General features: G+C 38.1%; 2 protein-coding genes, 1 long non-coding RNA gene and 2 pseudogenes across 5 annotated transcripts in view; all 5 read right to left on the reverse strand.

The window, feature by feature from the left end:
- Window positions 1-1,633: 1,633 nt before the first annotated feature.
- LOC138903700 (lysine histidine transporter-like 2) lies at window positions 1,634-5,818 on the reverse strand. Of its 2 annotated transcripts, none has more exons than XM_070192157.1 (6): window positions 5,402-5,818; window positions 3,608-4,391; window positions 2,815-2,920; window positions 2,599-2,690; window positions 2,408-2,476; window positions 1,634-1,967 (listed from the first exon to the last, which is right to left on the reverse strand). In XM_070192157.1, the coding sequence occupies exons 1-6, from the start codon at window positions 5,572-5,574 to the stop codon at window positions 1,869-1,871; spliced, it is 1,323 nt and encodes a 440-aa protein (XP_070048258.1). In that variant the 5' UTR covers window positions 5,575-5,818; the 3' UTR covers window positions 1,634-1,868. The 2 variants fall into 2 exon arrangements, with proteins under 2 accessions (XP_070048258.1, XP_070048259.1); XM_070192158.1 differs by lacking the exon at window positions 5,402-5,818 and adding an exon at window positions 4,940-5,090.
- Window positions 5,819-25,141: 19,323 nt separating this feature from the next.
- Window positions 25,142-26,130, reverse strand: LOC138903694 (uncharacterized). The gene is made up of 3 exons (XR_011413036.1): window positions 25,891-26,130; window positions 25,700-25,768; window positions 25,142-25,251 (listed from the first exon to the last, which is right to left on the reverse strand). It is a non-coding gene; the product is annotated as an uncharacterized lncRNA (long non-coding RNA).
- A 207-nt stretch (window positions 26,131-26,337) lies between these two features.
- Window positions 26,338-43,132, reverse strand: LOC138902877 (lysine histidine transporter 1-like; annotated as a pseudogene).
- Window positions 43,133-47,021: 3,889 nt separating this feature from the next.
- Window positions 47,022-50,184, reverse strand: LOC138903693 (lysine histidine transporter 2-like; annotated as a pseudogene).
- Window positions 50,185-69,248: 19,064 nt separating this feature from the next.
- Window positions 69,249-72,089, reverse strand: part of LOC104092425 (lysine histidine transporter-like 2) — a 4,163-nt gene continuing 1,322 nt past the window's right edge. For both annotated transcript variants that reach the window (XM_070192136.1, XM_070192138.1), the window contains exons 2-6: window positions 71,222-72,005; window positions 70,429-70,534; window positions 70,213-70,304; window positions 70,022-70,090; window positions 69,249-69,582 (exon numbers count right to left, since the gene is read on the reverse strand). In XM_070192136.1, the coding sequence (XP_070048237.1) occupies window positions 69,484-69,582; window positions 70,022-70,090; window positions 70,213-70,304; window positions 70,429-70,534; window positions 71,222-72,005 (1,150 nt within the window). In that variant the 3' untranslated portion in view covers window positions 69,249-69,483. The remainder of the gene's footprint in view (window positions 69,583-70,021; window positions 70,091-70,212; window positions 70,305-70,428; window positions 70,535-71,221; window positions 72,006-72,089) is intronic.

The raw sequence follows: 72,089 nt of genomic DNA on the forward strand, positions 1-72,089 counted from the left end.
TTCAGTTCTTTATTTAGTATTGTTACTTACTGAGTTGGTTGTACTCACGCTACATCCTGCACTTCGTGTGCAGATCCACGTATTTTCGGACACGGTAGGTGTTGATTCTATCACACGGTTGATCTTTTGGAGATTCCAAGGTAGCTGCCCGGCGTTTCGCATACCTTGTCACTCCATTCCTATCTTTTCGTTTATTGTATTTAATTTCAGACTATCATAGACATTATATTCTAGACTTGTGATGTATAGATGCTCATGTACTCTGTGACACCCCGATAGTTGGGAACTTCCACGTTGTGTTTTAGGTTTCTATCCCTGTTTTATTAAAACTTTTATTATTTAAACTGCTTTAATTCATTTCTGTTAAAGGTGTTGGAATTATTTCGAAAGAACGGTTTGCCTAGTACCACGATAGGCGCCATCACGACAGGTTAGAATTTTGGGTCGTGATATGATGAAATTAAGAAAATTGGGATTCTAATCCCTTCTGTTTGTAGTTGTTGTACTAGACACAGGAGGAAATAATGCCCCATATATTCAGAGATAGCCAAATTGCTTGACAGGTTTGGTTCTTCAAACGTAATTAGTTTTTGGGGTTTGATTTAGCACTGGTCATCTAAGACAAACCATCATGAATTGGTGGTTAGCTAAAGAAAGAAATGGAGTTCACTCAGTGTTACTCCAATGTATACCGTCTATGATTTATTGAAAAATATGGTTGAACAGATATGCAGCAAGGTTTGATAATAAATCCATGTCAGGGTGGCATATCATCATCTCAAAGTGCTTAACATTAATCCTTAATTATCAGTTTCCTACTCTAAAACTTTCACAACTCTGGATCGACAAGTGTAAGTATGTGGAGAAGTTACAATTTTCTATTCACTCCCAGACTATTAAATGGAACAAACCCGATAGGGGTTGGGTAAAATTGAATGTTGATGGATGCAACAAAGGTAATCTTGGTTCAGCAGGAGGAGGGGATATCATAAGTGATTATCACGGCAACATGATGAAGGCTTTTGCAGAATTCTATGGCCAGTTTAATAGAAGATAAGGCATTATTGCATGGTATTAAGTTTATGTAGTAATTCTGATTTTTTGAAAGTTCATGTGGAATCTGATTCAATGTTTACTGTCAACATGATTAATAGAAAGATGGTACCTTCTTGGCAAATCAAACATATTATTGAGCATATTTAATTTGGGAGGTAACTACGACTGGAGATTTCAAGTTTACACACGCATTTAGAGAAGGCAATATGGTCGCAGATCAACTTGCTAACCTAGGAGTAAACTCACATAATTGTGCTATCTTCAATGAAATTGTTTCACTGCATAGAAATGTTAGGGCTTCAATAAATTTAGAACAGGATGGTTTACCAAATTTTCGATTCGATCCCAAAAGAAATTATTTTGTTGTTAATGATGATATCTCTTGGCAGTGCATTGCTTAGAGTGTATATGACTAGATTGTATGTAGTAATGTATGATATGAACTATCCAACTTGTAAGAAGGTGTCCTCAACTCTCAAAGAATTCCTTTGTGATCAACGACAAACTAGATTGGGTTCCACCAATCTATACTTTGTAATTGAGGTCAAGGTTTATATCCTCCTTCGTGTAATTGTGATTTTTGGAATACGCATGTTGGAGTCTGGCCTAACTCCTCTATCCCTGTGATGAAACTTTGATTAGAAAAACAGTTCAATTGTCCAAAAATTACAATTCAAACTTTAGCAAACTTCCATATATAAAAGCTCTTCTGAAACTGAAAGAATTATCCTAAAATTCTGCATCTATGCCTCACAAACAGGCAGGATATAGCACATAATTTAACATCTAAAAACTCAGATTGGCCGTATCGATCAGGTGTAGAAGTGATAAGTCTTGGCTGATTTGATGATACTCCATAATCCACCAATGGGAGATGTTAGAGTCAAAAGTACACCCACTATAATGCAAAGCTGCAACATAAAGAGAAAAAAAATAAGAGATAGGGGTAAGTAGGGAAAAAGCTTGCATGAAACGTTGCATGTACAAAATTATATTAATTTATCACAATTAATTTATATATTGATGTGAGAATCTACATTTATTTACAATGATAAGATGCTATATCTTATGCAAAAGACACTTGTTATGTACTTATTGCTTTGATACATATCATCGAGTGTATAAAAAGTTTTCCCCTAAATAATTTGTATGGACATCGCTATTTATATCAAATCAATAAATATGTACGTAAGATATTTGTTTTTCATAAATACATTTTTAACTTAATTATGGTGAAGTTATATGCACTCTCATTTTAATTTTTAATCACTGAGTTTTATTGATTAGTTTGATGTAAACATCGAGTGTAAGTAAATTTCATGATTACATTTACAAGTTCTGGTAAACTTACCCAATTCGTACACCATGACAAGCCAAACCGTTTGGGCTTTTTTATAATAAGCCAGATGATGCATGGAAGCTGTAGGTAGAAATTAAAAACATAGTAAATATTAAATATATTTGTCATATGAGTATTATATAGTCATAACTTTTGATTTAATGAAGTGAAAATTTAATGAGTTATCTATGAAATATACTTACATAATATGAGGTTGGTGCCAGAGCAAAACCTCCAAAGAATCCCATCAAACCACCAAAGAATGGTATTGTCATGCCCACAACCAATGTAAATGCTACAATAACAGAAGACCATAGCAAGAATAAAAAAAATACATAGAAAAGAGCAATTAAACAACTTTTTTAGTTTATTTTCTAATTGTGCAAAAATATTTTCTAATAAACATGTAAATAACTTACCAACAAAAACCGTACGCACACAAACACGTAGAAGAGTGGAAGGATTATATTTCAATGACTTCACAGCGTATGCCTCTATCATATCAAACACTGGCATTGCATAAACCTGAAATGTAAATTAAGTAATATACAACAGATTAATTAGGTAAATTACTAACATCTAAGTTGCTCATAATATATTATCAATTGAGGCACATCAAAGACTTAAAGAGTTTATACAGTTGAAGTAGGTTTCCTCAATTACATATAAAGGATTAAATTTATATATATGCACTGTGTAAAATTTTTATTATACTAACTATTTTAGTCTACTAAAACAAGTTATGTACTCTTTTTTTAGGTTAACATATTTTATTTGTACTGAGTAGTTACTTGTTATTATTGTAGACAGTGGCAGAGACATCCCTTAGTATGGGGTGTATCTGACACGGGTTAATTTGCAACGAACTTTTCTAGCTAGTATATATGAAAATCGACACCATTTGAAAATTATGTAGAGTAACTATTAGTTTAAGACATAAAGACTTAAAAGAACCACAGTCCTAGGTCTAAAAGTTATGGCAATAGACCGATACTACTTGCATAAAATCTTATACAATCAAACCTCTCTATAACAGCCTTATTTGTTCCAGATTATTTTGGTTGTTATAGCGAAGTGTTGTTATAGAGAACATATATTATAACATAACATAAAAATTAGTTCCATAAAAACTTGGCTTTTACGGTGAATGGTTGTTATATAGCGATGTTGTTATAGAGATGTCTGACTGTAATTAAAAGTAGTGAAAGATACCTGGTAACTCCCAATGACATGAGCGACAACAAAAATGTTAGCAGTTGCAATAAGCCATGTAGGTCTATGTAGTGTGAGCAAGATGTTATCATCAACTCCATTACCAAACACCCAATATCCAATGAAAGCCACAGGCAAATAACACAAGGCCACAATAATATAAGCTGTGAATACACCTTTCCACATTGCTTTTTTTGAAGGTGCATCTTCTGTTGAAGGAATTGTAGCTTGAATTTCAAGAACTACATTATGTCCAGCATATGCAAATGCTACATTTCCTAATGCACTCAGAAACATAAACACATTATCTGATATTTTTTCACTTTTTGGACCATAACTAACTTCTCTCTCACTTTTTCCTAATTCCTTTAGTGACACAGTCCATGCTATAGCAGAGTAAGTCATGGACAAAATCGCCGCTACGAAGGAGACAGAAGTGATGGAGTTGAAATTTGGCAAGTGAGAGAGGACAAATTGGAAAGAGGAGAAAATCATAATGAAGTAAGTGAGTTTGATAGGTTTGGCATTTGGGAAAAGAATTTCTTGGAATTTTTTCAAGGATTTGCCACCAGTGACCATGTAAATAATGCAAGTGCTAACTTCAACTATAATTTGTTGGGGTACAACAATCCAGAGACCAAGTTTATCACCAAAAGCATATTGGCCAAGCTCATGGTACCTGTCGAATCTCTTGCCTGGTATCATTTCATGCATCTCCACCATTTGCCAGATTGTGTAGAATGTTATAATCCATGACAGTAACGTTACCGTTACACCAGCTCCCCTGCAACATTTATTACAATTTAATACAATAATTAGATGAATGTGGTATCACTTGTAAATTTTAATTTGATCTTTCAGACAACAAATTTGTATAACAAGCTATAATTACCAAAATTAAAAAAGAAACAAAAGGAGATATCTTAGAATATATGTATGTCGACAGTAACTTTGGGGACATCCGATAAAAAGGTATGTCAACTTAATTACCACAAATTAATTGCATTGAGTGTTTGTATCAAATTATATTAACTAATTAACATGGTTAAATGACTTAATAAAATAATATTAATTAGTTAATATAATTTGATGCAAACAACCATTTATATATATATATATATATAATGATCAAGTGAGAAAAGTCTATATGCACAAACATATCATGCATCTATTAGTTCGATCTAAACATAATGTTCGGTTAATTTTTCAATAATAATATGCAACAGTAGACGCTAAGATGATATCAAGCAGTTAAGATATCTAATAATTTTTCCAAATCGGATCGTACTCTCAAGGCAAAACATTAAATGCAATTAATGAAGAAAAACGCACCTAGTATCAATTATTATTCTTTGAAACTGAAAACCTGGACATAAGCTATTAGTCAAGATTTCCAGACTCAGTTTTTTTTTTTTTAAAAATAACGAGATCTCCGGAGTCCCAAAAAAATAGTTCTACTATTTTCCAGATTTCCAGAATCAGTTTTTTATAATTTTCAAAAATTATAAAAATAGGTTAGAAAAACTGCTAATTAGATGATAACAAGCAGTTAGTTATACAAATCCGGAATTTGAGTATATCTAAATTTTAAAACATTCATAGTCAAGGCAATTCCTTATCAAAAAATTTGATAATGAAGAATAAAAACAAATCCCAAAGAAAAAGGAAGAATACAATACTACGACTCATGCATTCCCAAACTAATTTGTGGTTGAATCCTAATAAATTCAACTAATATTAAAAAAAAAAAACAAATTAAATAAAGAAAAGAAAAAGAGAAATAAATAAAGTTACCATCCCATCTCAGACATGGCATAAGGTAGACTAAGAACAGCAGCACCAACCATGGCAGTAACATTGTGCATGGTTGAATACCACCACTTTGCATTCCGGTCCGACGTTATCGGTAGCCATTCATCTATTGCTTTCTCCCTCCTCTTTTCTTCACTATCTCCTCCCTTTTCCATATTAAATTAAACTAACTATGCTTAGGCAATAGAATAAGAATGAAAAGTTTGTGACTCAAAGAGTAAGGAGATTTAACATCAATTTCGAGTCCTTTAAAATAGACAAAGAGAAAGTCTTTTCTTTTTCTCGATATGCCTTTTCCTATTTATATAGGTGATTGCCATAAAACCTAAATCTAGTAGTAATGACCTAAATATTTCCTAATCCTTTTAGATATATGCAATATGTAAAGTTTTTATGTTTTTAAGGAAAATAAACTACTTTCTATACTTACTCTGTACCCAACAATATTTGGAATTTTTTAAAAAGTGAAGTCCTTTCCAAATGCTGAAATATATGTGGATATAAATAAATAACATCATATCTTTGTTAAAATTACTGCATTATATGCAAATTATTGAGAATAATTCCTTAAGTGTCTCACAGGCTTTTTTGCTAATTGATCGAACAATAGAAACGGTGATGATATTGACAATTTAAACCAATTCTACTAATAGAAATAACGAATTTATGTGTTTTTACTTTTTATCATGCACTAATATTATACACCATTGATTTCTGAAGATTTACATTTCTTTAGTTGTTTTTTTCCTTTTTCTTTTCTACTGGTGAACCGGAAAAAAAATTAAGAAGCACACTGATATTTCACGTTGAAAAATTAAAATACAAAATTCAGTAAAGACGCAAAAGAAGTGATTTTTTTTTTGAAAATTTTACCTCTTATTGCAAAGCTTTATACCCTATTTATTATAAATAAAAACCCTTTAAAATATTATTTTCTATAGCTACCTTTTAGTTTTTATAACAAAATATGTACTTATGGTCACTTCCTACCGTGAAGCCATTAAATACGCTGTCTAATATTTTTTTCTCTCATTCTTTCAGTTTATTCCCTCTCAAAATCACCGTATCTTATTTCTCTCTACACGATCTCTCTCTCACAGCGCCATTGTCTTCCCCATTGTTGAACCACGATTCTCCTTTATCTCCAGGTTCTCTCTCTAGATTGTTCTCAAACCCTAGATCTCGATTTGTTGGATTTCATCTCTGTTAACATGAGTTTTAAAATGTCTTGATCAAAGTTTCTGATATGAGTTGTATCTTTTCCCAAAGTGGAGCGGACATGGTCTGTTCATAGCTGAATTAATTTTGAATGTTGATATGGAAGAGGTGATCACGCCCAACTATGCCTTATAAAAAATACCAGCGGTCGTCGCAAATATATTCTGGCTAATAAGTCCGGAGTCGAATCTCACAGGGAATTAACCTATCAACCACAGTTGCTAGACCCACATAAATTCACGCAATCAATCTTCAGAAATATTTGAATAATAATTTAGATGTTTATTAACTAAATGTTACGTAATGAAAATGCACTAACAAATGACTAACTACGAATTTTGTAAACAAGAATTGGAAAGATCTAAGGTTGTTATTTTCCCAATTGTCGGAATCTTTTCCGCTACGTTTTCTATAAATTCGCCTAAGTCTTCTCTATCGATCATGAGCACTATAACTGTCGTAACTCTCTCCCGAATAATTACCACAATTTACTAGACATATTCTGCCGAATTACGCTAGCTGGCATTAAGTACGGCTCACTCAGATCGCACCAAGGTTTCATTATCTCTAATCCCACCTTTAAACCCTTCGTATTGATCCCTCATATACGTTAGGAGTGATGTTATTCAACAACTACCTAAATATGCATTCTCTCCCGAGTAATACATACTAAATAGGCACAGCTAATTGAGGGCCCTTCAATCAACCACATGAATAGTATAGTTGAACAAATAGAGAAAATACTACGGCAAATTTATATTAACGTAACAAGAAAATTATCCTTCAATAGGTTCCATCAAAATTCTAGATTAGAAATTTTAGCTACTCATACTCATAGTAACAATATCACAAATATTTTTGCATAATTAAAGTACAAAGTAAAGATGAAAGGATATAGAAATCGATGATTCTAACTCCCAACAGGTGATTCCACAAGCTATTCTTGCCTCCGGTTGCAAAAGTCCCCCAAAATGGCATTTTTAGGTCTATTTATATGTGTAGAAAAAGACCTAAATGTGCAGGCAAAGTCCTAGTCAAACCCGGAGAGAAATAAATCTTCAAAACTCGAACTGTGCGTGCCCAGACCTGGCCTCGCGAGGCCTAACGTCTGGTGGACCTCGCCCCAAGCCTGGCGTCGCCAGGTATAAAGCCTGGTCTATCTCGCTCCTGCCTCACCTCGCCAGGTCTATCACCTGGCCTTAGCCTGGTGTCGCCAGGTATAAGGCCTGCACTAGGCCTGGTTTTGCCAGGTATAACGCTTAGTGTACCTGGCTTCGTCGGCTTCTCCTTTTCAACTCCTCCCGAGCACGCTTTCGACTTTTAAGTATCCTTTTTTCTCTACTTTCATCTCCTAATTCATCTACACACATAAAATGGCGTTCATTACGAGTAAATAAAGTATAATTTATCATTAAAGAATATAAAATGCAAGGCGAATAGTGTGCTAAACCATGAATTATAGCCACACATTAATACCCCACACTTAAACATTGCTCGTCCTCGAGCAATCAGACCAACTTATAGACACAACCTCACTAAGCAATTCCCTTAACTCCTTGCACCAAGAATATTTAAAATAGTCTAAGCACCACGGTGTAATATTCTCGCCTCAAGATTTGACTCACATACCATGACTTATTCACAAATTACTTACTTAGTCTAACATGGAGGTCAATGACATTACCTTTCCTTTATGAATCACGTGCCCTCACCCAACAAAGAGCTCAGTTCCACACACGATGAATTTTAAGAACATATGAACTCAAGATAGGAAAAAATTTACTCGCTCTCAGAAATAACATTCATATGCCACAAATGATGCACCATAGGCTTGCCCGTAGTGTAATACTCTATTAATCGAGCTTATTTAGTCTAAGATCAAATAGGACTTTGATTGGTTGTAATGTACGCCGCGGGTCGGGTAGGATATATTTGGATATGTGAGTGACTACACCTCCCTAAGCACTTTAATACATATACTTTAACATTCCAGCCCATACTTATGTCAAACCAAAACTCCACCTTCACATCAATATATATTACCCCATACTTCTTTAAGCACAATTACATTAAGAGTCACCACTTATCTAAGAATATTCTTTTTCATAGCAATACAACTATTTTTGTCTTTTTTTTTCTTTTTTTTTCAATTCAAGCGGCTCTTAATTTTTCAAAACAATGCACCTTTCTCCTTATTTCATTAGTTCCACTCAAAAGCCAAACCAACCATCCCACTCTTTTACTTTTACAAAGTTCATAATAATTCAAGTGCTCATTAGAGATGAAACGGTTCAAATAGATGGTTAATTCAAACAATTGGGTAAGGCTTGTAGTGTGGTTGCCAAAGAAACAGGATTACAGGCTCAAAGGGGTTAACTACGTTACATAACTTTTAGGTGGGTAAACTATATATATCTGGCTTAACAAAGAAATGCCTATATCACTTCTCAGAATGAACAAGACTACTATTTCGCTTTGCACACACACAGGGCAAGTTTTAGACATCAAATGCAATGCACAGAATACATACAAAACTCTCACACACATGGCACATAACTCACTCAGGATTGTTTTCATCGCGACACTCCAGTCAAAGCAGTTAAGCAAAATTAGGAATCTACGATTTATGGTATTTATGCTAGAGTCAAAAACCGAGCCTAAGCGTCATGACCATAGTCCTAACTATTCTCAAGGCATAACAAAACTAAGAGATATTACTACAATTAAATGCATAGCTTCGTGGTTCCTACTCCTAAAAATTAAAACTAACTACACCCGGTTCAACTAAAAGCTCTTGGAAAAGAACCGCGGCCCAAAGAAAAACCAAGGGGGAATTACTATATTACCTAAAAAAAATCTTCTTTTTTTTTCTCTAGACTTACTTCCCTCAGGAAAACTATCTAGGAGATCCATCGTCGGGAAGAGTCCAGTTATGTTTTTTTAATAACTAAACAAATAACAAAAACAAATCACTAAACCAAATTCTTAAAACAAATAACTAAAACAAGTATCTAATGAAAACAACACTTACTAAAACAACAAAACAAACAACTAGAAGTAATTTCTACAAGTCCCCACCCCACACTTAGATCATGCATTGTCCTCAGTGCATACACAAATTGACAAAACAAGAAAAATGAGTAGGGTGCAAGGAAACTCCCTGATCAAATTGCGTCTTCATCCTCTGAGGCTCTCCACTCTTCATCATGTGCTTCCTCCTCCTCATCATCATCGTCCTCATCATCTGACTGCTCTGGCTCGACCTAAGGCTGCTCAGGAGTGTTGATATCCTCATCATCGGGGAGTCTGTAGCCATCACCTATCCCAACCAGCTGCTGGCCATGAGCGTTGAGCGGGTACCGCTGCTCCAATAAGGTCCTCTCCTCAGATGTGGTTGGCTGACCTCCTATCCTTAGCTGCAAATCCATCATCCCATAGAGATGGGCCATAAAACTATCATCCCGAGCATTGCGTTCGGTACTTGTCAAAGATATCTTGATTATGGGAATAATTTAATTCTGACTTCTTGTGCTAGTACAATTTGTATGTATTGAACGGACCAAGTAGGGATAAGTATTTTATACTGACTTAATAAAATAACTTCTCTAGCCACTAAACGTACTTATACTCTTAATCTTGATATAATTGTTATTGGTTGTGTATATTATTTATTGTTTTGATTTATTAAAAGGCGAGATATTTTTGTGGGTCAATATACCTGGTAAATTGGACAATGATGATATACATTGGCGAAATACTAGTTAGTTGAAGGAATCCATATCTTGGTCTAGAGATAGATGATACACCTTTATGAAAGCTTATAAGTTTTCATGTGTAAACCCTGCAAGTGTATTTTATATCCGTCACATGATATAAGTTAAGCAAAAGTCTAAAGGAAATAATCAATGAATTAAATTGTCAGTAATTTAATTTATTTGATTAGTATCTGAATCTTAACACGGGGAGCTAAATAAGGTTTAATGAAAGAATTTCAAAATTGAACTGAGAAGTGCAGTTACGAATTTTTAGTGAAATAATTCGTAATTTATTATGGCAGTATTAATTCGGATATTTTGAATTAAGTCCATAATAAGAAGTCTCGTTAATTAGATATTGTGGTCCCTGTTGTGTCTGAATAATTAGGAATTAAAAAAAATCATATTTCTTGGTGGAAAAGGAAGACCCAACAGGTTTAGGAAAAGGTTTTAAACCCTAAAACCTGTGGCTATATTGAGGGGTCTTATTCCATAAGGAGGAAATATTTTTACTACATGAGAAATTCGCCCACACGAATTTTACTAATTCCGGGCATTATTCGGGTCACACAATAAAAGACAGTGGAATTGGAAGATGACTTGAAGGCTCTTTTCGCGATAGCGGTCACGCTTCAAGAGATATGTTTGAGTAAAATCAGTGATTATGTGTTGTCTATATTATATGCAAGTGATCTTGACTATTTGCTTCCGCTGTTCATACTTGTTTTTCATCAGTTGGTATCAGAGCCTGCTTGCGTCTAACTAGATAACATGATGTATATTTGTATATGTGGTCTGATTATTACTTTACTATTACTACTATATATAAGCGGCTAAGGCTGTACAACACATCAATCCTGAATTGTACAAAATGCATTGTGTATTATACTTTTATTTGAGCCTGTCTTATTAGCGAATTGACATGTGTACCGCACCTTTACTTTACCAAAACCACGTGTACTTTACTATTTCAGATACAAACTCTCCGATTATCCATCTCTCCACTCCAATTCTCTCTCCTCAATTCCTCTTTGTGATTTTCTACTTGCTTCGCTATTTCAAGAATTCAAGATATAATCTTTTTGTTTTGGTAAGTTTTTCAATTATTGTGGGCTTCTCTGGATCTCTATGTTGGAGTTTTCTCCGCTTTCAATGTTCAGAATTCTTTCATGAGCTTTGTCCTTTTTTGCTTTTACCTTCTGCTTGCTATAATCTTCTAGTATGGTAACTTTTCTCTCTTGGTTCTTTCTCTTGCACCGTGTTCTGGTTTCACTTCTAATTTTTTCTGAAAGTTTGTCCATATTTGATTCAATTTTTTTTTGTGCATAATTTATTGCCTAGATTTGCTACATGCATGTATGGAATTCTATCTGATTTTGATATATATGTTTGGCAAGAAATACTTAGGTGATTTTTTCTGTTATTTAAATTTTTAGTTGTGTAAAATGGCAATTTGGTGTAAATGTTTTGTTCTTTTGGAGTGGGTACACTACAACAAATATGAGCTACCACGATATTTAATTAATGACTTTATAATAAATGTCGGAAAAAAGATAATTTATCGACATTTATTAGAAAATGTTACAAAAATACTGACATTTAATTAAAAATGACAAAAATGACATTTAGTTAGTGACATTTATAATAAATGTTAACAAATTACTATTTTTCCTTCCTTGGTAAAAAAGAAAACTACTACTTACTTACTAATTTCAAAAGAGAAATTGTTTTGCAAAACTTCCCCCCAAAATTTCCCTCTGAAAATCTCCCCAGAAAAAACCCTACTCCCTACGATATCCCTCTCTCAGAAGTCATAACATTGTTCATTTCCCCCTCCCCAATTTCTCTATCTCATCCAAAATCCCCCCCCCCCCCAACCGTGAACCTCAAGCACCTTCAGGAATAGCAGTATGAATGTATCCTAGTGTACTGTCTTCTTGCTTAATGTATCACTCTCTCAAAAGTCATAACATTGTGTACTGTCCTCTTTATTCTTGCTAGGTGACGGGCGTGTGGGCGCGCACCATAGAAATTGAGACTCAGTCGATTCCGTAGAGTTGTGTAGTCAATTAACTTGTATTCTTCCAAGTATTTGTCATGTGTTAGAGAAACTGAGTTGTGACTCATGTTAGAAATCATGCTTAGGCAAATGCTGGTATTATTGGGACTCACTGAGGTCATTTTTGATGTCGAATTATATTTTTAAATTATAATTTCATACTTAGTCATATACATTCATTGCATATCATATCTCAGTCCCTGTTGTTAATTGTTGATATATCACATCATCATTTTGGGCTAGTTTCATGACATAGTGAGCCCGAGAGACTGGAGAGATTGATGACTGAGTGAGGCCGAGGGCCTGATTGTGAGGTTATTGATACTATAGCACGTGAGTTATCCGTGCGGATCCAGATATTGATACTATAGCACGTGAGTTGTCCGTGCAGCACGTGAGTTGTCTGTGCGGATCCAGATATTGATACTATAGCACGTGAGTTGTCCGTGCGGATTATAGAGCTTGGGCTGAAGGAGCCCTTTCGGAGTCTGCACATCCAAAGTGAGCGCATATACCTATTGAGTGCGAGTGCGAGTGCCGAGTGATTGGGAGGACTAAGTGGATTGATACTCTGAGAGTATGCATATGGTTGTTCACTCTGTTGTACTACATTCGACATGCGCACTTGACATACAAGCATATAGATGCATTTTTCCTCATGTTGTACGGTATCACGTCATGCATGAATTCTCATACACATTGGCATCTAGGCATATAAATGTACTTTTCCTCATGCCTTTTGAGAATGAAACATTTACCTGTTGAAATGTTTTGGAAGGAAAATCATGATTTTACAAACCTTCTCATATTTTGGTACTTTCGGTAAAAGATTTGGGTTTTCATTGTTATACTTGAAAGGCATGTCTATTTTCTGAAATCGTGAACGAGATGAACATTATATTTCTGAGTTATTTTTTGTACCACTTTTATTATATTGTTATGAGATGTTATTGGCTATTGGTGTTGGACTTTGACATGTGTTCCAGCTCGTCACTACTTTCAACCTAAGGTTAGGTTTGTTACTTATTGAGTACATGGGGTCGGTTGTACTCATACTACACTTCTGCACCTTGCGTGCAGATATTGGATGTGGATGTTGCTGTGATCGATGGGAGCGGGATTTAAAGACGTACATGCATTCCGATTGTAGCTGCTTCTTGTTCATGATAGCCATATATTTATAAAAAACTGTTTATGTAAATTTCAAACAGATGATGTATTTATTTCATACCAGCTTGGTAAATTCTAATCTTAGAAGCTCATGATTTATACTACCAGTCCTTAGGGAATGTATAAGATTCAGATATTTTCTTTCACTTAATTGTCTTATAAAATTTCATGGAATTGGATAGTTGTTATTTGGCTTACCTAGCGAGTTGGGTTAGGTGTCATCACGACTAGTTGAATTTTGGGTCGTGACAAGGAGGTATCAGAGCTCTAGGTTCATAGGTTCTACAAGTCATGAGCAAGTGTCTAGTAAAGTCTTGCGGATCGGTATGATGACATCCATACCTATATTCGAGAGGCTACAGGGGAATTTAGGATAATTTCCCATCGTTCTTTCCTTATCGTGCGGAATTGATTAAGTTTGAAACATAACTCTTTGAATTCTCTCCACGCATCCGTGTGCGCATGTAAGAGCTCGGTATCGGCTGGTGATTCTATGGATGAGGTGCAAGTTGTCATTTCTGGGTGCTGATGATGGGCCAATCTGGAGGACTTGAGGCCGGTTTTGACTGTAGCTCGAGCATGTAGATTTCGGCTATGTGGGCACGGTCTTTTGGGAACTTATGTGATCGATAGCGTCCCTATGAGTGGAATTTGTGACTCGATGAGTGGCCGGATGGCTATATGATGAGCATGATGTGATTGCAGAATGTGTTCAGATGGTTTGATTGTGACGAGAATAGTTTGCGTGGGATGTAAGAAGGGCTATGGGGTGCTAGATTGTTGTCTTGATGTGACACATAGCCCCAAGTTATGAGTGTGTTGAAAGATTTTTTGTGTTGATTAATTATGGAGTGAAGTAGATTTTCATGTCTTGTTGTGAGTTCAGACTCAGGAAGATTCAGTGATGGTGTAGTAATTGTTGCTGCAAAAGGGTATAGATGTCAATTTTAGGCTAAGCAGGTGGGTTATCTCCTGCGGAGTAATCTACGGAGGTGTGATCCTTATAATGTTGTGTGGAGAGTTTTCTTTCTACCAACGGGGTATATGTGTTAAGATTTGAATTTGAATTTGGTTGAGAAAGTTGACATGATCGTCATGTGGATGTATGTGAGCTTAGTGGATTATTTGAGGTACTATATGGTTTGTGTTATGTGAGCTTTTGAGGATTTAATTGAATCTTCCTGCGGTATTATGGCAGTAATAGAGTATGGGTTTGGTGAGTTATTAGATGTTCTATTCTATGGCATTGAGTTAAGTGGGGGAGTTTGCTATCAACGATTTGATTGCATGGTTACGTGTAGTATTGGTTTTGGTCTGAAGCATACTTGTGGATCGGTTATGACTTGCAGAGGTTGAGATGAAGGATGACTCGAGTAAAGGAATTTCTGGATACGGGTTATGTTACACCTTATGGGTATATGGAAATCATGGAATGATTGAGTCGTTATTCGTGAAAGATGTAGTGCGCATGCAGTAGGATGTCGTTCTTTGAGTGAAAGATGTAGATTACTTCTTTGGGTGTTGTTGTTCTAATGGGGCACATGTCGTTCGACCCGTTTGGCCGGTGCAATTGAGATTTGAGCAGAGTGGATGACTCTCGAGAAGGTTCTAATGGGTTCAAGATTTATTTGTAGCAATTGAGAATTTTGCAGATTTGTATATGGCTAGAATGTGAGATTTAAGTTGGATGGTGTCGAGGCTTGTGGCATTTATATATTATTATGGATTCTACATTTCAGCATCAGTAAGGTGAAGGAAATAGTTTTAGATTTACAGAAGGTCTCTTTAGAGTGCGTGTCTCGGTTGTGGCACTTTTGGGGTGCTTAAGATGGAATACAATGGCTTATGGGCCTTAGGATGGTGTTGTTTTATTTTAGGATATCGCGGGGAGAGTTTTGGTTAAGGATCGTGGTGTTCTGGCAATAAGAAGTGTCACCTTGAGGGTAATTCAGAAGGAACTCAGAGGAATAGTACAACTTGATATTAGGTTGGAGCAGCAAGGCAATAAATACAATTGGTTCCTTGGGGTATTTATGATGTGGTGAGTCTCTACAGGTGTTTCGTGGCAATACTCTTGGGTTTGGAGACCTGCATGGCTTAGTTGAATTAGAGGGATTCGGTTCTGATGGCTTGGTTGCGTGTTAATGGGTTTCAAAGAGTTTCGATGGTTGCTACCACGGTTTGAGATGGATATTTCCTACCGGCATGAGGAGCATGTTGCGTGTTGTGATTTTCTCCTGGATGAGATCCAATAGAAGGTTTCTGGCTAATTGAGTATGTAGTTTGCTTGTGACTCAGAATTGATTATGAGACTCTCGTACTTTTCATATTCATGATAGATGCGGTATGTTGTGGGGAATTAAAATTTGAGTGTGCAAGGTCACAGTTTAGTTTTGAAAGGAAGGGCATGAATTCTTAGACAACATGGGCGGTTTCAAATGACTAGATGAATGATATTTCCACTTGGTATTTCCTGAGGAGAGCGTACATTTCAGAAAGTGCACTAAGTGTTGACGTACGGATACTTCATTGGTATTGCGGTACTCACATGGTTGATCGGCTGTTAATATTCAGATTTTGTTATGTGGCACGGAAGAATTTTAGAAGTATTCCTCGTGGGATGATCGTGTATGAGAGATGTGTTAGACATTCGGGCGGTGGAGTTGATATGGTGATTCGTGTATTCTACGGATTCGGAGACCAGGAGTTCTCAAAAGCAGATCTATTTGTGGTTGTGGACTGTGAAAACGTGGCCAAAGCTATCCAGATGATAGTATATGTTATGGTTAGGTCATTATGGACTTTCGGAGGATTATTTATCTATTTGTGGATGACCATAGTTGATTTGGGGCCCATTGGTAGGCCCAACGAGGATTTGTATTCTACATCGGGTCATGTTGGTCGACTACATACTGCTATTGTTGGGGGATGTGCCATTCAGTTAGAGTGGAGATTATTCGTGCTCTGATATGATCTATGTGTTACTTTTCTATGCCACTAGGAGTTTGGATTTGTTGTTTATATGCACACATAGTGCGGTCCTATTTGGGCCTTATAGCAGAATTCGAGCAGAATGGTTATTGGGGTTCAGAATGGTTGATTACGCTTTAGTTATGGCCTTTGTCCGGTTATGATGTATGGTGCTATTTTCTTCTCGGTGGTTGCGGTCATGCACATTTGTTACTAGGCATCTAATTGCACGTGGTTGTTGATTTTAAGCATGGTGGCTTGAGGTATTTCATATAGACCAGTGTTTGGATGGGGTCACGCATGTTGAGATATGATCCTTTGTGTTAGATTCATGCATCTTGGTACTACTATGTAAGATGTCTTTGTAGCATTGCGGTTGTGGTGGTACTTGTTGAAGATGTGGGATGGTTCTCTTGTTTGAGTCATTTTCCATTTTGGGTACATTTGAGTTGTTGCTTATTGTGCACGGATTGCACAGGTCATGATTCTAGGTAGTATTGGTGTGGCATGTCGATAGGATAGTTGGGCCTGATAAAGTGAGGTCATTGGACCTAGAATGGGTGCCATCAGATTTGTTTGCAGCATATTTGGAACGTTAATATCGCTGATCGGCTTAGAAATTGGCTATAGTTCTTGTCAAAGGAGAGGGAGCTCCATGGATTGTTTATCTGATGAGTGGTTATGAGTTTCTGCGTGCTTATTTCATCGTCGACAGTGTACGAAGATTTTTGAACGAGGTTTTGTTTGAAATGAGGTTATTACCGGTAATGAGTTGTTTTGAGTAGCAATTGTGATCGGAAGTAATTGCTATTAGTATTTGAGTTATGTGGTATATCATGTGATTTTGTTCTAGGTTATGGTTATGATTTGACGCAGTCGGTTCAGACTAATACAGTGTATAGATGCGATATTCGGGACTTATAGAAAATTTCGGATGTTGGAAATTGGATCATGTGGTTTACGGGCTTAGGTTGAAGTAATGATCTTAAGTTATGTTTGGTTGTCAGGCCTATATGGAATAGGGTGACGTGGGTTCACCCCCGGGTATGTGCAGGGTAAGGTTACACGGAGGATTGATAACTTTGGAATGACTCTTGGCACGTTTGAGGACAAACGTATGTTTAAGTAGGGGAGGATGTAACGACCCGACTGCAGAAGCGGCATGTGGCACAGAAGCAAAAATTGTTTGGCGCACCTGCCCGTGCGCAGAAGCGGAAAATGTCCGCAAGTGCGAAAGGGACGGTTTTCATGGGGCTTCGCAGAGGCGAGATTTTATCCGTAGAAGCGGAGGTCGCAGATGCATCATTTTGACCGCATATGCGAAAACCGCTAGGCAGAAGCTATAAAAATTGAGGTTTTGGTTCTTTTATCATATTTTGAGATGTGGGACTCGGATTGTGGCGACTTTTGAAGCAATTTTCATCACAAGGACTGGGGTAAGTGTTCTACACTTGGTTTTCATTATATTCCATGAATCTATCTTCGTTTTTGGTAATTGGTTTGTGAATTTAGAGAGGAATTTGGGGGGGTTTGCCTAAAGTTTCATAATGTGAATTTTTAAGTTTTGAACATCGATTTGAGCTGGATTTGAGTAAAACTAGTATGGTTGGACTCATAATTGAATGAGTTATCGGATTTTGTAAGTTTCATTTGGTTCCGAGGCGCGGGCCCGGGTTGACCTTTTGGCTGATTTTGGGCTTTTGATTAAGGATTCAACCTTTACCATTTGGAATTGTTTTCTTAGGCTTTATTTGATGTATTTGAGTTCCTTTTGGCTAGTTTTGAGCCGTTCGGAGGTCGGTACGCGTGGGATGGCATTTTTGGAGCATCGCTTGGCTTACTCGGTATTGGATTTGGCTTGTTCGAGGTAAGTAACACTTCTAAACTTAGTGTTGAGGGTATAAAACTCTGAATTACGTGTTATGTGATTTGTTTGGAGGTGACGCACATGCTAGGTGACGGGCGTATGGGCGCGCACCGTAAAAATTGAGACTGAGTCTATTTCGTAGAGCTGTGTAGTTAATTAACTTGTATTTTTTCCAGTATTTGTCATGTGTTAGAGAAACTGAGCCGTGACTCATGTTAGAAATCATGCTTAGGCAAATGCTGGTATAATTAGGACCCACTGAGGTCATTTCTGCTGTCGAATTATATTTTTAAATTATAATTTTATACTCAGTCATATACATTCATTGCATATCATATCTCAGTCCCTGTTGTTAATTGTTGATACATCACATCATCATTTTGGGCTAGGTTCATGACATAGTGAGCCCGAGAGACTGGAGAGATTGATGACTGAGTGAGGTCGAGGGCCTGATTGTGAGGTTATTGATACTATAACACGTGAGTTGTCCGTGCGGATCCAGATATTGATACTATAGCACGTGAGTTATCCGTGCTATTTGCTCCGCATCGCCCGCTCGGTCTCCCAAGTAGCTTCCTCAACTGGCTAACCTCTCCACTGCACCTTCACCGAAGCTATGTCCTTTGACCTAAACTTTCGAACCTATCGATCCAAAATGGTCATCGGTTCCACATCATAAGTCAAATCACCATCCAACTGAACTGTGCCGAAATCCAAAACATGAGACGGATCACCGACATACTTTCGGAGCATAGAAACATGAAATACTGGATGCACACTCGACAAACTATGTGGCAAGGCAAGCTTGTAAGCCACCTCTCCAATCCTCTGAAGTACTTCAAATGGCCTAATATATCGAGGGCTCAACTTGCCCTTCTTCCCGAACCTCATAACACCCTTCATGGGTGAAACCTTGAGCAGAATCTTCTCCTCAACCATGTAAGAAACATCACGGACCTTCCTGTCAGCATAACTCTTCTGTCTAAACTGCACCGTGCGAAGCCGATCCTGAATCAATTTAACCTTGTCCAAAGCATCCTGAACCAAGTCAGTACCCAATAGCCTAGTCTCACCCAGCTCAAACCAACCCACAGGAGATCTACACTGTCTCTCATACAAAGCCTCATATGGAGCCATCTGAAGACTCGACTTGTAGCTGTTGTTGTAGGCAAACTCCACGAGCGGCAGAAACTGATCCCATGAACCCCCAAAATCAATGACATAAGCGCGTAGCATGTCTTCCAATATCTAAATAGTGCACTCGGACTGTCCTTCCTTCTGAGGGTGAAACGTCAACTCAACCTGGGTACCCAAATCTCGCTACACGTCTCTCCAAACCCGTGTGCCTCGATCTGAAATGATGGACACTAGCACGCCGTGGAGGCGGACAATCTCTCGGATGTAAATCGCAGCCAACCGCTCCGAAGAATAAGTAGTCCCAACAGGAATGAAGTGTGCGGACTTGGTTAGCCGATCCACAATCACCCAAATAGCATAAAACTTTCTCGAAGTCTGTGGGAGGCCAACTACAAAATCCATGGTGATCCGCTCCCATTTCCACTCTAGAATCTCTAACTTCTGAAGCAATCCGTCTGGTCTCTGATGCTCATACTTCACCTGCTGACAGCTGAGGCACCGAGCTACAAACCCCACTATATTCTTTTTCATTCTTTTCCACCAATAATGGTGTCTCAAGTCCTGATACATCTTTGTGGCACCCGAATGAATGGAGAACCGCGAACTGTGGGCCTCCTAAAGAATCCACTCATGTAGCCCATCCACATTAGACACAAAAATCCAACCTTGCATCCTCAATACTCCATCATCCCCAATAGTAACATCTCTGGCATCACCATGGTGAACCGTGTCCTTAAGGACAAGTAAATGGGAATCATCATACTGACGCTCTCTAATGCGATCATATAAGGAAGACCGAGAAACTACACAAGCTAGAACCCGACTGGTATCCGAAACATCTAATCTCACGAACTGGTTGGCCAAGGCCTAAACATCAACTACAAGAGGTCTCTCACCAACATGAATGAATGCAAGGCTACCCATACTCACCGCCTTTCTACTCAAGGCGTCGGTAACCACATTATCCTTCCCGGGATAATCCAGAATAGTGATATCATAGTCCTTTAGTAGCTCCAACCATCTCCGCTGCCTCAAATGTAGATCCTTCTGTTTGAACAAGTGATGGAGACATCGATGATCTGTAAACACCTCACAAGACACACCGTAGATATAATGCTTCCAAATCTTCAATGGATGAACAATGGTAGCTAACTCCAAATCGTGGACAAGGTAGTTCTTCTCATGGGGCTTCAACTGATGCGAAGCATAAGCAATCACTCTACGCTCCTGCATCAAAACACATACAATACCGATCCGAGAAGCATAACAATACACTGTATAAGAGCCTGAAGCTGAAGGTAAAACTAGAACTGGAGTTGTAGTCAAGGCGGTCTTTAGCTTCTGAAAGCTCTCCTCACACTCATCCGTCCACCTGAAAACAACACCCTTTTGGGTCAATTTGGTCAAAGGCAATGCGATAGACGAGAAACCCTCCATGAAACGACGATAATAACCGACCAAGCTAAGAAAGCTCTGAATTTATATAGCTGAGAATGGTCTGGGCTAACTCTGAACCGTCTCTATCTTCTTCGGATCCACCTGAATACCCTCACTGGACACCACGTGCCCCAAGAACGCCACCGAACTAAGCCAAAACTCACATTTAGAGAACTTAGCATAAAGCTTCTCCTCCCTCAACTGCTGCAACACAATCCTCAAATACTGGGCATGTTCCTCCTGGCTACGATAGTACACCAAGATATCATCAATGAACACTATGACAAACGAGTCGAGATAAGGCTGAAATACACTATTCATATGATGCATGAATGTTACCGGGGCGTTGGTCAGCCCAAAAGACATCATGGGGAACTCATAATGACCATAACGAGTCCTGAATGTTGTCTTTAGAATATTCGAGTCTCGAATCTTCAACTGGTGATACCCAGACCTCAAGTCAATCTTAGAGAACACCCTCGCTCCCTGAACCTGGTCAAATAGATCATCAATGCACGACAAATAATACTGTTCTTGATTGTAACTTTGTTTTGGTCGAATTCAAATTTCGGAAGTTGGAGTAGGTTCGTAATGTCATTTATGACTTGTATGCAAAATTTGGGGTCAATCGGACCTGTTTTGATAAGTTTCGTCGTCATTTGTAGAAGTTGAATTTTCTTAGTTTCAATAGGCTTGAATTGGGGTGCGATTCGTGTTTTTGAAGTTGTTTGATGTGATTTGAGGGCTCAACTAAGTTTGTATGAGGTTTTAGGACTTGTTGGTATATTTAGTTGAGGTCCCAGGGGCCTCGGGTTGATTTCAGATGGTTAACGGATCAAAAGTTGAAGTTGGACCTCTACTGGTGTAACCGCACCTGTGGAGCTTTGATCGTAGGTGCGGGCTGGCTTGCGCAGGTGCGAGTTGGAGGTGAGTGTGCAGGGGGTCGCATGTGCGAGGAGTTTTCAGCACTTGCGTGGCCGCATGTGCAGTGAGAGGTGCGCAGAAGCGGAAGGCGTGCAGGTGCAATAGTGAGTTCCGCATCTGTGTGACCGCAGATGCGGCAGGGGAACCGCAAAAGCGAAACTGGGCAGATGGGCTTGGTCGGCAGAGGCGGCTTGGGTTCTCGCAGAAGCGAGTACACAGAAGCGGAGTGAGGGACCGCAGTAGCGGAATGAGCCACAAATGCGTGTGTAATGTCACTTCTACGACGCCGTAGAAGCGGAAGTGTTGGGCAGATTATTAAAACAAGGGTTCACGAGGCAAGATTCGAGGCATTCAGAGGCCGTTTTGCGAGGCAAGAGTGTGTTGGAGTAGAGATTTGCTTGGATTGAGGTAAGTAACAGTTTTAAATTTGGTTGTGAGGGTACGAAACCCCGTATTATGTGTCATGTATTTGGTTTCGAGGTGATACACATGCTAGGTGACGGGCGTGTGGGTGTACACCGTAAGAATTGTGACTTGGTCAAATTTCATGGAACTGTGTAATTGAGTAATCTGTTGTTGTCTGTACATTCTCCATATATTAGAGATATATTAGAGAAATTGAACCACAAATCATGTTAGCAATCATGTTTAGATTATGTGTTGGCACTGTAGGGACCCATAGAGGTCGTGTACATATTGAATTATCTGCTAAATTGTTATTTTGTACTCAGTCACAATTATACTCGTATATTACATCTCAGTGTCTATTGTTCATCATTGATGCATCATATTATTGCTGTTTAGGCTGCTTATCATGATTTCTGAGAGCCTGAGAGACTGGAGAGGATGATGACTGAGTGAGGCCGAGGGCCTGATTATGAGGATGTTTATGGGATCGGGTTGCACGCTGAAACATGTTTCACTGAGGTATGCCATGATTGACTTGTTATAGTGCTTGGGCTGAAGGGGTCCCTCCGGAGTCTATACACATCCCCAGTGAGCGCATCTACCTACTGAGTGCCGAGTGCCGGGTGCTGAGTGATTGAGAGAAATGAGTGACTGTGAGGAAAGAGTGAATGTGAGGTTGGAGTGAATGGGAGGACTGAGTGACTGTTGCTCTGAGAGGATGCATTGACTTCATTATTTTTGCACTTCACCTGTCATATATCACTGTCTTGAAATTTCTGAGAGATATTATCTTCTGTTTTAGTTGAACTTGACATGAATTTACTGTTTTGGTCTTAATTGTCAAACTTGAAATCATGCCTACCTCCCTATGATGAAATTACTGTAATTGGACTATAACTGTGAAGCTCATCACTACTTTCAATTCTTTATTTAGTATTATTACTTACTGAGTTGGTTGTACTCACGCTACATCCTGTACTTCGTGTGCAGATCCAGGTATTTTCGGACACGGTGGGTGTTGATTCTATCACACGGTTGATCTTTTGGAGAATCCAAGGTAGCTGTCCGGTGTTTCGCAGACCTTGTCACTCCATTCCTATATTTCTGTTTATTGTATTTAATTTCAAACTATCATAGACAGTATATTCTAGACTTGTGATGTATATATGCTCATGTACTCTGTGACACCCCGATAGTTGGGAACTTCTGCGTTGTGATTTGGATTTCTATCCCTGTTTTATTAAAACTTTTATTATTTAAACTGCTTTAATTCATTTTTGTTAAAGGTGTTGGAATTATTTCGAAAGAACGGCTTGCCTAGTACCACGATAGGCGCCATCACGACAGGTTAGAATTTTGGGTCGTGATATGATGTAATTAAGAAAATTGGGATTCTAATCCCTTCTGTTTGTAGTTGTTGTACTAGACACAGGAGGAAACAATGTCCCATATATTCAGAGATAGCCAAATTGCTAGACAGGTTTGGTTCTTCAAACGTAATTGTTTTTTGGGGTTTGATTTAGCACTGGTCATCTAAGACAAACCATCATGAATTGGTGGTTAGCTAAAGAAAGAAATGGAGTTCACTCAGTGTTACTCCAATGTATACCGTCTATGATTTGTTGGAAAATATGGTTGAACAGATATGCAGCAAGGTTTGATAATAAATCCATGTCAGGGTGGCATATCATCATCTCAAAGTGCTTAACATTAATCCTTAATTGTCAGTTTCCTACTCTAAAACTTTCACAACTCTGGATAGACAAGTGTAAGTATGTGGAGAAGTTACAATTTTCTATTCACTCCCAGGCTATTAAATGGAACAAACCCGATAGGGGTTGGGTAAAATTGAATGTTGATGGATGCAACAAAGGTAATCTTTGTTCAGCAGGAGGAGGGGATATCATTAGTGATCATCGCGGCAACATGATGAAGGCTTTTGCAGAATTCTATGGCCAGTTTAATAGAAGCCAAGGCACTATTGCATGGTATTAAGTTTATGTAGTAATTCTGGTTTTCTGAAAGTTCATGTGGAATCTGATTCAATGTTTACTGTCAACATAATTAATAGAAAGATGGTACCTTCTTGGCAAATCAAACATATTATTGAGCATATTTAATTTGGGAGGTAACTACGACTGGAGATTTCAAGTTTACACACGCATTTAGAGAAGGCAACATGGTCGCAGATCAACTTGCGAACCTAGGAGTAAACTCACATAATTGTGCTATCTTCAATGAAGTTGTTTCACTGCATAGAAATGTTAGGGCTTCAATGAAGTTAGAACAAGATGATTTACCAAATTTTCGATTCGAGCCCAAAAGAAATTATTTTATTGTTAATGATGATATCTCTTGACAGTGCATTGCTTAGAGTACTTATGACTAGATTGTATGTAGTTATGTATGATATGAACTATCCAACTTGTAAGGAGGTGTCCTCAACTCTCAAATAATTCCTTTGTGATCAACGACAAACTAGATTGGGTTCCACCAATCTACACTTTGTAATTGAGGTCAAGGTTTATATCCTCCTTCGTGTAATTGTGATTTTTGGAATACGCATGTTGGAGTCTGGCCTAACTCCTCTATCCCTGTGATGGAACTTTGATTAGAAAAACAGTTCAATTGTCCAAAAATTACAATTCAAACTTTAGCAAACTTCCATATATAAAAGCTCTTCTGAAACTGAAAGAATTATCCTAAAATTCTGTATCTCTGCCTTACAATAAACAGGCAGGATATAGCACATAATGTAATATCTAAAAACTCAGATTGGCCGTATCGATCAGGTGTAGAAGCGATAAGTCTTGGCTGATTTGATGATACTCCATAATCCACCAATGGGAGATGTTAGAGTCAAAAGTACACCCACTATAATGCAAAGCTGCAACATAAAGAGAGAAAAAATAAGAGATAGGGGTAAGTAGGGAAAAATCTTGCACGAAACGTTGCATGTACAAAATTATATTAATTTATCACAATTAATTTATATATTGATGTGAGAATCTGCATTTATTAACAATGATAAGATGCTATATCTTATGCAAAAGACACTTGTTATGTACTTATTGCTCTGATGCATATCATCGAGTGTATAAAAAGTTTTCCACTTAATAATTTGTATAGACAACGCTATTTATATCAAATCAATAAATATGTACTTAAGATATTTGTTTTTCATAAATATATTTTAAACTTAACTATGGTGAAGTTATATGCACTCTCATTTTAATTTTTAATCGCTGAGTTTTATTGATTAGTTTGATGTAAACACTGAGTGCAAGTAAATTTCATGATTACATAATTACATTTACAAGTTCTGGTAAACTTACCCAGTTCGTACACCATGACAAGCCAAACCGTCTGGGCTTTTTTATAATAAGCCAGATGATGCATGGAAGCTGTAGGTAGAAATTAAAAACATAGTAAATGTTAAATATCTTTGTCATATGAGTATTATATAGTCATAACTTCTGATTTAATGAAGTGAAAATTTAATGAGTTATCTATGAAATATACTTACATAATATGAGGTTGGTGCCAGAGCAAAACCTCCAAAGAATCCCATCAAACCACCAAAGAATGGTATTGTCATGTAGCCATACTTCTCTATACCAACCTTATTTGTTCCGAATTATTTTGGCTGTTATAGCGAAGTATTGTTATAGAGAACATATATTATAACATAGCATAAAAATTAGTTCCATAAAAACTTGGCTTTTACGGTGAATGATTGTTATATAGCGATGCTGTTATAGAGAGGTCTGACCGTAATTAAAAGTAGTGAAAGATACTTGGTAACTCCCAATGACATGAGCGACAACAAAAATGTTAGCAGTTTGTGACTTATTTCTACCGGGTTTTGGGAGTTGAAATTGTTTGAATTGTAGTTTATTTATTTCAGATATTTATTATTATTCCGCATTGATAGGCTTACCTAGTCTTAGAGACTAGGTGCCATCACGACATCCTACGAAGGAAATTTGGGGTCGTGACAGAAAGATACCTGGTAACTCCCAATGACATGAGCGACAACAAAATTGTTAGCAGTTGCAATAAGCCATGTAGGTCTATGTAGTGTGAGCAAGATGTTATCATCAACTCCATTACCAAACACCCAATATCCAATGAAAGCCACAGGCAAATAACACAAGGCCACAATAATATAAGCTGTGAATACACCTTTCCACATTGCTTTTTTTGAAGGTGCATCTTCTGTTGAAGGAATTGTAGCTTGAATTTCAAGAACTACATTATGTCCAGCATATGCAAACGCTACATTTCCTAATGCACTCAGAAACATAAACACATTATCTGATGTTTTTTCACTTTTTGGACCATAACTAACTTCTCTCTCACTTTTTCCTAATTCCTTTAGTGACACAGTCCATGCTATAGCAGAGTAAGTTATGGACAAAATCGCCGCTACGAAGGAGACAGAAGAGATGGAGTTGAAATTTGGCAAGTGAGAGAGGACAAATTGGAAAGAGGAGAAAATCATAATGAAGTAAGTGAGTTTGATAGGTTTGGCATTTGGGAAAAGAATTTCTTAGAATTTTTTCAAGGATTTGCCACCAGTGACCATGTAAATAATGCAAGTGCTAACTTCAACTACAATTTGTTGGGGTACAACAATCCAGAGACCAAGTTTATCACCAAAAGCATATTGGCCAAGCTCATGGTACCTGTCGAATCTCTTGCCTGGTATCATTTCATGCATCTCCACCATTTGCCAGATTGTGTAGAATGTTATAATCCATGATAGTAACGTTACCGTTACACCAGCTTCCCTGCAACATTTATTACAATTTAATACAATAATTAGATGAATGTGGTATCACTTGCAAATTTTAATTTGATCTTTCAGACAACAAATTTGTATAACAAGCTATAATTACCAAAATTAAAAAAGAAACAAAAGGAGATATCCTAGAATATATGTATGTCGACAGTAACTTTGGAGACATCCGATAAAAAAGGTATGTCAACTTAATTACCACAAATGTATTCATTATGTCAATAGTCGAAAGGAAAAAAAAAACTATATCATTAACTCAGAAGATATGCGCGCATGGATGCGGTAAAATTAATTGCATTGGGTGTTTGCATCAAATTATATTAACTAATTAACATGGTTAAATGACTTAATAAAATGATTATATATATATATATTATTAAGTCATTTAACCATGTTAATTAGTTAATATAATTTGATGCAAACAACCATTTATATATAAATATAATGATCAAGTGAGAAAAGTCTATATGCACAAACATATCATGCATCTATTAGTTCGATCTAAACATAATGTTCGGTTAATTTATGCACGCCACAATTGTTCGGTAGCCATTCATCTATTGCTTTCTCCCTCCTCTTTTCTTCACTATCTCCTCCCTTTTCCATATTAAATTAAACTAACTATGCTTAGGCAATAGAATAAGAATGAAAAGTTTGTGACTCAAAGAGTAAGGAGATTTAACATCAATTTCGAGTCCTTTAAAATAGACAAAGAGAAAGTCTTTTCTTTTTCTCGATATGCCTTTTCCTATTTATATAGGTGATAGCCATAAAACCTAAATCTAGTAGTAATGACCTAAATATTTCCTAATCCTCGTAGAGATATGCAATATGTAAAGTTTTTTTAATGTTTTTAAGGAAAATAAACTACTTTCTATACTTACTCTATACCTGTTATCCAACAATATTTGGAATTTTTTAAAAAGTGAATCGTATTAATTATGCACTTGTCCTTTCCAAATGCTCTACGTGTGAAATATATGTGGATATAAATAAATAACATCATATCTTTGTTAAAATTACTGCATTATATGCAAATTATTGAGTATAATTCCTTAAGTGTCTCACAAGCTTTTTTGCTAATTGATCGAACAATAGAAACGGTGATGATATTGACAATTTAAACCAATTCTACTAAAAGAAATAACGAATTTATGTGTTTTTACTTTTTATCATGCACTAATATCATACACCATTGATTTCTGAAGATTTACATTTCTTTAGTTGTTTTTTTTCCTTTTTCTTTTCTACTGGTGAACCGGAAAAAAAAATAAAGAAGCACACTGATATTTTACGTTGAAAAATTAAAATACAAAATTCAGTAAAGACGCAAAAGAAGTGATTTTTTTTTTGGAAATTTTACCTCTTATAGCAAAGCTTTATACCCTATTTATTATAAATAAAAACCCTTTAAAATATTATTTTCTATAGCTACCTTTTAGTTTTTATAACAAAATATGTACTTATGGTCACTTCCTACCGTGAAGCCATTAAATACGCTGTCTAATATTTTTTTCTCTCATTCTTTCAGTTTATTCCCTCTCAAAATCACCGTATCTTATTTCTCTCTACACGATCTCTCTCTCACAGCGCCATTGTCTTCCCCATTGTTGAACCACGATTCTCCTTTATCTGCAGGTTCTCTCTCTAGATTGTTCTCAAACCCTAGATCTCGATTTGCTAAATTTCATCTCTGTTAACATGAGTTTCAAAATGTCTTGATCAAAGTTTCTGATATGAGTTGTATCTTTTCCCAAAGTGAAGCGGACATGGTCTGTTCATAGCTGAATTGATTTTGAATGTTGACATGGAAGAGGTGATCACGCCCAACTATGCCTTATAAAAAATACAAGCGGTCGTCGCAAATATATTCTGGCTAATAAGTCCGGAGTCGAATCCCACAGGGAATTAACCTATCAACCACAGTTGCTAGACCCGCATAAATTCACGCAATCAATCTTCAGAAATATTTGAATAATAATTTGGATGTTTATTAACTAAATATTACATAATGAAAATGCACTAACAAATGACTAACTACGAACGGTTTGTAAACAAGAATTGGAAAGATCTAAGGTTGTGATTTTTCCTATTGTCGGAATCTTTTTCGCTACGTTTTCTATAAATTCGCCTAAGTCTTCTCTATCGATTATGAACACTATAACTGTCGTAACTCTCTCCCGAATAATTACCACAATTTACTAGACATATTCTACCGAATTACGCTAGCTGGCATTAAGTACGGCTCACTCAGATCGCACCAAGGTTTCATTATCTCTAATCCCACCTTTAAACCCTTCATATTGATCCCTCATATACGTTAGGAGTGATGTTGTTCAACAACTACCTAAATATGCACTCTCTCCCGAGTAATACATACTAAATAGGCACAGCTAATTGAGGGCCCTTCAATTAACCACATGAATAGTATAGTTGAACAAATAGAGAAAATACTACGGCAAATTTATATTAACGTAACAATAAAATTATCCTTCAATAGGTTCCATCAAAATCCTAGATTAGGAATTTTAGCTACTCATACTCATAGTAACAATATCCCAAATATTTTGCATAATTAAATTACAAGTAAAGATGAAAGGATATAGAAATCGATGATTCTAACTCCCAACAGGTGATTCCACAAGCTATTCTTGCCTCCGGTTGCAAAAGTCCCCCAAAATGGTATTTTTAGGTCTATTTATATGTGTAGAAAAAGACCTAAACGTGTAGGCAAAGTCCTAGTCAAACCCAGAGACGAAATAAGTCTTCAAAACTCGGACTGTGAGTGCCCAGACCTGGCCTTGCGAGGCCTAATGCCTGGTGTACCTCGCCCCAAGCCTGGCGTGGCCAGGTATAAAGCCTGGTCTATCTCGCTCCTGCCTCACCTCGCCAGGTCTATCACCTGGCCTTAGCCTGGTGTCGCCAGGTATAAGGCCTGCACTAGGTCTGGCTTCGCCAGGTATAACGCTTAGTGTACCTGGCTTCGTCGGCTTCTCCTTTTCAACTCCTCCCGAGCACGCTTTCGACTTTTAAGTATCCTTTTTTCTCTACTTTCATCTTCAATTCACCTACACACATAAAATGGCGTTCATTACGAGTAAATAAAGTGTAATTTATCATTAAAGCGTATAAAATGCAAGGCGAATAGTGTTCTAAACCATGAATTATAGCCACACATCAATACCCCATACTTAAACATTGCTCGTCCTCGAGCAATGTGACCAACTTATAGACAAAACCTCACTAAGCAATTCCCTTAACTCCTTGCACCAAGAATATTTAAAATAGTCTAAGCACCACGGTGTAATATCCTCGCCTCAAGATTTCACTCACATACCATGACTTATTCACAAATTACTTACTTAGTCTAACATGGAGGTCAATGACATTACCTTTCCTTTATGAATCACGTGCCCTCACCCAACAAAGAGCTCAGTTCCACACACGATGAATTTTAAGAACGTAGGAACTCAAGATAGGAAAAAATTCACTCGCTCTCAGAAATAACATTCATATGCCACAAATGATGCACCATAGGCTTGCCCGTAGTGTAATACTCTATTAATCGAGCTTATTTAGTCTAAGATCAAATAGGACTTTGATTGGTTGTAATGTACGCCGCGGGTCGGGTAGGATATATTTGGATTTGTGAGTGACTACACCTCCCTAAGCACTTTAATACATATACTTTAACATTCCAGCCCATACTTATGTCAAACCAAAACTCCACCTTCACATCAATGTATATTACCCCATACTTCTTTAAGCACAATTACACTAAGAGTCACCACTTATCTAAGAATATTCTTTTTCATAGCAATACAACTATTTTTGTCTTTTTTTTTTCATTTTCAATTCAAGCGGCTCTTAATTTTTTAAAACAATGCACCTTTCTCCTTATTTCATTAGTTCCACTCAAAAGCCAAACCAACCATCCCACTCTTTTACTTTTACAAAGTTCATAACAATTCAAGTGCTCATTAGAGATAAAACGGTTCAAATAGATGGTTAATTCAAACAATTGGGTAAGGCTTGTAGTGTGGTTGCCAAAGAAACAGGATTACAGGCTCAAAGGAGTTAACTACGTTACATAACTTTTAGGTGGATAAACTATATATATCTGGCTTAACAAAGAAACGCCTATATCACCTCTCAGAATGAACAAGACTACTATTTCACTTTGCACACACAGGGCAAGTTCTAGACATCAAATGCGATGCACAGAATATATACAAAACTCTCACACACATGGCACATAACTCACTCAGGATTGGTTTCATCGCGACACTCCAGTCAAAGCAGTTAAGCAAAATTAGGAATCTACGATTTAAGGTATTTATGCTAGAGTCAAAAACCGAGCCTAAGCATCACGACCATAGTCCTAACTATTCTCAAGGCATAACAAAGCTAAGAGATATTTCTACAATTAAATGCATAGCTTCGTGGTTCCTACTCCTAAAAATTAAAACTAACTACACCCGGTTCAACTAAAAGCTCTTGGAAAAGAACCGCGGCCCAAAGAAAAACCAAGGGGGAATTACTACATTACCTAAAAAAAATCTTCTTTTTTTTTCTCTAGACTTACTTCCCTCAGGAAAACTATCTAGGAGATCCATCGTCGGGAAGAGTCCAGTTATGTTTTTTTAATAACTAAACAAATAACAAAAACAAATCACTAAACCAAATTCTTAAAACAAATAACTAAAACAAGTTGCTAACGAAAACGACACTTACTAAAACAACAAAACAAATAACTAGAAGTAATTTCTACAAGTCCCCACCCCACACTTAGATCATGCATTGTCCTCAGTGCATACACAAATTGACAAAACAAGAAAAATGAGTAGGGTGCAAGGAAACTCCCTGATCAAATTGCGTCTTCATCCTCTGAGGCTCTCCACTCTTCATCATGTGCTTTCCCCTCCTCATCATCATCGTCCTCATCATCTAACTGCTCCGGCTCGACCTAAGGCTGCTCAGGAGTGTTGATATCCTCATCATCGGGGAGTCTGTAGCCATCACCTATCCCAACCAGCTGCTGGCCATGAGCGTTGTGTGGGTACCGCTGCTCCAATAAGGTCCTCTCCACAGATGTGGTTGGTTGACCTCCTATCCTTAGCTGCAAATCCATCATCCCATAGAGATGGGCCATAAAACTATCATTCCGAGCATTGCGTTCGGTACTTGTCAAAGATATCTTAATTATGGGAATAATTTAATTCTGACTTCTTGTACTAGTATAATTTGTATGTATTGAACGGACCAAGTAGGGATAAGTATTTTATACTGACTTAGTAAAATAACTTCTCTAGCCACTAAACGTACTTATACTCTTAATCTTGATATAATTGTTATTGGTTGTGTATATTATTTATTATTTTGATTTATTAAAAGGCGAGATTTGTTTGTGGGTCAATATACCTGGTAAATTGGACAATGATGATATACATTGGCGAAATAATAGTTAGTTGAAGGAATCCATATGATACAAGTGGATTTTGTATCCGTCACATGATACAAGTTAAGCAAAAGTCTAAAGAAAATAAAAAATAAATTAAATTGTCAGTAATTTAATTTATTTGATTAGTATCTGAATCTTAACACGGGGAGCTAAATAAGGTTTAATGAAAGAATTTCAAAATTGAACTGAGAAGTGCAGTTACGAATTTTTAGTGGAATAATTCATAATTTATTATGGCAGTATTAATTCGGATATTTTAAATTAAGTCCATAATAAGAAGTCTCATTAATTAGATATTGTGGTCCCTGTTGTGCCTGAATAATTAAGAATTAAAAAAAATCATATTTCTTGGTGGAAAAGGAAGACCCAACAGGTTTAGGAAAGGTTTTAAACCCTAAAACCTGTGGCTATATTAAGAGGTCTTATTCCATAAGGAGAAAATATTTTTACTACATGATTTTCCAAGGAGAAATTTGCCCACATGAATTTTGCTAATTTCGGGCATTATTCGGGTCACACAATAAAAAACTGTGGAATTGGAAGATGACTTGAAGGCTTCAAGAGATATGTTTGAGTAAAATCAGTAATTATGTGTTGTCTATATTATATGCAAGTGATCTTGGCTATTTGCTACCGCTGTTCATACTTGTTTTTCATTAGTTGGTATCAGAGCCTGCTTGCGTCTAACTAGATAACATGATGTATATTTGTATATGTGGTCTGATTATTACTTTACTATTACTACTATATATAAGCGGCTAAGGCTGTACAACACATCAATCCTGAATTGTACAAAATGCATTGTGTATTATACTTTTATTTGAGCCTGTCTTATTAGCGAATTGACACGTGTACCGCACCTTTACTTTACCAAAACCACGTGTACTTTATTATTTCAAATACAAACTCTCCGATTATCCATCTCTCCACTCCAATTCTCTCTCCTCAATTCCTCTTTATGATTTTTTACTTGCTTTGCTATTTCAAGAATTCAAGATATAATCTTTTTGTTTTGGTAAGTTTTTCAATTATTGTGGGCTTCTCTGGATCTCTATGTTGGAGTTTTCTCCGCTTTCAATATTCAGAATTCTTTCATGAGTTTTATCCTTTTTTGCTTTTACCTTCTGCTTGCTATAATCTTCTAGTATGGTAACTTTTCTCTCTTGGTTCTTTCTCTTGCACCGTGTTCTGGTTTCACTTCTAATTTTTTCTGAAAGTTTGTCCATATTTGATTCAATTTTTTTTTTCATAATTTATTGCCTAGATTTGCTACATGCATGTATGGAATTCTATCTGATTTTGATATATATGTTTGACAAGAAATACTTAGGTGATTTTTTCTGTTATTTAAATTTTTGGTTGTGTTTAGATTTTGGTTGTGTAAAATGGCAATTTTGTGTAAATGTTTTGTTCTTTTGGAGTGGGTACACTACAACAAATATGAGCTACCACGATATTTAATTAATGACTTTATAATAAATGTCGGAAAAAGATAATTTATCGACATTTATTAGAAAATATTATATAAATACTGACATTTAATTAAAAATGACAAAAATGACATTTAGTTAGTGACATTTATAATAAATGTAAACAAATTACTATTTTTCCTTCCTTGGTAAAAAAGAAAACTACTACTTACTTACTAATTTCAAAAGAGAAATTATTTTGCAAAACTTCCCCCCAAAATTTCCCTCTGAAAATCTCCCCAGAAAAAACCCTACTCCCTGCGATATCCCTCTCTCAGAAGTCAAAACATTGTTCATTTCCCCCTCCCCAATTTCTCTATCTCATCCAAATCCCCCCCCCCCCCCCCCCAACCGTGAACCTCAAGCACCTTCAGGAATAGCAGTATGAATGTATCCTAGTGTACTGTCTTCTTGCTTAATGTATCACTCTCTCAGAAGTTATAACATTGTGTACTATCCTCTTTATTCTTGCTAGGTGACGGGCGTGTGGGCGCGCACCATAAAAATTGAGACTCAGTCGATTCCGTAGAGTTGTGTAGTCAATTAACTTGTATTCTTCCAAGTATTTGTCATGTGTTAGAGAAACTGAGTTGTGACTCATGTTAGAAATTATGCTTAGGCAAATGCTCGTATTATTGGGACTCACTGAGGTCATTTCTGATGTCGAATTATATTTTTAAATTATAATTTCGTACTCAGTCATATACATTCATTGCATATCATATCTCAGTCCCTGTTGTTAATTGTTGATACATCACATCATCATTTTGGGCTAGTTTTATGATATAGTGAGCCCGAGAGACTGGAGAGATTGATGACTAAGTGAGGCCGAGGGCCTGATTGTGAGGTTATTGATACTATAGCACGTGAGTTATCCGTGCAGCACGTGAGTTGTCTGTGCGGATCCAGATATTGATACTATAGCACGTGAGTTGTCCATGCGGATTATAGAGCTTGGGCTGAAGGAGCCCCTCCGGAGTCTGCACATCCAAAGTGAGCGCAGGTGCCTATTGAATGCGAGTGCCGAGTGATTGGGAGGACTAAGTGGATTGATACTCTGAGAGTATGCAAATGGTTGTTCACTATGTTGTACTACATTCGGCATGCGCACTTGACATACAAGCATATAGATGCATTTTTTCTCATATTGTATGGTATCACGTCATGCATGAATTCTCATACACATTGGCATCTATGCATATAAATGTACTTTTCCTCATGCCATTTGAGAATGAAACATTTACCTGTTGAAATGTTTTGGAAGGAAAATCATGATTTTACAAACCTTCTCATATTTTGGTACTTTCGGTAAAAGATTTGGGTTTTCATTGTTATACTTGAAAAGCATGTCTATTTTCTGAAACCGTGAACGAGATGAACATTATATTTCTGAGTTATTTTTTGTACCACTTTTATTATATTGTTATGAGATGTTATTGGCTATTGGTGTTGGACTTTGACATGTGTTCCAGCTCGTCACTACTTTCAACCTAAGGTTAGGTTTGTTACTTATTGAGTACATGGGGTCGGTTGTACTCATACTACACTTCTGCACCTTGCTTGCAGATATTGGATGTTGATATTGCTGTGATCGATGGGAGCGGGATTTAAAAACGTACATGCGTTCCGATTGTAGCTGCTTCTTGTTCATGATAGCCATATATTTATAAAAAACTTTTTATGTACATTTCAAACATATGATGAATTTATTTCATAACAGCTTGGTAAATTCTAATCATAGAAGCTCATGATTTATATTACCAGTCCTTAGGGAATGTATAAGATTCAGATATTTTCTTTCACTTAATTGTCTTATTAAATTTCATGGAATTGGATAGTTGTTATTTGTCTTACCTAGCGAGTTGGGTTAGGTGTCATCACGACTAGTTGAATTTTGGGTCGTGACAAGGAGGTATCAGAGCTCTAGTTTCATAGGTTCTACAAGTCATGAGCAAGTGTCTAGTAGAGTCTTGTGGATCGGAATGATGACATCCATACCTATATTCGAGAGGCTACAGGGAATTTAGGATAATTTCCCATCTTTCTTTCCTTATCGTGCGGAATTGATTCAGTTTGAAACATAACTCTTTGAATTCCCTCCACGCATCCGTGTGCACATGTAAGCGCTCGGTATCGGCTGGTGATTCCATGGATGAGGTGCAAGTTGTCATTTCTGGGTGCTGATGATGGGCCAATTTGGAGGACTTGAGGCCGGGTTTTGATTGTAGCTCGAGCATGTAGATTTCGGCTGTGTGGGCACAGTCTTTTGGGAACTTATGTGATCGATAGCGTCCCTATGAGTGGAATTTGTGACTCGATGAGTGGCCGGATGGCTATATGATGAGCATGATGTGATTGCGGAATGTGTTCAGATGGTTTGATTATGACGAGAATAGTTTGCCTGGGATGTAAGTAGGACTATGGGGTGCTAGATTGCTGTCTTGATGTGACACATAGCCTCAATTTATGAGTGTGTTGAAAGATTTTTCGTATTGATTAATTGTGGAGTGAAGTAGATTTTCATGTCTTGTTGTGAGTTCAAACTCAGGAAGATTCTGTGATGGTGTAGTAATCGTGGTTGCGAAAGGGTATAGATGTCAATTTTAGGCTAAGCAGGTGGGTTATCTCCTGCGGAGTAATCTACGGAGGTGTGATCCTTATAATGTTGTGTGGAGAGTTTTCTTTCTACCAACGGAGTATATGTGTTAAGATTTGAATTTGAATTTGGTTGAGAAAGTTGACCTGATCATCATGTGGATGTATGTGAGCTTAGTGGATTATTTGAGGTACTATATGGTTTGTGTTATGTGAGCTTTTGAAGGATTTAGTTGAATCTTCCTGCGGTATTATGGCAGTAATAGAGTATGGGTTTGGTGAGTTATCAGATGTTCTATTCTATGGCATTGAGTTAAGTGGGGGAGTTTGCTATCAACGATTTGATTGCATGGTTACGTGTAGTATTGGTTTTGGTCTGAAGCATACTTGTGGATCGGTTATGACTTGCAGAGTTTGAGATGAAGGATGACTCGAGTAAAGGAATTTCTGGATGCGGGTTATGTTACACCTTATGGGTATATGAAAATCATGGAATGATTGAGTCGTTATTCGTGAAAGATGTAGTGCGCATACAGTAGGAAATTGCTCGGTTTCTTAAAGGTGTGGATTACTTCTTTGGGAGTTGTTGTTCTAATGGGGCACATGTCGTTCGACCCGTTTGTCCTGTACAATTGAGATTTGAGTAGAGTGGATGACTCTCGAGAAGGTTCTAATGGGTTCAAGATTTATATGTAGCAATTGAGAATTTTGCGGATTTGTATATGGCTAGAATGTGAGATTTAAGTTGGATGGTGTCGAGGCTTGTGGCATTTCTATATTATTATGGATTCTACATTTCAGCATCAGTAAGGTGAATGAAATAGTTTTGGATTTACAGAAGGTCTCTTTAGAGTGGGTGTCTCGGTTGTGGCACTTTTGGGGTGCTTAAGAGGGAATACAACGGCTTATGGGCCTTAGGATGGTGTTGTTTTATTTTAGGATCTCGCGGGGTGAGTTTTGGTTAAGGATCGTGGTGTTCTGGCAATAAGAAGTGTCACCTTGAGGGTAATTCAGAAGGAACTCAGAGGAATAGTACAACTTGATATTAGGTTGGAGCAGCAAGGCAATAAATACAATTGGTTCCTTGGGGTATTTATGATGTGGTGAGTCTCTACAGGTGTTTCGTGGCAATACTCTTGGGTTTGGAGACCTGCATGGCTTGGTTGAGTTAGAGGAATTCGGTTCTGATGGCTTGGTTGCGTGTTAATGGGTTTCAAAGAGTTTCGATGGTTGCTACCACGGTTTGAGATGGATATTTCCTACCGGCATGAGGAGCATGTTGCGTGTTGTGATTTTCTCCTGGATGAGATCCAATAGAAGGTTTCTGGCTAATTGAGTATGTAGTTTGCTTGTGACTAAGAATTGATTATGAGACTCTCGTACTTTTCATATTCATGATAGATGCGCTATGTTGTGGGGAATTAAAATTTGAGTGTGCAAGGTCACAGTTTAGTTTTGAAAGGAAGGGCATGAATTCTTAGACAACATGGGCGGTTTCAGATGACTAGATGAATGATATTACCACTTGGTATTTCCTGAGGAGAGCGTACATTTCAGAAAGTGCACTAAGTGTTGACGTACGAATACTTCATTGGTATTGCGGTACTCACATGGTTGATCGACTATTGATATTCAAATTTTGTTATGTGGCACGGAAGAATTTTAGAAGTATTCCTCGTGGGATGATCGTGTATGAGAGATGTGTTAGACATTCGGGCGGTGGAGTTGATATGGTGATTCGTGTATTCTACGGATTCGGAGACCAGGAGTTCTCATAAGCAGATCTATTTGTGGTTGTGGACTGTGAAAACGTGGCCAAAGCTATCCAGATGATAGTATATGTTATGGTTAGGTCATTATGGACTTTCGGAGGATTATTTATCTATTTGTGGATGACCATAGTTGATTTGGGGCCCATTGGTAGGCCCAACGAGGATTTGTATTCTACATCGGGTCATGTTGGTCGACTACATACTGCTATTGTTGGGGGATGTGCCATTCAGTTAGAGTGGAGCTTATTCGTGCTCTGATATGATCTATGTGTTACTTTTCTATGCCACTAGGGGTTTGGATTTGTTGTTTATATGCACACATAGTGCGGTCCTATTTGGGCCTTATAGCAAAATTCGAGCAGAATGGTTATTGGGGTTCAGAATGGTTGATTACGCTTTGGTTATGGCCTTTGTCCGGTTATGATGTATGGTGCTATTTTCTTCTCGGTGGTTGCGGTCATGCACATTTGTTACTAGGCGTCAAATTGCACGTGGTTGTTGATTTTGAGCATGGTGGCTTGAGGTATTTCATATAGACCAGTGTTTGGATGGGGTCACGCATGTTGAGATATGATCCTTTGTGTTAGATTCGTGCATATTGGTACTACTATGTAAGATGTCTTTGTAGCATTGCGGTTGTGGTGGTACTTGTTGAAGATGTGGGATGGTTTTCTTGTTTGAGTCATTTTCCATTTTGGGTACATTTGAGTTGTTGCTTATTGTGCACGGATTGCACAGGTCGTGATTCTAGGTAGTATTGGTGTGGCATGTCGATAGGATAGTTGGGCCTGATAAAGTGAGGTCATTGGACCTAGAATGGGTGCCATCAGATTTGTTTGCAGCATATTTGGAACGTTAATATCGCTGATCGGCTTAGAAATTGGCTATAGTTCTTGTCAAAGGAGAGGGAGCTCCATGGATTGTTGATCTGATGAGTGGTTATGAGTTTCTGCGTGCTTATTTCATCGTCGACAGTGTACGAAGGTTTTTGAACGAGGTTTTGTTTGAAATGAGGTTATTACCGGTAATGAGTTGTTTTGTGTAGCAATTGTGATCGGAAGTAATTTCTATTAGTATTTGAGTTATGTGGTATATCATGTGATTTTGTTCTAGGTTATGGTTATGATTTGATGCGAGATTCGGGACTTATAGAAAATTTCGGATGTTGGAAATTGGATTATGTGGTTTACGAGCTTAGGTTGAAGTAATGATCTTAAGTTATGTTGGGTTGTCAGGCCTATATGGAATAGGGTGACGTAGGTTCACCCCCGGGTATGTGCAAGGTAAGGTTACACGGAGGATTGATAACTTTGGAACGACTCTTGGCACGTTCGAGGACAAACGTATGTTTAAGTGGGGGAGGATGTAATGACCCGACCGCAGAAGCAGCATGTGGCACAGAAGCGAAAATTGTTTGGCGCACCTGCCCGTGCGCAGAAGCGAAAAATTTCCGCAAGTGCGAAAGGGACGGTTTTCATGGGGCTTCGCAGAGGCGAGATTTTATCCGTAGAAGCGGAGGTCGTAGATACAACATTTTGACCGCATATGCGAAAACCGCTAGGCAGAAGCTATAAAAATCGAGGTTTTGGTTCTTTTATCATATTTTGAGATGTGGGACTCGAATTGTGGCGACTTTTGAAGCAATTTTCATCACAAGGACTGGGGTAAGTGTTCTACACTTGGTTTTCATTATATTCCATGAATCTATCTTCGTTTTTGGTAATTGGTTTGTGAATTTAAAGAGGAATTTGGGGGGGTTTGCCTAAAGTTTCATAATGTGAATTTTTGAGTTTTGAACATCGATTTGGAGCCGGATTTGAGTAAAACTAGTATGGTTGGACTCGTAATTGAATGAGTTATCAGATTTTGTAAGTTTCATCTGGTTTCGAGGCGCGGGCCCGGGTTGACCTTTTGGCTGATTTTGGGCTTTTGATTAAGGATTCGACCTTTACCATTTGGAATTGTTTTCTTGGGCTTTATTTGATGTATTTGAGTTCCTTTTGGCTAGTTTTGAGCCGTTCGGAGGTCGGTACGCGTGGGATGGCATTTTTGGAGCATCGCTTGGCTTACTCGGTATTGGATTTGGCTTGTTCGAGGTAAGTAACACTTCTAAACTTAGTGTTGAGGGTATCAAACTCTGAATTACGTGTTATGTGATTTGTTTGGAGGTGACGCACATGCTAGGTGACGGGCGTATGGGCGCGCACTGTAAAAATTGAGACTGAGTCGATTCCATAGAGGTGTGTAGTTAATTAACTTGTATTTTTCCCAGTATTTGTCATGTGTTAGAGAAACTGAGCTGTGACTCATGTTAGAAATCATGCTTAGGCAAATGCTGGTATTATTGGGACCCACTGAGGTCATTTCTGCTGTTGAATTATATTTTTAAATTATAATTTCGTACTCAGTCATATACATTCATTGCATATCATATCTCAGTCCCTGTTGTTAATTGTTGATACATCACATCATCATTTTGGGCTAGGTTCATGACATAGTGAGCCCGAGAGACTGGAGAGATTGATGACTGAGTGAGGTCGAGGGCCTGATTGTGAGGTTATTGATACTATAACACGTGAGTGGTCCGTGCGGACCCAGATATTGATACTATAGCACGTGAGTTGTCCGTGCTATTTGCTCCGCATCTCCCGCTCGGTCTCCCAAGTAGCTTCCTCAACTGGATGACCTCTCCACTGCACCTTCATCGAAGCTATGTCCTTTGACCTAAACTTTCGAACCTATCGATCCAAAATGGTCATCGGTTCCACATCATAAGTCAGATCACCATCCAACTGAACTGTGCCGAAATCCAAAACATGAGACGGATCGCCGACATACTTTAGGAGCATAGAAACATGAAATACTAGATGCACACTCGACAAACTACGTGGCAAGGCAAGCTTGTAAGCCACCTCTCCAATCCTATGAAGTACTTCAAATGGCCTAATATATCGAGGGCTCAACTTGCCCTTCTTCCCGAACCTCATAACACCCTTCATGGGTGAAACCTTGAGCAGAACCTTCTCCCCAACCATGTAAGAAACATCACAGACCTTCCTGTCGGCATAACTCTTCTGTCTAAACTGCACCGTGCGAAGCCGATCCTGAATCAATTTAACCTTGTCCAAAGCATCCTGAACCAAGTCAGTACCCAATAGCCTAGTCTCACCCAGCTCAAACCAATCCACAGGAGATCTACATCATCTCTCATACAAAGCCTCATATGGAGCCATCTGAAGACTCGACTTGTGGCTGTTGTTGTAGGCAAACTCCACGAGCGGCAGAAACTGATCCCATGAACCCCCAAAATCAATGACACAAGCGCGTAGCATGTCTTCCAATATATGAATAGTGCGCTCGAACTGTCCGTCCTTCTGAGGGTGAAATGTCAACTCAACCTGGGTACCCAACTCTCGCTACACGTCTCTCCAAACCTATGTGCCTCGATCTGAAATGATGGACATTGGCACGCCGTGGAGGCAGAGAATCTCTCGGATGTAAATCGCAGCCAATTGCTCCGAATAATAAGTAGTCCCAACAGGAATGAAGTGTGCGGACTTGGTTAGCCGATCCACAATCACCCAAATAGCATCAAACTTTCTCGAAGTCCGTGGGAGGCCAACTACAAAATCCATGGTGATCCGCTCCCATTTCCACTCTGGAATCTCTAACTTCTGAAGCAATCCGCCCGGTCTCTGATGCTCATACTTCACCTGCTGACAGCTGAGGCACCGAGCTACAAACCCCACTATATCCTTTTTCATTCTTTTCCACCAATAATGGTGCCTCAAGTCCTGATACATCTTTGTGGCACCCGGATGAATGGAGAACCGCGAACTGTGGGCCTCCTCAAGAATCAACTCATGTAGCCCATCCACATTAGACACAGAAATCCGACCTTGCATCCTCAATACTCCATCATCCCCAATAGTAACATCTCTGGCATCACCATGCTGAACCGTGTCCTTAAGGACAAGTAAATGGGAATCATCATACTGACGCTCTATGATGCGATCATATAAGGAAGACCGAGAAACTACACAAGCTAGAACCCGACTGGTATCCGAAACATCTAATCTCACGAACTGGTTGGCCAAGGCCTGAACATCAACTGCAAGAGGTCTCTCACCAACATGAATGAATGCAAGGCTACCCATACTCACCACCTTTCTACTCAAGGCATCGGTAACCACATTATCCTTCCCGGGATAATCCAGAATAGTGGTATCATAGTCCTTTAGTAGCTCCAACCATCTCCGCAGCCTCAAATTTAGATCCTTCTATTTGCACAAGTGCTGGAGACACCGATGATCTGTAAACACCTCACAAGATACACCATAGAGATAATGCCTCCAAATCTTCAATGGATGAACAATGGCAGCAAACTCCAATTCGTGGATAGGGTAGTTCTTCTCATGGGGCTTCAACTGATGCGAAGCATAAGCAATCACTCTACGCTCCTGCATCAAAACACATACAATACTGATCCGAGAAGCATAACAATACACTGTATAAGAGCCTGAAGCTGAAGGTAAAACTAGAACTGCAGTTGTAGTCAAGGCGGTCTTTAGCTTCTGAAAGCTCTCCTCACACTCATCCGTCCACCTGAAAACAGCACCCTTTTGGGTCAATTTGGTCAAAGGCAATGCGATAGACGAGAAACCCTCCATGAAATGACGATAATAACCGACCAAGCTGAGAAAACTCCGAATCTCTATAGCTGAGAATGGTCTGGGCCAACTCTAAACCGCCTCTATCTTCTTCGGATCCACCTAAATAACCTTACTGGACACCACGTGCCCCAAGAACGCCACCGAGCTAAGCCAAAACTCACATTTGGAGAACTTAGCATAAAGCTTTTCCTCCCTCAACCGCTGCAACACAATCCTCAAATGCTGGGCATGTTCCTCCTGGCTACGATATTACACCAAGATATCATCAATGAACACTATGACAAACGAGTCGAGATAAGGCTGAAATACACTATTCAGCAGATGCATGAATGTTACCGGGGCGTTGGTCAGCCCAAAAGACATCATGGGGAACTCATAATGACCATAACGAGTCCTGAATGTTGTCTTTAGAATATCCGAGTCCTGAATCTTCAACTGGTGATACCCAGACCTCAAGTCAATCTTAGAGAACACCCTCGCTCCTTGAAGCTGGTCAAATAGATCATCAATGCACGATAAATAATACTTGTTCTTGATTGTAACTTTGTTTGGGTCGAATTCCAATTTCGGAAGTTGGAGTAGGTCCGTAATGTCATTTGTGACTTGTGTGAAAACTTTGGGGTCAATCAGACCTATTTTGATATGTTTCGTCGTCATTTGTAGAAGTTGAATTTTCTTAGTTTCAATAGGCTTGAATTGGGGTGCGATTCGTGTTTTTCAAGTTGTTTGATGTGATTTGAGGGCTCAACTAAGTTTGTATGAGATTTTAGGACTTGTTGGTATATTTAGTTGAGGTCCCGGGGGCCTCGGGTTGATTTCAGATGGTTAACGGATCAAAAGTTGAAGTTAAGTGATTGCTAAAGTTAGACCTCTACTGGTGTAACCGCACCTGTGGAGCTTTGATCGCAGGTGCGGGATGGCTTGCGCAAGTGCGAGTTGGAGGGGAGTGTGCAGGGGGTCGCACGTGCGAGGAGTTTTCAGCACCTGCATGGCCGCATGTGCGGTGAGAGGTGCGCAGAAGCGGACGGCGCACGGGTGCGATAGTGAGTTCCGCATCTGCGTGACCGCAGATGCGGCAGGGGAACCGCAAAAGAAAAACTGGGCAGATGGGCTTAGTCGGCAGAGGCAGCTTGGGTTCTCGCAGAAGCGAGCATACAGAAGCGGAGTGAGGGACCGCAGGAGCAGAATGAGCCACAGATGCGTGTGTGATGTCACTTCTACGACGCCGCAGAAGCGGAAGTGCTGGGCAGATTATTAAAACAAGGGTTCGCGAGGCAAGATTCGAGGCATTCAGAGGCCGTTTCGCGAGGCAAGAGTGTGTTGGAGTAGAGATTTTCTTGGATTGAGGAAGTAACAGTTCTAAATTTGGTTCTGAGGGTACGAAACCCCGTATTATGTGTCATGTATTTGGTTTTGAGGTGACACACATGCTAGGTGACGGGCGTGTCGGTGTGCACCGTAAGAATTGTGACTTGGTCAAATTTCATGGAACTGTGTAATTGAGTAATCTGTTGTTGTCTGTACATTCTTCATATATTAGAGAAATTGAACCACAAATGATGTTAGCAATCATGTTTAGACTATGTGTTGGCACTGTAGGGACCCATAGAGGTCGTGTACATATTGAATTATCTGCTAAATTGTTATTTTGTACTCAGTCACAATTATACTCGTATATTACATCTCAGTGTCTATTGTTCATCATTGATGCATCATATTATTGCTGTTTGGGCTGCTTATCATGATTTCTGAGAGCCTGAGAGACTGGAGAGGATGATGACTGAGTGAGGCCGAGGGCCTGATTATGAGGATGTTTATGGGATCGGGTTGCATGCTGAAACCTAGTTTCACTGAGGTATGCCATGATTGACTTGTTATAGCGCTTAGGCTGAAGGGGTCCCTCCGGATTCTATACACATCCCCAGTGAGCGCATGTACCTACTGAGTGCCGAGTGCCGGGTGCTGAGTGATTGAGAGAAATGAGTGAATGTGAGGAAAGAGTGAATGTGAGGTTGGAGTGAATGGGAGGACTGAGTGACTGTTGCTCTGAGAGGATGCATTGACTTCATTATTTTTGCACTTCAGCTGTCATATATCACTATCTTGAAATTTCTGAGAGATATTATCTTCAGTTTTAGTTGAACTGGACATGAATTTACTGTTTTGGTCTTAATTGTCAAACTTGAAAGCATGCCTACCTCCCTATGTTGAAATTACTGTAATTGGACTATAACTGTGAAGCTCGTCACTACTTTCAGTTCTTTATTTAGTATTGTTACTTACTGAGTTGGTTGTACTCACGCTACATCCTGCACTTCGTGTGCAGATCCACGTATTTTCGGACACGGTGGGTATTGATTCTATTGCACGGTTGATCTTTTGGAGACTCCAAGGTAGCTGCCCGGCGTTTCGCATACCTTGTCACTCCATTCCTATCTTTCTGTTTATTGTATTTAATTTCAGACTATCATAGACAGTATATTCTAGACTTGTGATGTATAGATGCTTATGTACTCTATGACACCCCGATAGTTGGGAACTTCCGCGTTGTGTTTTGGGTTTCTATCCCTGTTTTATTAAAACTTTTATTATTTAAACTGCTTTAATTTATTTCTGTTAAAGGTGTTGGAATTATTTCGAAAGAACGGTTTGCCTAGTACCACGATAGGCGCCATCACGACAAGTTAGAATTTTGGGTTGTGATATGATGAAATTAAGAAAATTGGGATTCTAATCCCTTCTGTTTGTAGTTGTTGTACTAGACACAGGAGGAAACAATGCCCCATATATTCAGAGATAGCCAAATTGCTAGACAGGTTTGGTTCTTCAAACGTAATTATTTTTTGGGGTTTGATTTAGCACTGGTCATCTAAGACAAACCATCATGAATTGGTGGTTAGCTAAAGAAAGAAATGGAGTTCACTCAGTGTTACTCCAATGTATACCGTCTATGATTTGTTGGAAAATATGGTTGAACAGATATGCAGCAAGGTTTGATAATAAATCCATGTCAGGGTGGCATATCATCATCTCAAAGTGCTTAACATTAATCCTTAATTGTCAGTTTCCTACTCTAAAACTTTCACAACTCTGGATCGACAAGTGTAAGTATGTGGAGAAGTTACAATTTTTTATTTACTCCCAGGCTATTAAATGGAACAAACCTGATAGGGGTTGGGTAAAATTGAATGTTGATGGATGCAACAAAGGTAATCTTGGTTCAGCAGGAGGAGGGGATATCATAAGTGATCATCACGGCAACATGATGAAGGCTTTTGCAGAATTTTATGGCCAGTTTAATAGAAGCTAAGGCATTATTGCATGGTATTAAGTTTATGTAAAAATTCTGGTTTTTTGAAAGTTCATGTAGAATCTGATTCAATGTTTACTGTCAACATGATTAATAGAAAGATGGTACCTTCTTGGCAAATCAAACATATTATTGAGCATATTTAATTTGGGAGGTAACTACAACTGGAGATTTCAAGTTTACACACGCATTTAGAGAAGGCAACATGGTCGCAGATCAACTTTCTAACCTAGGAGTAAACTCACATAATTGTGTTATCTTCAATGAAATTGTTTCACTGCATATAAATGTTAGGGCTTCAATGAATTTAGAACAGGATGGTTTACCAAATTTTTGATTCGAGCCCAAAAGAAATTATTTTGTTGTTAATGATGATATCTCTTGGCAGTGCATTGCTTAGAGTGTTTATGACTAGATTGTATGTAGTAATGTATGATATGAACTATCCAACTTGTAAGAAGGTGTCCTCAACTCTCAAAGAATTCCTTTGTGATCAACGACAAACTAGATTGGGTTCCACCAATCTACACTTTGTAATTGAGGTCAAGGTTTATATCCTCCTTCGTGTAATTGTGATTTTTGGAATACGCATGTTGGAGTCTGGCCTAACTCCTCTATCCCTGTGATGAAACTTTGATTAGAAAAACAGTTCAATTGTCCAAAAATTACAATTCAAACTTTAGCAAACTTCCATATATAAAAGCTCTTCTGAAACTGAAAGAATTATCCTAAAATTCTGCATCTATGCCTCACAAACAGGCAGGATATAGCACATAATTTAACATCTAAAAACTCATATTGGCCGTATCGATCAGGTGTAGAAGTGATAAGTCTTGGCTGATTTGATGATACTCCATAATCCACCAATGGGAGATGTTAGAGTCAAAAGTACACCCACTATAATGCAAAGCTGTAACATAAAGAGAAAAAAAAATAAGAGATAGGGGTAAGTAGGGAAAAGGCTTGCATGAAACGTTGCATGTACAAAATTATATTAATTTATCACAATTAATTTATATATTGATGTGAGAATCTGCATTTATTAACAATGATAAGATGCTATATCTTATGCAAAAGACACTTGTTATGTACTTATTGCTTTGATGCATATCATCGAGTGTATAAAAAGTTTTCCCCTAAATAATTTGTATGGACATCGCTATTTATATCAAATCAATAAATATGTACGTAAGATATTTGTTTTTCAACTTAACTATGGTGAAGTTATATGCACTCTCATTTTAATTTTTAATCACTGAGTTTTATTGATTAGTTTGATGTAAACACCGAGTGTAAGTAAATTTCATGATTACATTTACAAGTTCTGGTAAACTTACCCAGTTCGTACACCATGACAAGCCAAACCGTCTGGGCTTTTTTATAATAAGCCAGATGATGCATGGAAGCTGTAGGTAGAAATTAAAAACATAGTAAATATTAAATATGTTTGTCATATGAGTATTATATAGTCATAACTTCTGATTTAATGAAGTGAAAATTTAATGAGTTATCTATGAAATATACTTACATAATATGAGGTTGGTGCCAGAGCAAAACCTCCAAAGAATCCCATCAAACCACCAAAGAATGGTATTGTCATGCCCACAACCAATGTAAATGCTACAATAACAGAAGACCATAGCAAGAATAAAAAAAATACATAGAAAAGAGCAATTAAACAACTTTTTCAGTTTATTTCCTAATTGTGCAAAAATATTTTCTAATAAACAAGTAAATAACTTACCAACAAAAACCGTACGCACACAAACACGTAGAAGAGTGGAAGGATTATATTTCAATGACTTCACAGCGTATGCCTCTATCATATCAAACACTGGCATTGCATAAACCTGAAATGTAAATTAAGTAATATACAACAGATTAATTAGGTAAATTACTAACATCTAAGTTGCTCATAATATATTATCAATTGAGGCACATCAAAGACTTAAAGAGTTTATACAGTTGAAGTAGGTTTCCTCAATTACATATAAAGGATTAAATTTATATATATGCAATGTGTAAAATTTTTATTATACTAACTATTTTAGTCTACTAAAACAAGTTATGTACTCTTTTTTTAGGTTAACATATTTTATTTGTACTGAGTAGTTACTTGTTATTATTGTAGACAGTGACAGAGACATCCCTTAGTATGGGGTGTATCTGACACGGGTTAATTTGCAACGAACTTTTCTAGCTAGTATATATGAAAATCGACATCATTTGAAAACTATGTAGAGTAACTGTTAGTTTAAGACATAAAGACTTAAAAGAACCACAGTCCTAGGTCTAAAAGCTATGGCAATAGACCGATACTACTTGCATAAAATCTTATACAATCAAACCTCTCTATAACAGCCTTATTTGTTCCGGATTATTTTGGTTGTTATAGCGAAGTGTTGTTATATAGCGATTCTGTTATAGAGATGTCTGACTGTAATTAAAAGTAGTGAAAGATACCTGGTAACTCCCAATGACATGAGCGACAACAAAAATGTTAGCAGTTGCAATAATATCCAATGAAAGCCACTGGCAAATAACACAAGGCCACAATAATATAAGCTGTGAATACACCTTTCCACATTGCTTTTTTTGAAGGTGCATCTTCTGTTGAAGGAATTGTAGCTTGAATTTCAAGAACTACATTATGTCCAGCATATGCAAATGCTACATTTCCTAATGCACTCAGAAACATAAACACATTATCTGATATTTTTTCACTTTTTGGACCATAACTAACTTCTCTCTCACTTTTTCCTAATTCCTTTAGTGACACAGTCCATGCTATAGCAGAGTAAGTCATGGACAAAATCGCCGCTACGAAGGAGACAGAAGTGATGGAGTTGAAATTTGGCAAGTGAGAGAGGACAAATTGGAAAGAGGAGAAAATCATAATGAAGTAAGTGAGTTTGATAGGTTTGGCATTTGGGAAAAGAATTTCTTGGAATTTTTTCATGCATCTATTAGTTCGATCTAAACATAATGTTTGGTTAATTTATGCACGCCACAACTAAAGGCTTAGTTTTTAAAAAACAAATAACGAGATCTCCGGAGTCCCAAAAAAATAGTTCTACTATTTTCCAGATTTCCAGAATCAGTTTTTTAAAATTTTCAAAAATTATAAAAATAGGTTAGAAAAACTGCTAATTAGATGATATCAAGCAGTTAGTTATACAAAACCGGAATTTGAGTATATCTAAATTTTAAAACATTCATAGTCAAGGCAATTCCTTATCAAAAAATTTGATAATGAAGAATAAAAACAAATCCCAAAGAAAAAGGAAGAATACAATACTACGACTCATGCATTCCCAAACTAATTTGTGGTTGAATCCTAATAAATTCAACTAATATAAAAAAAAAAAAACAAATTAAATAAAGAAAAGAAAAAGAGAAATAAATAAAGTTACCATCCCATCTCAGACATGGCATAAGGTAGACTAAGAACAGCAGCACCAACCATGGCAGTAACATTGTGCATGGTTGAATACCACCACTTTGCATTCCGGTCCGACGTTATCGGTAGCCATTCATCTATTGCTTTCTCCCTCCTCTTTTCTTCACTATCTCCTCCCTTTTCCATATTAAATTAAACTAACTATGCTTAGGCAATAGAATAAGAATGAAAAGTTTGTGACTCAAAGAGTAAGGAGATTTAACATCAATTTCGAGTCCTTTAAAATAGACAAAGAGAAAGTCTTTTCTTTTTCTCGATATGCCTTTTCCTATTTATATAGGTGATAGCCATAAAACCTAAATCTAGTAGTAATGACCTAAATATATCCTAATCCTTTTAGATATATGCAATATGTAAAGTTTTTATGTTTTTAAGGAAAATAAACTACTTTCTATACTTACTCTGTACCCAACAATATTTGGAATTTTTTAAAAAGTGAAGTCCTTTCCAAATGCTGAAATATATGTGGATATAAATAAATAACATCATATCTTTGTTAAAATTACTGCATTATATGCAAATTATTGAGAATAATTCCTTAAGTGTCTCACAGGCTTTTTTGCTAATTGATCGAACAATAGAAAAGGTGATGATATTGACAATTTAAACCAATTCTACTAAAAGAAATAACGAATTTATGTGTTTTTACTTTTTATCATGCACTAATATTATACACCATTGATTTCTGAAGATTTACATTTCTTTAGTTATTTTTTTTCCTTTTTCTTTTCTACTGGTGAACCGGAAAAAAAAATTAAGAAGCACACTGATATTTCACGTTGAAAAATTTAAATACAAAATTCAGTAAAGACGCAAAAGAAGTGATTTTTTTTTTTGAAAATTTTACCTCTTATAGCAAAGCTTTATACCCTATTTATTATAAATAAAAACCCTTTAAAATATTATTTTGTATAGCTACCTTTTAGTTTTTATAACAAAATATGTACTTATGGTCACTTCCTACCGTGAAGCCATTAAATATGCTGTCTAATATTTTTTTCTCTCATTCTTTCAGTTTATTCCCTCTCAAAATCACCGTATCTTATTTCTCTCTACACGATCTCTCTCTCACAGCGCCATTGTCTTCACCATTGTTGAACCACGATTCTCCTTTATCTGCAGGTTCTCTCTCTAGATTGTTCTCAAACCCTAGATCTCGATTTGCTAGATTTCATCTCTGTTAACATGAGTTTCAAAATGTCTTGATCAAAGTTTCTGATATGAGTTATATCTTTTCCCAAAGTGAAGCGGACATGGTCTGTTCATAGCTGAATTGATTTTGAATGTTGACATGGAAGAGGTGATCACGCCCAACTATGCCTTATAAAAAATACAAGCGGTCGTCGCAAATATATTCTAGCTAATAAGCCCGGAGTCGAATCCCACAGGGAATTAACCTATCAACCACAGTTGCTAGACCCGCATAAATTCACGCAATCAATCTTCAGAAATATTTGAATAATAATTTGGATGTTTATTAACTAAATATTACGTAATGAAAATGCACTAACAAATGACTAACTACGAACGGTTTGTAAACAAGAATTGGAAAGATTTAAGGTTGTGATTTTCCCTATTATCGGAATCTTTTCCGCTACGTTTTCTATAAATTCGCCTAAGTCTTCTCTATCGATCATGAGCACTATAACTATTGTAACTCTCTCCCGAATAATTATCACAATTTACTAGACATATTCTGCCGAATTACGCTAGCTGGCATTAAGTACGGCTCACTCAGATCGCACCAAGGTTTCATTATCTCTAATCCCACCTTTAAACCCTTCGTATTGATCCCTCATATACGTTAGGAGTGAAGTTGTTCAACAACTACCTAAATATGCACTCTCTCCCGAGTAATAAATACTAAATAGGCACAGCTAATTGAGGGCCCTTCAATCAACCACATGAATAGTATAGTTGAACAAATAGAGAAAATACTACGGCAAATTTATATTAACGTAACAAGAAAATTATCCTTCAATAGGTTCCATCAAAATCCTAGATTAGGAATTTTAGCTACTCATACTCATAGTAACAATATCTTAAATATTTTACATAATTAAAGTACAAAGTAAAGATGAAAGGATATAGAAATCGATGATTCTAGCTCCCAACAGGTGATTCCACAAGCTATTCTTGCCTCCGGTTGCAAAAGTCCCCCGAAATGGCATTTTTAGGTCTATTTATATGTGTAGAAAAAGACCTAAACGTGTAGGCAAAGTCCTAGTCAAACCCGGAGATGAAATAAGTCTTCAAAACTCGGACTGTGCGTGCCTAGACCTGGCCTCGCGAGGCCTAATGCCTGGTGGACCTCGCCCCAAGCCTGGCGTCGCCAGGTATAAAGCCTGGTCTATCTCGCTCCTGCCTCACCTCGCCAGGTCTATCACCTGGCCTTAGCCTGGTGTCGCCAGGTATAAGGCCTGCACTAGGCCTGGCTTCGCCAGGTATAACGCTTAGTGTACCTGGCTTCGTCGGCTTCTCCTTTTCAACTCCTCCCGAGCACGCTTTCGACTTTTAAGTATCATTTTTTCTCTACTTTCATCTCCAATTTACCTACACACATAAAATGGCATTCATTACGAGTAAATAAAGTGTAATTTATCATTAAAGCGTATAAAATGCAAGGCGAATAGTGTGCTAAACCATGAATTATAGCCACACATAAATACCCCATACTTAAACATTGCTCGTCCTCGAGCAATCAGACCAACTTATAGACACAACCTCACTAAGCAATTCCCTTAACTCCTTGCACCAAGAATATTTAAAATAGTCTAAGCACCACGGTGTAATATCCTCGCCTCAAGATTTGACTCACATACCATGACTTATTCACAAATTACTTACTTAGTCTAACATGGAGGTCAATGACATTACCTTTCCTTTATGAATCACGTGCCCTCACCCAACAAAGAGCTCAGTTCCACACACGATGAATTTTAAGAACGTAGGAACTCAAGATAGGAAAAAATTCACTCGCTCTCAGAAATAACATTCATATGCCACAAATGATGCACCATAGGCTTGCCCGTAGTGTAATACTCTATTAATCGAGCTTATTTAGTCTAAGATCAAATAGGACTTTGATTGGTTGTAATGTACGCCGCGGGTTGGGTAGGATATATTTGGATTTGTGAGTGACTACACCTCCCTAAGCACTTTAATACATATACTTTAACATTCCAGCCCATACTTATGTCAAACCAAAACTCCACATTCACACCAATGTATATTACCCCATACTTCTTTAAGCACAATTACATTAACAGTCACCACTTATCTAAGAATATTCTTTTTCATAGCAATACAACTATTTTTGTCTTTTTTTTTCTTTTTCTTTTTTTTTTCTTTTTTTCAATTCAAGCGGCTCTTAGTTTTTCAAAACAATGCACCTTTCTCCTTATTTCATTAGTTCCACTCAAAAGCCAAACCAACCATCCCACTCTTTTACTTTTACAAAGTTCATAATAATTCAAGTGCTCATTAGAGGTGAAACGGTTCAAATAGATGTTTAATTCAAACAATTGGGTAAGGCTTGTAGTGTGGTTGCCAAAGAAACAGGATTACAGGCTCAAAGGAGTTAACTACGTTACATAACTTTTAGGTGGGTAAACTATATATATCTGGCTTAACAAAGAAATGCCTATATCACTTCTCAGAATGAACAAGACTACTATTTCGCTTTGCACACACACAGGGCAAGTTCTAGACATCAAATGCAATGCACAGAATACATACAAAACTCTCACACACATGGCACATAACTCACTCAGGATTGGTTTCATCGCGACACTCCAGTCAAAGCAGTTAAGCAAAATTAGGAATCTACGATTTAAGGTATTTATGCTAGAGTCAAAGATTGAGCCTAAGCGTCATGACCATAGTCCTAACTATTCTCAAGGCATAACAAAGCTAAGAGATATTGCTACAATTAAATGCATAGCTTCGTGGTTCCTACTCCTAAAAATTAAAACTAACTACACCCGGTTCAACTAAAAGCTCTTGGAAAAGAACCGCGGCCCAAAGAAAAACCAAGGGGGAATTACTACATTACCTAAAAAAAATCTTCTTTTTTTTTCTCTAGACTTACTTCCCTCAGGAAAACTATCTAGGAGATCCATCGTCGGGAAGAGTCCAGTTATGTTTTTTTTAATAACTAAACAAATAACAAAAACAAATCACTAAACCAAATTCTTAAAACAAATAACTAAAACAAGTATCTAACGAAAATGACACTTACTAAAACAACAAAACAAACAACTAGAAGTAATTTCTACAAGTCCCCACCTCACACTTAGATCATGCATTGTCCTCAATGCATACACAAATTGACAAAACAAGAAAAATGAGTAGGGTACAAGGAAACTCCCTCAACAAATTGCGTCTTCATCCTCTGAGGCTCTCCACTCTTCATCATGTGCTTCCTCCTCCTCATCATCATCGTCCTCATCATCTGACTGCTCCGGCTCGACCTAAGGCTGCTCAGGAGTGTTGATATCCTCATCATCGGGGAGTCTGTAGCCATCACCTATCCCAACCAGCTGCTGGCCATGAGCGTTGAGCGGGTACCGCTGCTCCAATAAGGTCTTCTCCTCAGATGTGGTTGGCTGACCTCCTATCCTTAGCTGCAAATCCATCATCCCATAGAGATGGGCCATAAAACTATCATCCCGAGCATTGCGTTCGGTACTTGTCAAAGATATCTTGATTATGGGAATAATTTAATTTTGACTTCTTGTGCTAGTACAATTTGTATGTATTGAAAGGACCAAGTAGGGATAAGTATTTTATACTGACTTAATAAAATAACTTCTCTAGCCACTAAACGTACTTATACTCTTAATTTTGATATAATTATTATTGGTTGTGTATATTATTTATTGTTTTGATTTATTAAAAGGCGAGATTTGTTTGTGGGTCAATATACCTGGTAAATTAGACAATGATGATATACATTGGCGAAATAATAGTTAGTTGAAGGAATCCATATCTTGGTCTATAATAGATGATACACCTTTATGAAAGCTTATAAGTTTTCATGTGTAAACCCTGCAAGTGGATTTTGTATCCGTCACATGATATAAGTTAAGCAAAAGTCTAAAGAAAATAATCAATGAATTAAATTGTCAGTAATTTAATTTATTTGATTAGTATCTGAATCTTAACACGGGGAGCTAAATAAGGTTTAATGAAAGAATTTCAAAAATGAACTGAGAAATGCAGTTACGAATTTTTAGTGGAATAATTCGTAATTTATTATGGCAGTATTAATTCGGATATTTTGAATTAAGTCCATAATAAGAAGTCTCGTTAATTAGATATTGTGGTCCCTGTTGTGCCTGAATAATTAGGAATTAAAAAAAATCATATTTCTTGGTGGAAAAGGAAGACCCAATAGATTTAGGAAAAGGTTTTAAACCCTAAAACCTGTGGCTATATTGAGGGGTCTTATTCCATAAGGAGGAAATATTTTTACTATATGAGAAATTCGCTCACACGAATTTTGCTAATTCCGGGTATTATTCGGGTCACACAATAAAAGACTGTGGAATTGGAAGATGACTTGAAGGCTCTTTTCGCGATAGCGGTCACGCTTCAAGAGATATGTTTGAGTAAAATCAGTGATTATGTGTTGTCTATATTATATGCAAGTGATCTTGGCTATTTGCTTCCGCTGTTCATACTTGTTTTTCATCAGTTGGTATCAGAGCCTGCTTGCGTCTAACTAGATAACATGATGTATATTTGTATATGTGGTCTGATTATTACTTTACTATTACTACTATATATAAGCGGCTAAGGCTGTACAACACATCAATCCTGAATTGTACAAAATGCATTGTGTATTATACTTTTATTTGAGCCTGTCTTATTAGCGAATTGACACGTGTACCGCACCTTTACTTTACCAAAACCACGTGTACTTTACTATTTCAGATACAAACTCTCCGATTATCCATCTCTCCACTCCAATTCTCTCTCCTCAATTCCTCTTTGTGATTTTCTACTTGCTTCGCTATTTCAAGAATTCAAGATATAATCTTTTTATTTTGGTAAGTTTTTCAATTATTGTGGGCTTCTCTGGATCTCTATGTTGGAGTTTTCTCCGCTTTCAATGTTCAGAATTCTTTCATGAGTTTTGTCCTTTTTTGCTTTTACCTTCTGCTTGTTATAATCTTCTAGTATGGTAACTTTTCTCTCTTGGTTCTTTCTCTTGTACCGTGTTCTGGTTTCACTTCTAATTTTTTCTGAAAGTTTGTCCATATTTGATTCAATTTTTTTTTGCATAATTTATTGCCTAGATTTGCTACATACATGTATGCAATTCTATCTGATTTTGATATATATGTTTGGCAAGAAATACTTAGGTGATTTTTTCTGTTATTTAAATTTTTAGTTGTGTAAAATGGCAATTTGGTGTAAATGTTTTGTTCTTTTGGAGTGGGTACACTACAACAAATATGAGCTACCACGATATTTAATTAATGACTTTATAATAAATGTTGGAAAAAAGATAATTTATCGACATTTATTAGAAAATGTTACAAAAATACTGACATTTAATTAAAAATGACAAAAATGACATTTAGTTAGTGACATTTATAATAAATGTAAACAAATTACTATTTTTCCTTCCTTGGTAAAAAAGAAAACTACTACTTACTTACTAATTTCAAAAGAGAAATTGTTTTGCAAAACTTCCCCCCAAAATTTCCCTCTGAAAATCTCCCCAGAAAAAACCCTACTCCCTGCGATATCCCTCTCTCAGAAGTCATAACATTGTTCATTTCCCCCTCCCCAATTTCTCTATCTCATCCAAATCCCTCCTCCCCCCCCCCCCAACCGTGAACCTCAAGCACCTTCAGGAATAGCAGTATGAATGTATCCTAGTGTACTGTCTTCTTGCTTAATGTATCACTCTCTCAGAAGTCATAACATTGTGTACTGTCCTCTTTCTTCTTGCTAGGTGACGGGCGTGTGGGCGCGCACCATAGAAATTGAGACTCAGTCGATTCCGTAGAGTTGTGTAGTCAATTAACTTGTATTCTTCCAAGTATTTGTCATGTGTTAGAGAAACTGAGTTGTGACTCATGTTAGAAATTATGCTTAGGCAAATGCTCGTATTATTGGGACTCACTGAGGTCATTTCTGATGTCGAATTATATTTTTAAATTATAATTTCGTACTCAGTCATATACATTCATTGCATATCATATCTCAGTCCCTGTTGTTAATTGTTGATACATCACATCATCATTTTGGGCTAGTTTCATGACATAGTGAGCCCGAGAGACTGGAGAGATTGATGACTGAGTGAGGCCGAGGGCCTGATTGTGAGGTTATTGATACTATAGCACGTGAGTTGTCCGTGCGGATCCAGATATTGATACTATAGCACGTGAGTTGTCTGTGCGGATCCAGATATTGATACTATAGCACGTGAGTTGTCCATGCGGATTATAGAGCTTGGGCTGAAGGAGCCCCTCCGGAGTCTGCACATCCAAAGTGAGCGCAGGTGCCTATTGAATGCGAGTGCTGAGTGATTGGGAGGACTAAGTGGATTGATACTCTGAGAGTATGCATATGGTTGTTCACTATGTTGTACTACATTCGACATGCGCACTTGACATACAAGCATATAGATGCATTTTTCCTCATGTTGTACGGTATCACGTCATGCATGAATTCTCATACACATTGGCATCTAGGCATATAAATGTACTTTTCCTCATGCCATTTGAGAATGAAACATTTACCTGTTGAAATGTTTTGGAAGGAAAATCATGATTTTACAAACCTTCTCATATTTTGGTACTTTCGGTAAAAGATTTGGGTTTTCATTGTTATACTTGAAAAGCATGTCTATTTTCTGAAACCGTGAACGAGATGAACATTATATTTCTGAGTTATTTTTTGTACCACTTTTATTATATTGTTATGAGATGTTATTGGCTATTGGTGTTGGACTTTGACATGTGTTCCAGCTCGTCACTACTTTCAACCTAAGGTTAGGTTTGTTACTTATTGAGTACATGGGGTCGGTTGTACTCATACTACACTTCTGCACCTTGCGTGCAGATGTTGGCTATTGATGTTGCTGTGCTCGATGGGAGCGGGATTTAAAGACGTACATGCGTTCCGATTGTAGCTGCTTCTTGTTCATGATAGCCATATATTTATAAAAAACTGTTTATGTACATTTCAAACAGATGATGTATTTATTTCATACCAGCTTGGTAAATTCTAATCTTAGAAGCTCATGATTTATACTACCAGTCCTTAGGGAATGTATAAGATTCAGATATTTTCTTTCACTTAATTGTCTTATTAAATTTCATGGAATTTTATAGTTGTTATTTGGCTTACCTAGCGAGTTGGGTTAGGTGTCATCACGACTAGTTGAATTTTGGGTCGTGACAAGGAGGTATCAGAGCTCTAGGTTCATAGGTTCTACAAGTCATGAGCAAGTGTCTAGTAGAGTCTTGCGGATCGGTATGATGACATCCATACCTATATTCGAGAGGCTACAGGGAATTTAGGATAATTTCCCATCTTTCTTTCCTTATCGTGCGGAATTGATTCAGTTTGAAACATAACTCTTTGAATTCCCTCCACGCATCCGTGTGCGCATGTAAGCGCTCGGTATCGGCTGGTGATTCCATGGATGAGGTGCAAGTTGTCATTTCTGGGTGCTGATGATGGGCCAATCTGGAGGACTTGAGGCCGGGTTTTGACTGTAGCTCGAGCATGTAGATTTCGGCTGTGTGGGCACGGTCTTTTGGGAACTTATGTGATCGATAGCGTCCCTATGAGTGGAATTTGTGACTCGATGAGTGGCCGGATGGCTATATGATGAGCATGATGTGATTGCGGAATGTGTTCAGATGGTTTGATTGTGACGAGAATAGTTTGCCTGGGATGTAAGAAGGACTATGGGGTGCTAGATTGCTGTCTTGATGTGACACATAGCCTCAAGTTATGAGTGTGTTGAAAGATTTTTCGTGTTGATTAATTGTGGAGTGAAGTAGATTTTCATGTCTTGTTGTGAGTTCAGACTCAGGAAGATTCAGTGATAGTGTAGTAATCGTGGCTGCGAAAGGGTATAGATGTCAATTTTAGGCTAAGCAGGTGGGTTATCTTCTGCGGAGTAATCTACGGAGGTGTGATCCTTATAATGTTGTGTGGAGAGTTTTCTTTCTACCAACGGGGTATATGTGTTAAGATTTGAATTTGAATTTGGTTGAGAAAGTTGACCTGATCATCATGTGGATGTATGTGAGCTTAGTGGATTATTTGAGGTACTATATGGTTTGTGTTATGTGAGCTTTTGAAGGATTTAGTTGAATCTTCCTGCGGTATTATGGCAGTAATAGAGTATGGGTTTGGTGAGTTATCAGATGTTCTATTCTATGGCATTGAGTTAAGTGGGGGAGTTTGCTATCAACGATTTGATTGCATGGTTACGTGTAGTATTGGTTTTGGTCTGAAGCATACTTGTGGATCGGTTATGACTTGCAGAGGTTGAGATGAAGGATGACTCGAGTAAAGGAATTTCTGGATACGGGTTATGTTACACCTTATGGGTATATGGAAATCATGGAATGATTGAGTCGTTATTCGTGAAAGATGTAGTGCTCATGCAGTAGGAAATTGCTCGGTTTCTTAAAGGTGTGGATTACTTCTTTGGGTGTTGTTGTTCTAATGGGGCACATGTCGTTCGACCCGTTTGGCCGGTACAATTGAGATTTGAGTAGAGTGGATGACTCTCGAGAAGGTTCTAATGGGTTCAAGATTTATATGTAGCAATTGAGAATTTTGCAGATTTGTATATGGCTAGAATGTGAGATTTAAGTTGGATGGTGTCGAGGCTTGTGGCATTTCTATATTATTATGGATTCTACATTTCAGCATCAGTAAGGTGAAGGAAATAGTTTTGGATTTACAGAAGGTCTCTTTAGAGTGGGTGTCTCGGTTGTGGCACTTTTGGGGTGCTTAAGAGGGAATACAACGGCTTATGGGCCTTAGGATGGTGTTGTTTTATTTTAGGATCTCGCGGGGTGAGTTTTGGTTAAGGATCGTGGTGTTCTGGCAATAAGAAGTGTCACCTTGAGGGTAATTCAGAAGGAACTCAGAGGAATAGTACAACTTGATATTAGGTTGGAGCAGCAAGGCAATAAATACAATTGGTTCCTTGGGGTATTTATGATGTGGTGAGTCTCTACAGGTGTTTCGTGGCAATACTCTTGGGTTTGGAGACCTGCATGGCTTGGTTGAGTTAGAGGGATTCGGTTCTGATGGCTTGGTTGCGTGTTAATGGGTTTCAAAGAGTTTCGATGGTTGCTACCACGGTTTGAGATGGATATTTCCTACCGGCGTGAGGAGCATGTTGCGTGTTGTGATTTTCTCCTGGATGAGATCCAATAGAAGGTTTCTGGCTAATTGAGTATGTAGTTTGCTTGTGACTCAGAATTGATTATGAGACTCTCGTACTTTTCATATTCATGATAGATGCGGTATGTTGTGGGGAATTAAAATTTGAGTGTGCAAGGTCACAGTTTAGTTTTGAAAGGAAGGGCATGAATTCTTAGACAACATGGGCGGTTTCAGATAACTAGATGGATGATATTACCACTTGGTATTTCCTGAGGAGAGCGTACATTTCAGAAAGTGCACTAAGTGTTGACGTACGGATACTTCATTGGTATTGCGGTACTCACATGGTTGATCGGCTGCTGATATTCAGATTTTGTTATGTGGCACGGAAGAATTTTAGAAGTATTCCTCGTGGGATGATCGTGTATGAGAGATGTGTTAGACATTTGGGCGGTGGAGTTGGGATAAGATATGGTGATTCGTGTATTCTACGGATTCGGAGACCAGGAGTTCTCATAAGCAGATCTATTTGTGGTTGTGGACTGTGAAAACGTGGCCAAAGCTATCCAGATGATAGTATATGTTATGGTTAGGTCATTATGGACTTTCGGAGGATTATTTATCTATTTGTGGATGACCATAGTTGATTTGGGGCCCATTGGTAGGCCCAACGAGGATTTGTATTCTACATCGGGTCATGTTGGTCGACTACATACTGCTATTGTTGGGGGATGTGCCATTCAGTTAGAGTGGAGCTTATTCGTGCTCTGATATGATCTATGTGTTACTTTTCTATGCCACTAGGGGTTTGGATTTGTTGTTTATATGCACACATAGTGCGGTCCTATTTGGGCCTTATAGCAGAATTCGAGCAGAATGGTTATTGGGGTTCAGAATGGTTGATTACGCTTTGGTTATGGCCTTTGTCCGGTTATGATGTATGGTGCTATTTTCTTCTCGGTGGTTGCGGTCATGCACATTTGTTACTAGGCGTCAAATTGCACGTGGTTGTTGATTTTGAGCATGGTGGCTTGAGGTATTTCATATAGACCAGTGTTTGGATGGGGTCACGCATGTTGAGATATGATCCTTTGTGTTAGATTCGTGCATCTTGGTACTACTATGTATGATGTCTTTGTAGCATTGCAGTTGTTGTGGTACTTGTTGAAGATGTGGGATGGTATTCTTGTTTGAGTCATTTTCCATTTTGGGTACATTTGAGTTGTTGCTTATTGTGCACGGATTGCACAGGTCGTGATTCTAGGTAGTATTGGTGTGGCATGTCGATAGGATAGTTGGGCCTGATAAAGTGAGGTCATTGGACCTAGAATGGGTGCCATCAGATTTGTTTGCAGCATATTTGGAACGTTAATATCGCTGATCGGCTTAGAAATTGGCTATAGTTCTTGTCAAAGGAGAGGGAGCTCCATGGATTGTTGATCTGATGAGTGGTTATGAGTTTCTGCGTGCTTATTTCATCGTCGACAGTGTACGAAGGTTTTTGAATGAGGTTTTGTTTGAAATGAGGTTATTACCGGTAATGAGTTGTTTTGAGTAGCAATTGTGATCGGAAGTAATTTCTATTAGTATTTGAGTTATGTGGTTATGATTTGATGCAGTCGGTTCAGACTAATACAGTGTATAGATGCGAGATTCGGGACTTATAGAAAATTTCGGATGTTGGAAATTGGATTATGTGGTTTACGGGCTTAGGTTGAAGTAATGATCTTAAGTTATGTTGGGTTGTCAGGCCTATATGGAATAGGGTGACGTGGGTTCACCCCCGGGTATGTGCAGGGTAAGGTTACACGGAGGATTGATAACTTTGGAATGACTCTTGGCACGTTCGAGGACAAACGTATGTTTAAGTGGGGGAGGATGTAATGACCCGACCGCAGAAGCGGCATGTGGCACAGAAGCAAAAATTGTTTGGCGCACCTGCCCGTGCGCAGAAGCGGAAAATGTCCGCAAGTGCGAAAGGGACGGTTTTCATGGGGCTTCGCAGAGGCGAGATTTTATCCGTAGAAGCGGAGGTCGTAGATGCAACATTTTGACCGCATATGCGAAAACCGCTAGGCAGAAGCTATAAAAATCGAGGTTTTGGTTCTTTTATCATATTTTGAGATGTGGGACTCGGATTGTGGCGACTTTTGAAGCAATTTTCATCACAAGGACTGGGGTAAGTGTTCTACACTTGGTTTTCATTATATTCCATGAATCTATCTTCATTTTTGGTAATTGGTTTGTGAATTTAAAGAGGAATTTGGGGGGGTTTGCCTAAAGTTTCATAATGTGAATTTTTGAGTTTTGAACATCGATTTGGAGCCGGATTTGAGTAAAACTAGTATGGTTGGACTCGTAATTGAATGAGTTATCAGATTTTGTAAGTTTCATCTGGTTCCGAGGCGCGGGCCCGGGTTGACCTTTTGGCTGATTTTGGGCTTTTGATTAAGGATTCGACCTTTACCATTTGGAATTGTTTTCTTGGGCTTTATTTGATGTATTTGAGTTCCTTTTGGCTAGTTTTGAGCCGTTCGGAGGTCGGTACGCGTGGGATGGCATTTTTGGAGCATCGCTTGGCTTACTCGGTATTGGATTTGGCTTGTTCGAGGTAAGTAACACTTCTAAACTTAGTGTTGAGGGTATAAAACTCTGAATTACGTGTTATGTGATTTGTTTGGAGGTGACGCACATGCTAGGTGACGGGCGTATGGGCGCGCACTGTAAAAATTGAGACTGAGTCGATTCCGTAGAGCTGTGTAGTTAATTAACTTGTATTTTTCCCAGTATTTGTCATGTGTTAGAGAAACTGAGCTGTGACTCATGTTAGAAATCATGCTTAGGCAAATGCTGGTATTATTGGGACCCACTGAGGTCATTTCTGCTGTCGAATTATATTTTTAAATTATAATTTCGTACTCAGTCATATACATTCATTGCATATCATATCTCAGTCCCTGTTGTTAATTGTTGATACATCACATCATCATTTTGGGCTAGGTTCATGACATAGTGAGCCCGAGAGACTGGAGAGATTGATGACTGAGTGAGGTCGAGGGCCTGATTGTGAGGTTATTGATACTATAACACGTGAGTTGTCCGTGCGGATCCAGATATTGATACTATAGCACGTGAGTTGTCCGTGCTATTTGCTCCGCATCTCCCGCTCGGTCTCCCAAGTAGCTTCCTCAACTGGATGACCTCTCCACTGCACCTTCACCGAAGCTATGTCCTTTGACCTAAACTTTCGAACCTATCGATCCAAAATGGTCATCGGTTCCACATCATAAGTCAGATCACCATCCAACTGAACTGTGCCGAAATCCAAAACATGAGACGGATCGCCGACATACTTTAGGAGCATAGAAACATGAAATACTGGATGCACACTCGACAAACTACGTGGCAAGGCAAGCTTGTAAGCCACCTCTCCAATCCTCTGAAGTACTTCAAATGGCCTAATATATCGAGGGCTCAACTTGCCCTTCTTCCCGAACCTCATAACACCCTTCATGGGTGAAACCTTGAGCAGAACCTTCTCCCCAACCATGTAAGAAACATCACGGACCTTCCTGTCGGCATAACTCTTCTTTCTAAACTGCGCCGTGCGAAGCCGATCCTGAATCAATTTAACCTTGTCCAAAGCATCCTGAACCAAGTCAGTACCCAATAGCCTAGTCTCACCCAGCTCAAACCAACCCACAGGAGATCTACACCGTCTCTCATACAAAGCCTCATATGGAGCCATCTGAAGACTCGACTTGTGGCTGTTGTTGTAGGCAAACTCCACGAGCGGCAGAAACTGATCCCATGAACCCCCAAAATCAATGACAGAAGCGCGTAGCATGTCTTCCAATATATGAATAGTGCGCTCGGACTGTCCGTCCTTCTGAGGGTGAAACGTCAACTCAACCTGGGTACCCAACTCTCGCTACACGTCTCTCCAAACAGGAATGAAGTGTGCGGACTTGGTTAGCCGATCCACAATCACCCAAATAGCATCGAACTTTCTCGAAGTCCGTGGGAGGCCAACTACAAAATCCATGGTGATCCGCTCCCATTTCCACTCTGGAATCTCTAACTTCTGAAGCAATCCGCCCGGTCTCTGATGCTCATACTTCACCTGCTGACAGCTGAGGCACCGAGCTACAAACCCCACTATATCCTTTTTCATTCTTTTCCACCAATAATGGTGCCTCAAGTCCTGATACATCTTTGTGGCACCCGGATAAATGGAGAACCGCGAACTGTGGGCCTCCTCAAGAATCAACTCATGTAGCCCATCCACATTAGACACAGAAATCCGACCTTGCATCCTCAATACTCCATCATCCCCAATAGTAACATCTCTGGCATCACCATGCTGAACCGTGTCCTTAAGGACAAGTAAATGGGAATCATCATACTGACGCTCTATGATGCGATCATATAAGGAAGACCGAGAAACTACACAAGCTAGAACCCGACTGGTATCCGAAACATCTAATCTCACGAACTGGTTGGCCAAGGCCTGAACATCAACTGCAAGAGGTCTCTCACCAACATGAATGAATGCAAGGCTACCCATACTCACCGCCTTTCTACTCAAGGCATCGGTAACCACATTATCCTTCCCGGGATAATCCAGAATAGTGATATCATAGTCCTTTAGTAGCTCCAACCATCTCCGCAGCCTCAAATTTAGATCCTTCTATTTGCACAAGTGCTGGAGACACCGATGATCTGTAAACACCTCACAAGACACACCGTAGAGATAATGCCTCCAAATCTTCAATGGATGAACAATGGCAGCAAACTCCAATTCGTGGATAGGGTAGTTCTTCTCATGGGGCTTCAACTGATGCGAAGCATAAGCAATCACTCTACGCTCCTGCATCAAAACACATACAATACCGATCCGAGAAGCATAACAATACACTGTATAAGAGCCTGAAGCTGAAGGTAAAACTAGAACTGCAGTTGTAGTCAAGGCGGTCTTTAGCTTCTGAAAGCTCTCCTCACACTCATCCGTCCACCTGAAAACAGCACCCTTTTGGGTCAATTTGGTCAAAGGCAATGTGATAGACGAGAAACCCTCCATGAAATGACGATAATAACCGACCAAGCTGAGAAAGCTCCGAATCTCTATAGCTGAGAATGGCCTGGGCCAACTCTAAACCGCCTCTATCTTTTTTGGATCCACCTGAATACCCTTACTGGACACCACGTGCCCCAAGAACGCCACCGAACTAAGCCAAAACTCATATTTGGAGAACTTAGCATAAAGGTTCTCCTCCCTCAACTGCTGCAACACAATCCTCAAATGTTGGGCATGTTCCTCCTGGCTACGATAGTACACCAAGATATCATCAATGAACACTATGACAAACGAGTCGAGATAAGGCTGAAATACACTATTCAGCAGATGCATGAATGTTACCGGGGCGTTGGTCAGCCCAAAAGACATCATGGGGAACTCATAATGACCATAACGAGTCCTGAATGTTGTCTTTAGAATATCCGAGTCCTGAATCTTCAACTGGTGATACCCAGACCTCAAGTCAATCTTAGAGAACACCCTCGCTCCTTGAAGCTGGTCAAATAGATCATCAATGCACGACAAATAATACTTGTTCTTGATTGTAACTTTGTTTGGGTCGAATTCCAATTTCGGAAGTTGGAGTAGGTCCGTAATGTCATTTGTGACTTGTGTGAAAACTTTGGGGTCAATCAGACCTATTTTGATATGTTTCGTCGTCATTTGTAGAAGTTGAATTTTCTTAGTTTCAATAGGCTTGAATTGGGGTGCGATTCGTGTTTTTCAAGTTGTTTGATGTGATTTGAGGGCTCAACTAAGTTTGTATGAGGTTTAAGGACTTGTCGGTATATTTAGTTAAGGTCCCGGGGGCCTCGGGTTGATTTCAGATGGTTAACGGATCAAAAGTTGAAGTTGAGTGATTGCTGAAGTTAGACCTCTACTGGTGTAACCGCACCTGTGGAGCTTTGATCGCAGGTGCGGGATGGCTTGCGCAGGTGCGAGTTGGAGGGGAGTGTGTAAGGGGTCGCATGTGCGAGGAGTTTTCAGCACCTGCGTGGCCGCATGTGCGGTGAGAGGTGCGCAGAAGCGGAAGGCGCGCAGGTGCGATAGTGAGTTCCACATCTGCGTGACCGTAGATGCGGCAGGGGAACCGCAAAAGCAAAACTGGGCAGATGGGCTTGGTCGGCAGAGGCGGCTTGGGTTCTCGCAGAAGCGAGTACACAGAAGCGGAGTGAGGGACCGCAGGAGCAGAATGAGCCGTAGATGCGTGTGTGATGTCACTTCTACGATGCCGCAGAAGCGGAAGTGCTGGGCAGATTATTAAAACAAGGGTTCGCGAGGCAAGATTCGAGGCATTCAGAGGCCGTTTCGCGAGGCAAGAGTGTGTTGGAGTAGAGATTTGCTTGGATTGAGGTAAGTAACAGTTCTAAATTTGGTTCTGAGGGTACGAAACCCCGTATTATGTGTCATGTATTTGGTTTTGAGGTGACACACATGCTAGGTGACGGGCGTGTCGGTGTGCACCGTAAGAATTGTGACTTGGTCAAATTTCATGGAACTGTGTAATTGAGTAATCTGTTGTTGTTTGTACATTCTCCATATATTAGAGAAATTAAACCACAAATCATGTTAGCAATCATGTTTAGACTATGTGTTGGCACTGTAGGGACCCATAGAGGTCGTGTACATATTGAATTATCTGCTAAATTATTGTTTTGTACTCAGTCACAATTATACTCGTATATTACATCTCAGTGTCTATTGTTCATCATTGATGCATCATATTATTGTTGTTTGGGCTGCTTATCGTGATTTTTGAGAGCCTGAGAGACTGGAGATGTTGATGACTGAGTGAGGCCGAGGGCCTGATTATGAGGATGTTTATGGGATCGGGTTGCATGCTGAAACATGTTTCACTGAGGTATGCCATGATTGACTTGTTATAGCGCTTGGGCTGAAGGGGTCCCTCCGGAGTCTGTACACATCCCCAGTGAGCGCATGTATCTACTGAGTGCCGAGTGCCGGGTGCTGAGTGATTGAGAGAAATGAGTGACTGTGAGGAAAGAGTGAATGTGAGGTTGGAGTGAATGGGAGGACTGAGTGACTGTTGCTCTGAGAGGATGCATTGACTTCATTATTTTTGCACTTCACCTGTCATATATCACTGTCTTGAAATTTTTGAGAGATATTATCTTCTGTTTTAGTTGAACTGGACATGAATTTACTGTTTTGGTCTTAATTGTCAAACTTGAAAGCATGCCTACCTCCCTATGTTGAAATTACTGTAATTGGACTATAACTGTGAAGCTCGTCACTACTTTCAGTTCTTTATTTAGTATTGTTACTTACTGAGTTGGTTGTACTCACGCTACATCCTGCACTTCGTGTGCAGATCCACGTATTTTCGGACACGGTAGGTGTTGATTCTATCACACGGTTGATCTTTTGGAGATTCCAAGGTAGCTGCCCGGCGTTTCGCATACCTTGTCACTCCATTCCTATCTTTTCGTTTATTGTATTTAATTTCAGACTATCATAGACATTATATTCTAGACTTGTGATGTATAGATGCTCATGTACTCTGTGACACCCCGATAGTTGGGAACTTCCGCGTTGTGTTTTAGGTTTCTATCCCTGTTTTATTAAAACTTTTATTATTTAAACTGCTTTAATTCATTTCTGTTAAAGGTGTTGGAATTATTTCGAAAGAACGGTTTGCCTAGTACCACGATAGGCGCCATCACGACAGGTTAGAATTTTGGGTCGTGATATGATGAAATTAAGAAAATTGGGATTCTAATCCCTTCTGTTTGTAGTTGTTGTACTAGACACAGGAGGAAATAATGCCCCATATATTCAGAGATAGCCAAATTGCTAGACAGGTTTGGTTCTTCAAACGTAATTATTTTTTGGGGTTTGATTTAGCACTGGTCATCTAAGACAAACCATCATGAATTGGTGGTTAGCTAAAGAAAGAAATGGAGTTCACTCAGTGTTACTCCAATGTATACCGTCTATGATTTATTGGAAAATATGGTTGAACAGATATGCAGCAAGGTTTGATAATAAATCCATGTCAGGGTGGCATATCATCATCTCAAAGTGCTTAACATTAATCCTTAATTATCAGTTTCCTACTCTAAAACTTTCACAACTCTGGATCGACAAGTGTAAGTATGTGGAGAAGTTACAATTTTCTATTCACTCCCAGGCTATTAAATGGAACAAACCCGATAGGGGTTGGGTAAAATTGAATGTTGATGGATGCAACAAAGGTAATCTTGGTTCAGCAGGAGGAGGGGATATCATAAGTGATTATCACGGCAACATGATGAAGGCTTTTGCAGAATTCTATGGCCAGTTTAATAGAAGCTAAGGCATTATTGCATGGTATTAAGTTTATGTAGTAATTCTGATTTTTTGAAAGTTCATGTGGAATCTGATTCAATGTTTACTGTCAACATGATTAATAGAAAGATGGTACCTTCTTGGCAAATCAAACATATTATTGAGCATATTTAATTTGGGAGGTAACTACGACTGGAGATTTCAAGTTTACACACGCATTTAGAGAAGGCAATATGGTCGCAGATCAACTTGCTAACCTAGGAGTAAACTCACATAATTGTGCTATCTTCAATGAAATTGTTTCACTGCATAGAAATGTTAGGGCTTCAATGAATTTAGAACAGGATGGTTTACCAAATTTTCGATTCGATCCCAAAAGAAATTATTTTGTTGTTAATGATGATATCTCTTGGCAGTGCATTGCTTAGAGTGTATATGACTAGATTGTATGTAGTAATGTATGATATGAACTATCCAACTTGTAAGAAGGTGTCCTCAACTCTCAAAGAATTCCTTTGTGATCAACGACAAACTAGATTGGGTTCCACCAATCTATACTTTGTAATTGAGGTCAAGGTTTATATCCTCCTTCGTGTAATTGTGATTTTTGGAATACGCATGTTGGAGTCTGGCCTAACTCCTCTATCCCTGTGATGAAACTTTGATTAGAAAAACAGTTCAATTGTCCAAAAATTACAATTCAAACTTTAGCAAACTTCCATATATAAAAGCTCTTCTGAAACTGAAAGAATTATCCTAAAATTCTGCATCTATGCCTCACAAACAGGCAGGATATAGCACATAATTTAACATCTAAAAACTCAGATTGGCCGTATCGATCAGGTGTAGAAGTGATAAGTCTTGGCTGATTTGATGATACTCCATAATCCACCAATGGGAGATGTTAGAGTCAAAAGTACACCCACTATAATGCAAAGCTGCAACATAAAGAGAAAAAAAATAAGAGATAGGGGTAAGTAGGGAAAAAGCTTGCATGAAACGTTGCATGTACAAAATTATATTAATTTATCACAATTAATTTATATATTGATGTGAGAATCTACATTTATTAACAATGATAAGATGCTATATCTTATGCAAAAGACACTTGTTATGTACTTATTGCTTTGATACATATCATCGAGTGTATAAAAAATTTTCCCTAAATAATTTGTATGGACATCGCTATTTATATCAAATCAATAAATATGTACGTAAGATATTTGTTTTTCATAAATACATTTTTAACTTAATTATGGTGAAGTTATATGCACTCTCATTTTAATTTTTAATCACTGAGTTTTATTGATTAGTTTGATGTAAACATCGAGTGTAAGTAAATTTCATGATTACATTTACAAGTTCTGGTAAACTTACCCAATTCGTACACCATGACAAGCCAAACCGTTTGGGCTTTTTTATAATAAGCCAGATGATGCATGGAAGCTGTAGGTAGAAATTAAAAACATAGTAAATATTAAATATGTTTGTCATATGAGTATTATATAGTCATAACTTCTGATTTAATGAAGTGAAAATTTAATGAGTTATCTATGAAATATACTTACATAATATGAGGTTGGTGCCAGAGCAAAACCTCCAAAGAATCCCATCAAACCACCAAAGAATGGTATTGTCATGCCCACAACCAATGTAAATGCTACAATAACAGAAGACCATAGCAAGAATAAAAAAAATACATAGAAAAGAGCAATTAAACAACTTTTTCAGTTTATTTTCTAATTGTGCAAAAATATTTTCTAATAAACAAGTAAATAACTTACCAACAAAAACCGTACGCACACAAACACGTAGAAGAGTGGAAGGATTATATTTCAATGACTTCACAGCGTATGCCTCTATCATATCAAACACTGGCATTGCATAAACCTGAAATGTAAATTAAGTAATATACAACAGATTAATTAGGTAAATTACTAACATCTAAGTTGCTCATAATATATTATCAATTGAGGCACATCAAAGACTTAAAGAGTTTATACAGTTGAAGTAGGTTTCCTCAATTACATATAAAGGATTAAATTTATATATATGCACTGTGTAAAATTTTTATTATACTAACTATTTTAGTCTACTAAAACAAGTTATGTACTCTTTTTTTAGGTTAACATATTTTATTTGTACTGAGTAGTTACTTGTTATTATTGTAGACAGTGGCAGAGACATCCCTTAGTATGGGGTGTATCTGACACGGGTTAATTTGCAACGAACTTTTCTAGCTAGTATATATGAAAATCGACACCATTTGAAAATTATGTAGAGTAACTGTTAGTTTAAGACATAAAGACTTAAAAGAACCACAGTCCTAGGTCTAAAAGTTATGGCAATAGACCGATACTACTTGCATAAAATCTTATACAATCAAACCTCTCTATAACAGCCTTATTTGTTCCAGATTATTTTGGTTGTTATAGCGAAGTGTTGTTATAGAGAACATATATTATAACATAACATAAAAATTAGTTCCATAAAAACTTGGCTTTTACGGTGAATGGTTGTTATATAGCGATGTTGTTATAGAGATGTCTGACTGTAATTAAAAGTAGTGAAAGATACCTGGTAACTCCCAATGACATGAGCGACAACAAAAATGTTAGCAGTTGCAATAAGCCATGTAGGTCTATGTAGTGTGAGCAAGATGTTATCATCAACTCCATTACCAAACACCCAATATCCAATGAAAGCCACTGGCAAATAACACAAGGCCACAATAATATAAGCTGTGAATACACCTTTCCACATTGCTTTTTTTGAAGGTGCATCTTCTGTTGAAGGAATTGTAGCTTGAATTTCAAGAACTACATTATGTCCAGCATATGCAAATGCTACATTTCCTAATGCACTCAGAAACATAAACACATTATCTGATATTTTTTCACTTTTTGGACCATAACTAACTTCTCTCTCACTTTTTCCTAATTCCTTTAGTGACACAGTCCATGCTATAGCAGAGTAAGTCATGGACAAAATCGCCGCTACGAAGGAGACAGAAGTGATGGAGTTGAAATTTGGCAAGTGAGAGAGGACAAATTGGAAAGAGGAGAAAATCATAATGAAGTAAGTGAGTTTGATAGGTTTGGCATTTGGGAAAAGAATTTCTTGGAATTTTTTCAAGGATTTGCCACCAGTGACCATGTAAATAATGCAAGTGCTAACTTCAACTATAATTTGTTGGGGTACAACAATCCAGAGACCAAGTTTATCACCAAAAGCATATTGGCCAAGCTCATGGTACCTGTCGAATCTCTTGCCTGGTATCATTTCATGCATCTCCACCATTTGCCAGATTGTGTAGAATGTTATAATCCATGACAGTAACGTTACCGTTACACCAGCTCCCCTGCAACATTTATTACAATTTAATACAATAATTAGATGAATGTGGTATCACTTGTAAATTTTAATTTGATCTTTCAGACAACAA

The sequence above is a fragment of the Nicotiana tomentosiformis genome, chromosome 12 (assembly GCF_000390325.3).
Source record: "Nicotiana tomentosiformis chromosome 12, ASM39032v3, whole genome shotgun sequence".
In the NCBI taxonomy this organism is placed as follows: domain Eukaryota; kingdom Viridiplantae; phylum Streptophyta; class Magnoliopsida; order Solanales; family Solanaceae; genus Nicotiana; species Nicotiana tomentosiformis.

Excerpts from the sequence above, each read along its gene's own strand:
- LOC138903700 (XM_070192157.1), bottom strand. The coding sequence starts at position 5,574 with ATGGAAAAGGGAGGAGATAGTGAAGAAAAGAGGAGGGAGAAAGCAATA. Across the intron at positions 4,392-5,401 it reads GCCATGTCTGAGATGGGATG|GGGAGCTGGTGTAACGGTAA; the intron begins GTAACTTTATTT and ends TAAATGTTGCAG. Across the intron at positions 1,968-2,407 it reads TGTCATGGTGTACGAATTGG|CTTTGCATTATAGTGGGTGT; the intron begins GTAAGTTTACCA and ends TTTATGTTGCAG.